The 61708-nt window shown below is 32.6% G+C and overlaps 2 protein-coding genes and 2 pseudogenes across 6 annotated transcripts; 2 read left to right on the top strand and 2 right to left on the bottom strand.

Annotated features, from left to right (window-relative positions):
• Positions 1-9371: 9371 nt before the first annotated feature.
• Positions 9372-12275, top strand: LOC109790913 (spermidine hydroxycinnamoyl transferase-like; annotated as a pseudogene). Its single transcript, XR_014432370.1, has 2 exons — positions 9372-11173; positions 11253-12275. The product of XR_014432370.1 is annotated as a spermidine hydroxycinnamoyl transferase-like (transcript).
• Positions 12276-26476: 14201 nt separating this feature from the next.
• LOC145956198 (uncharacterized) lies at positions 26477-30467 on the bottom strand (annotated as a pseudogene). Its single transcript, XR_014432717.1, has 5 exons — positions 30315-30467; positions 29406-29460; positions 29166-29326; positions 28355-29054; positions 26477-27088 (listed from the first exon to the last, which is right to left on the bottom strand). The product of XR_014432717.1 is annotated as an uncharacterized LOC145956198 (transcript).
• A 15211-nt stretch (positions 30468-45678) lies between these two features.
• LOC109792444 (spermidine hydroxycinnamoyl transferase) lies at positions 45679-48638 on the top strand. Of its 3 annotated transcripts, none has more exons than XM_083070767.1 (3): positions 45679-45822; positions 47047-47540; positions 47622-48638. In XM_083070767.1, the coding sequence occupies exons 2-3, from the start codon at positions 47075-47077 to the stop codon at positions 48500-48502; spliced, it is 1347 nt and encodes a 448-aa protein (XP_082926893.1). In that variant the 5' UTR covers positions 45679-45822; positions 47047-47074; the 3' UTR covers positions 48503-48638. The 3 variants fall into 3 exon arrangements, with proteins under 3 accessions (XP_082926893.1, XP_082926891.1, XP_082926892.1); XM_083070765.1 differs by having other exon boundaries at positions 47071-47540; XM_083070766.1 differs by having other exon boundaries at positions 45688-45822; positions 47043-47540.
• A 6819-nt stretch (positions 48639-55457) lies between these two features.
• LOC109792442 (protein NRT1/ PTR FAMILY 2.13) lies at positions 55458-60150 on the bottom strand. The gene is made up of 4 exons (XM_020351857.3): positions 59950-60150; positions 59635-59852; positions 57451-58004; positions 55458-56438 (listed from the first exon to the last, which is right to left on the bottom strand). Exons 1-4 carry the CDS (start codon positions 60107-60109, stop codon positions 55586-55588), a joined length of 1785 nt encoding a protein of 594 aa, XP_020207446.2. The 5' UTR covers positions 60110-60150; the 3' UTR covers positions 55458-55585.
• Positions 60151-61708: the final 1558 nt, after the last annotated feature.

Raw genomic sequence — 61708 nt, forward strand, 5'->3', positions numbered from 1 at the left:
GTGACCCTAAAGTACACATTGTTAGCTTGTTACATCACCGGTATGCGGCCTAAGCGGCACACCTAGAATAGATCATAAATACACATGATGCATGTCACACATCCACTATTTCATTAACTCAACATTTCACTTATCACGTCTCATCATATCTCATGTCACATTATTTCACAATATCATATCATAGATCATACATTCACCTTTCACATTATTACATCATGTTCACATAGTCTCATTCAAGAAACTTCTTGTAGCCATATACAAAAATCATACCAAGTAATTATCCAAAACATGAAGTCATATCAATTTTACATATATTGCCTCAAAATCATCCAAAGATCATATTCCTAATTTTACTTCATAGGGTTTCCCACAAGTACCCACAGAGCACTCTAATTCATATCAAAACTTGTCTATTTGTAAAATTACTCACATATTCATACATCTCATTCAACAAGGAACACAACAGAATAATTAGAAAGTAAAACGAAAAACATTTACATATTGCCTGTTTCTCATAGGGTTCTCTCAAGAACCCACAGAGCACTCTAATTCATATCAAAACTTATCTGTTTTTGAAATTAAACACATCTTTACACTCAACATCACACAAGGAACATATCAAGACATTCAGAAAGCAAAATATAAAATATTCATATTTTGCTTGTTCCTAGAAGCATGCATCAGGCAAGGGATTAGGGGCCAATCCTACTACCTAACAATTATTCTCACACCCTCGAGCGAGAGGTTTCTCACTCCCCTTTTACCTGGATAAGCAGAAGATGAAGCTAGAGTATAATCTGGCTGATCTCCTTCTCTTAGTTCTCTTTGGTCTCTAGAGAGTGTGTCTAGAAATAGTGCCAGAGTGCTCTATTTATAGATTTCAGGAGTGGCCAAAACGGCCCGTTTCGAATCTGGAAAGGTCCGTTCTGAACTCATTCGTCATGTGTAAAATTTCACATCTAGAACAACCCGTTCTAAAACCAAAACGACCCTTATGGGGTTATATTTTAACCCATAATGACCATGTTTGGAACGACCCGTTCTTAAACCAGAACGGCCCGTTCCCAACTAGGGTTACAAGCCTTTTTGGTGGTTTGGAATGCCCCATTCCTAACTAAGATTTTTTGGCAATTTTAGTATTTTGAAATGGCTCGTTCTAGTTTTGGAATGACCCGTTCTGGGCTACTAAATCACTCTCATTTTAGTAGTTTGGAGTGGCCCATTCCAATTTGGGAATGGCCCGTTCTAGGCTATTATAAATTTATGAAAATTACTAAATTACCCTCAATAAAAGTATGAAAACTGTGGTGTTACAAAAGAAAAGTTGAAAACTCAAGAACATAAAAATAAGATACCCGTTATCATAAAAAAGAGCAAGACATACTAAAAACAACACTTGATGAAATATGGAGAGATTGAAAGTTACAATTGATGAAAAATGATCTTATTATATCGTAGAAGTTTGATGAAAACAAGTATTAATATATAAAGATTGATGAAGATAAATGAAACTTTGCTTTTAAGAGAACTATAGAGCTTCAAGGGAATAATAATGTTTAATTTGAAATCCATTATTTTGTAAATACTGTTTAATTTGTTTGTGAGTTACTTATTATGATCTAGACTTAGAAATACTTAGGTTAATTAATTAGATTAATTTAAATGTAAGTAATGAAGCAAACAAATTAACCCATCAACTCCAGTTTCATGTTTTTCTTTGAAAATGTGTATTTACAGTACTACAAGATGCATATTCTACACGGGTTCTCTAAAGTCATCTACATCAGTTCTAAAACCGATGTAGAATAGAGCGATGTAGAAAATGCATACCATTTTACATCGGTTCTAAAAAATTGATGTAGATTTAAGCATAAATCTACATCGGTTCTCTAGAGAACTGATGTAGATTTATGCTTAAATCTACATCGGTTCTCTTGAGAACCGATGTAGATTGTATTTATAAAAAAATCATGCTTATTTTTATATTTCAATATTTATTCTTTCCACCAGTACTGAGTTAGAGAAAAACAGAATTAAAAGCATAGTCAAAATAGAAGATGCACTATATTACAAAATCAGAAAAGAGGGAAAAAAGTTTCTATAAGAAACTTACAATTGAGGCATCCTAGGAATACGGGGCTCTTTTGGTTTAGTAGGACCAACTTGCCGCATATTTGCTTGAAGTATTCAGACTCTGAGTAACTAGAGCCACCACCATCAAAAAAAGAAAAAAAATAATTAAATTATACATCATTGTAGAAAAAGAAAATCAATAACTCAATATACAGAACGAAGACCAATGTTTACTTGCACTTCCGTTCTCTTCTTAGTGGCTCAACCCAGTTTTCACTCACAATATTTTTGAAATCAAATTTTTTCTCATCTTGCATTTAAAGAAAAAAAAACCAGAGGTCAATTAAAAACAAAGAGGCAGGAAAGAGTTGATGCATAAATTCATAGTCCATAGTTAGCAAATATAAAATGTCAACTTACCTTCTCATCATCAAAATCATACAACTCAACAGCTACAAAGCCTAAGTAAACATTAAGTGTAGAAACAAATAACTTCTACCTTTTATGTAACTGCAACCAAAACTCAGTTGTGGCTTCCTCTCCTTTAGCAATAATTTTGTCAATATCCTCATCTGTAATTGTACTGTCTTTGGAACTAAAAACCATTTCAGCACCAAATCTAACCATTTGAAGCAACTCATCTTTATTAACAGCTGCATACATAAAAGCATTATACCATATTAAATAATCCATAAATCTTGCAACAAAGAAATAAATAAAACTTGAAAACCCTTACTCTTCTGTTCAGCTAGACGCCCTTGCTGAATCACCAGAGCATCAAGTGCAAGCTTTTTATAAGCCCTTTCAATGACAAGATTATAATTTCAAATTTCATCAATTCAGGGGTACACATTATTAAGCAAATCATGTATAGTTATGAACTCAATAATTAAGTGGTTAAATATAGCAAAATAAGAGAAAGGGTGACAAAAGCCAAAACAATCCCCAACAGAGAATAAGCTCAATAAATCTTAGCTATTGCTTCTTGTCTTCTACTTTCCTTGGCTGAAAGAAAGAGAACATAAAAGACAGAAATTAATTAAAACTGCTATAGCTATAAGCCAAATTTCACAGAAATTGTAAAACTTTGCACAAAAGAGAAATGAATGAAACAACAGTGAGAATGTGTTAGTTAATTTATGAATGTGCAACAGAATTAAAAGTATAAATTGGAAATGCACTTTGGTGGGGGATGCGGTTTGGGAAAACTCTTGGTCGGGGGGATTTGCCTGCTTCGCGGAACATCTGCTCGGTATCGAGGTATTGACCCTAGAATGAGGCTTCTTATGCTTTGAGCGGGCGTGGAGGTGGCGTCGAAGACTTGCTCAACGCCGTTAACGAAGGTCACTGTTATCTACGGTGGACGCTCTTCCCTTCCGCACTTCAACTCCACTTCGCACCCCGGGTTCGATTCTTTGGAGGGAGAAGGGGGTCGGGGTTCGCGATTGTGGAGCGGAATGAAGGAGGGGCTTAGGGTTTGGGTTTGGGAGTGGAGGCAGATGGCATGGGAAGGGTTTGGGTGATTGTTGGTAGCTGGGTTTACGGGTAGTGTGCACCCTGCGAGAGAATAGTCTCATTTCTACATCGGTCATAAGCAAAACTGGTGTAGAACAACTCCCGGATTTCATTTCTACATCAGTCATAAGCAAAACCGATGTAAATTGTTTATATTTTTTATTTATTTACAAGTTTGCCACCGCATTTATGATTTACATCAGTTCTACAAGAACCGATGTAAATATGACGATGTTAAACAATATTTTTGTAGTAGTGTTATATATAAAGGAATTAATTCTTACATAAAAGGATTGATTTCCATTAGACAAACAATTTCTTTTAAAAATAACCGATTGTGGAGCGTAACATTTTCTTATGTAAGAATAGATTTATTTTTCAAAAGAATCGATTTAAATGTAAGTAATTAAGAAAACAAATTAAAATTAACCTATGAATCACTACTAGAATTTCTCTTATTACATGCGACTTTTCTTGCAAAATTTTTATAAAATTTAATAGGAAACATTTTTCTTACAAATTTTTCTGCGAAATTTTATTTGTAAGTAATACCTTCGTGGATAATATTTTAAAATTCGCAAGAAATTTTCTTGCGAAAAAAATTCGCAAGAAAGTTTCCTACAAAAAAAAATTCACAAGAAAGTCTCCTACGATTTTTTTCGCAAGAAATTTTGCAGGAATATTATTTACAAAAAAAATTAAAAAAAATTACTACAAATTCTATCAATAATTTTTCAACTTTCAAATACTCACAATGAATTCATCTGAAATATTTGTTTCCACGCCTCCAACATGTGATACATAATCTTTTAAACTCTAAGATTGTAGATTATAAGCCTAATACTCAACCATACAAATTAACTTGTAAGGTAAGTGTTGCCTCAACTTATATACTCTTTAATTGTTTTATTTTCAATCAATGTAAGACTTTATATTTTTTTTAAAATATTAAACTTATAAATTTAAACATATTTTTTTTATTTTTCTTGCAGATTAAAATTGGCAGGAAAATCCGCAAGAAAAGTTACCTGCAAATTTTTTCTACCATTTAGTAAACATTACTTGCGAATTTATTTTTGTAAGAAAATATACAAGAAACAAAATAAAATTCTTACAATATTTTTTGCAAATTTTTATGATGAAATTTTTTTTATGATCATTAAAATTGTAGTAAAATTTGGAAAAATTTCTTGTAGATTATTTTTTATAAAATTTTTTGAAAGAAATATTTATAAATTATTTTTTGCAAATAAATTCGTAAAAAAATTTTGTAAAATTATTATTGCAAGAAAGTTCGCAAAAAATTTCTGCGAACATTTTTTATAGGAAAATTCGCAGGAAAATGTCATTTTTCTAGTAGTGAACTAACTACATATTTTTCTTTAAAAATGAGTTTTTCTAGCCAAAGAAATCAATTCTTACATAAAAGAATTGATTTCTATGAAGCCAAATAATTTTCTTTAAAAACAATCAACTCTTGTGCATAACTTTTTGTTACGTAAGAATCGGTTTATTTTTCAAAGGAATCGATTTTCTCAATTAAAAGAATCGATTATTTTCTCAAAGGAATTAATTCCCTTGAAGTTGAGACAATGCTTTTAATTGTTTTCAAAATTAAAAATTAGATACTTTTATTAATAACATATTTGCGAAAATTTGAGATAATATCTTCTTTGAAAACAAATCAAAAGTTGATTATTTTTATCTCTTGAGATTAGATTATTTTTTAAATTAATAATATCTCATCTTACTACAAGAAATATTACATATAGTGATATACAAAAAATGTCACTATAAATATAATATATGTAAGTATATCTATTTGACATAAAATTACATATAATTTTAGTATTGATTTTGAATGACATTTAACAACATATTTTGTGTATTACTAATTTAACTTTTATAACATTAATTTTATAATATATGTAAGTATATATCTATTTTATATATTATTTTATTAATAACATATCATTACATTTTTATTATGTACATCAAAACTTGAGAATTGCTCAAGTTTAGTTGTGTTTACATTCCTTTATATTTAGTTATGTTTTCCTTTTAAATTTGTGTAACTTTTGAAATGACAACCTTTTTTTTTTAAATGTTTCTTGTGTCTTTTAGGTTTTTTTTTTTTTTTTTCAGAATGTGCAACTAATTGTTTAAAGTGAAGCTTTTATAACTAATTTAACTTTTATAACATATAATTTATCATATATGTAAGTATATATCTATTTTATGTATTATTTTATTAATAACATATCATTACACTTTTATTGTTTACATCAAAACTTGAGAATTGCTCAAGTTTAGTTGTGTTTACATTCCTTTATATTTAGTTATGTTTGCCTTTTAAATTTGTGTAACTTTTGAAATGACAACTTTTTTTTTAATTGTTTCTTGTGTCTTTTAGGGTTTTTTTTTTTTCAAATGGGCAACTAATTGTTTAAAGTGAAGCTTTTACTACTGCGAATAGTTTTAAAAATCTCATTGTTTTCTTTAATTTTAATTTTTATTTATTTATTATATTGATATTAGAGGGATAGAGGACGTTACATTTAGTGATATATTAAAATAAATCAATTTTTTTCACTAGTGTGTTTTGTGCTTTCTATATATATTTTCTATTTGTAGTTTGACTTATTATGATGTTTGTTTTGTTTTGTTATTGCGATCTTACCTTTTGATTACTTCTTATATGATCTTAATTAGGGGTGTTTATGGATCGAACTTTTGATAATCAAAATCGATCCATTTGTATAAAAGTGAATTAGTTAATCAATTATTTTTTATACGGTGGATCTTTATGATTTTTTAAAAATATGTATAAGATTTTTTAAAATTGAATTGGTTTGGTGCGATGCAATTATCTACTTTTACTCATATATGGATTTGAATTGAACTAAATCGATTCACTTAGTAAAAATAGATTAGGTAATCAAAATGATTTTGAAAAATGAATTGGTTTAGATTTTTTAATTAATATGGATCAGATTGTTTCGAATCGATTTGATTTTTTGCACATCGTTAGGCTCAACTTATTTAGGGAATAAATGACTATAAGGAAATACTCTCTCCGTTTTTTTTTCATAATTGTTTTGTCAGAATTTGTTGTTTTTGTTTCATTGTCATTTTACTAAAATCAATGACTTATTAATTTTTTTCTCCATTTTACCCTTGATAATTAATACATGTTTACTGAAAAATGTGTATTTATTTTTAATGTCTACCTATTTTTTCTCCAACTACCCATATAAAGTTAATGTTCATTTATAAGAACAATATGAAGCCTCAGGTAAATATGAGATAAGCTAAAGAGTGAGGGTCATGCTAAAAATTTATCTGCCAGCATTGTAGTAATTTAATTTCTAGTTTTTTCATTTTTAACTTTTATTAGAAAATATGCAACTTTTTGTAATGATATTAACTTTTCGTAATATTCACTTTAAACTTTTGTGTTGATATTCACGTTTTGTGATGATATTCACTTTGCTAGCATATTCACGTTAATATATTTATTTTTTGTAATAATATTCACGTTAAATTTTTCGTAATCACATCAAATTGTTTCATTAGCCAATTTCTTATGTATGACTATTACCAATTGATAAAAACAAATTAAAAACAGAATACATAATTAAAACATAAGAAAGAAAATTTTATATCAATTTTGATAGAAGCAAATTTTAGATCAATTTTGATAGAAGCAATATAACCATTAATTCATGGACAGATATAATTAAATACAGTAAGTTACAGTTCACGTGTAATCAATGCATTAATAATTAATGAAGTAGATTGTAGTTCAACAGTCTCAAAAATGTAAAAAAAAAATAAAATAAAGCGTAAAATAGGAAAGTAAGTAATAAATATTTTTGAAAACTAAAATATCAATGATTTCTTTAAGTCCCGTACAAAACCTTAAGTGACTATGAAAAAAAAATGGAAGGAGTATTATGTGATAACTAATTCTTTGCAAGACTTAGCACAAGTTGCAAGGAATCAAAATGTTGCTATTGTTGGGGGAGTTGTTGAATACAATGATATATATCATTTTCAAAGAAACATACCTACTTTCAAGAAAGGCTACAACACTGATCAACACTTATGAAGCTTAGAATTAGCTGAAAAAAATTAAGAAAATTTTTCATGTAATGACATGTCCAAAGGGATAAAGGAGGCCTTTGACACCTTTATGCTCGTTGAGGAGGCTAGGTATTGATCAAAGAATATTCGTTGATGCTTAGTTGTGAAAGCTATATCCATAACATGGGAAGGGAAGTCTTCAGAGAAATTTTCTTGGAGAAGTACTTTATTGAGGACATTTATAATTAGGAGATGGAGTTCCTAACACTCAATCAAGGGAGTATAATTGTCGTAGAATATGCTTAAGAGTTTAAGGAGTATAATTGACTCAACAAAATATATATATATATATATATATATATATAAGGATGATGGTTCAAATAATACTGGTGTATGTAATTTTTACCAATTATTATATCGATTAATAATTTTATATTAAATATAAACTTTTGTTGATCTAACTATTGAATTATAACTTCATATCAACTTGTATGTTTATATTAAATTTTGTTAAATTTAAACAACAATCTAAAGGTAATCAAAGTGTTCATATTTTAAGTTAATTTAAAATGATTATATTATGTAAATTTTGTTTTTATGAGAATGAGGTATTAAGTTATCTTGAATTAATATAAAATTTTGTATATATGATCTAAGAGTAATGAGCTTTCAATTTGATTGTATGTTTTAAAAATTCACATTTAATTAAAAGTTATTGAGCGGTGTAATAATTATTGGTAAACGTTATACCAGATTTGTTAATACCAGGTGTAAATCTAAACCCTTACACTAAATTTGAACCTTTAATAACTTTTTGTATAATGCAAATTTAACTGACTTAACCATTGAATTATGTGATCTATACTCAAGATTATTTATATCAATAAATTTTAAGAATTTTCAAGGAGAATGATTTTAAGAAATTTATTTTAACAAGAGAATTTTTGTGAATCTTTTAAGATAAAATTTAAGTATAATTCTTTAGGTTCGATTGATTGATGTTATTCTCTAATTAGAGCTGATACGTATTTAAGAATTGTCTTTCTTTTAATTTCGTATTTAATTTGATTTTTTTAATCATAATTATTTATAATATAAATTATAATATCTTAAAAATTATTAATAAATAAAATAATTTGTATTATATTATAAATTATTTATCCTGAACCTAAAATATAATTCATATATTTAAAAATATCTATTTATTTAAATATTTTAAATATAGTTTATATATTTAAATATAATATTTATTTATATACATAATTTATTTTAAATTTGTAATCTATAACATATATAAAAACAATAATATGATTTGATATGTACATATTTTTTAGATAATTTTATTCTTAAATTTTTAAATTATAAAAAACAATATTAAATATTAGTCATTTTTATAAAAATAAAATTGAAATTTAAGATTTTAAGATTATTTGAGGATTGAAACCTTAAATCAATGAATCTAACCAAAATTGATAATTATTAAATCCTTTTATTAAATAAAATATAATAACTAGAAATATATAATAATCATTTAAGATAAGGTTAAAATACGGTTGAAGTAAAAGGAGTAGACTTGAGGACTCATCTGACGCACGCACACGCACTTTTACTTTCCACTTCGCCTGTGTCTGCGGTTGCGCACTCCCCAGTGTCCCCGCTTGCACTCTCCCCAGTGTTGGAAGATTTTGTAGGTAAGTGATTTCGTTTCCCATTTTAACTGATTTGATTGTTTCGAAATGTCTAAATTAGTTTCTCTGTTGTGACTTAGGTTTTGCAATGCTCATTTGTTATTGTAGGCTGTTAATTGCTTTGTTGTAAACTTCTAGTTGTAGGTTGTAGACTATTAATTAATGTTTGCGGAGTTGTCTGTGATATGTCAATCTGTTGTAATGGTAAATTTGTGGGTTGATTTAATTTTTCTTAACATATACAAGTAAGAAATATATATATATATATATATATATATATATATGAAATTTTTATTGTAATCTTCTTAATTGAGAAGTACCGGTTGAAATTTTAATTTTATCCCAAATTTATTATTTTTAATAATATTTTAAAATAATTTATATATTTTGTTTTAGTATTTAAATTTTTTTGATAGAGATAAGGTCATATAATTGAATTAGTAATTTGGTGGTAATTAGGGTCGACCCAATATATTTTGAAGCTTAAAACAAGTTTTGATGTTGAGTTATTTTTTAAAGATGAGAGAGTGACAAGAAAATTAAATGTCATTAATAAAAAAAGAAACTTTTAGTAAAAAATTACGATACTAAGATCGAACTATAGTCCTTACAATGTTAGATTTAAACAATGACCAACAAACCAAAATTTATACTATAATTCATTAAGTTTTATAAGTAAAAATAATATTTTGAAGGCCTTAAGTTAGGACTTCGACATCTTATGATTGGACCGATGACATAGTGTTCGGACCGAGTAGATGACCCCTCGTTTGATTCTTACTGATTCATTTTTCTATCTTCAAGGAGAAGAAACTTTCCCTCCTAACATATTAATCACTGTTTTTTTTTTTAAACAGCAATATAAAATTTTAATTATATGGCTTTAAGGGTGCCAAAACCCTAAACATATTAATCACTGTTATTTGTTGAAATATCAAATATGGATCGGTATATGACAAATTTAATTAGTTACAAAAAAGAAGAATGACCTAACAATAGAAACTATTTGAAGGTGACAAAGATGCAAGTATATGATCATTAAAAATGAGTTCACACAATTCTCGTGAACCCTTTTTTTAATCTTTCCGTGGCTAATAATATAACAAGTTGTTGATGATAAACTTAGCTTTAGTGTAAAACGTGTAGATTTTAAATTCTCGTAAATTTGACTTACGGGTCATGCATGATTTCACATGATATATAATATAATGTATTAGTGTCGTGGAATATATGCAAATAACTGTACAATATGAAAAGTACACTCCATAGGGTATTTTTTTTTTTTTTAATTTATATATTGCATGATGCATAAGAAAGCTCCTGCACCTATCCTTCAAGCAGAAAAATGACAACTATCGTAGCTTCGTATAATGTCACTCCAAATCAACCAACACCCATGGAACCGTTATGGCTATCCGATAGTGACCTAGTCGGGTACCTAGGTCATGTATCCACAATCTACATTTACAAAGCAAAACACAGTGGGGACATCATTGAAACAATGAAGAATTCTCTTAGCAAGATTTTAGTGCCCTACTATCCAATAGCTGGTAGATTGAGATTGACAGAAAGTGGTAGAATGGAAGTGGATTGTAACGCAAAGGGAGTGACTTTGATTGAAGCTGAAACCACCAACACATTTGGTGACTATAAAGACTTTTCACCCTCCGAGTCCACCAAGGAACTTGTTCCAGAAGTTGATTATACTCAACCTATGCAGGAGCTTCCCCTACTGTTGCTGCAGTTAACAAAGTTCCATGGTGGCGAAGGCCTTGCCATTGGAGTTCTAGTGTCTCATCCTTTGGCTGATGGTATGTTGAAAAATAATTCAAAATTTTAAATTTAAATTTTTAAGATATCGTTTAAAATGAAATTCTTTGTTCCCAACAGGTATTGCCATTGCTCACTTCATCAACATATGGGCAAAGTTAGCTCGAGGAGAAACACCAGAATCTAATGAACTACCCATTTCTTGATCGAAAACTACTAAAATTACCGCACCAATCAGCTCCAAGCGTTGATCTCCCGGAGTGGAAGCCTGTGCCAAAAATGCCAGGAATAGGTATAGAGCAAAACAAAAGAAGTTGTGCACTGTTGACACTCACATCAAGCCAAGTGGAGAAGCTAAAGAAAATGGCCAACAATCAATCTATGAAAGAAGGGGCAAGACCTTATAGCACATTTGAAGTTATTTCTGCTCATATATGGAGATGTGCATCTAAGGCTCGTGAAATTGGTGAGGACCAACCAACTCTAGTTCGATTTAGTGCTAATATTCGCAATAGATTGATTCCACCTCTCCCTCAGAATTATTTTGGGAATGCTTTGACAAGAACAGTGACACCTAAATGTTGTGTGGGGGATATCATATCAAACCCATTATGTCATGCTTCTCAAAAGATAAGGGAAGCACTTTATGTGGTTACAAATGAGTATATAAGGTCACAATTAAGTTCAACTTTAGGCCAAGAGCAATTGGATTACATAAGTTCTTTTTTCAATGGACAAGGACAACAACATAAGGGTGTCCCGTATTCTGGGAGTCATAATATTCTTCTCACAAGCTGGATAAACATGCCAGTGTATGAAGTAGATTTTGGTTGGCGAAAGCCTGTGCATTTTGGTATAGCAGATGTATCTCAAGAAGATAGGGCAATGATTACTCGAAGCTCAGATGGAGACGTGTTGTAGTCTTCATGCATTTCCAGACATCACAAATGCAACTTTTCAAAAAGTTCTTCTACAACTTCGTAAGAGTTAGTCTTTTGTAACTATTATTTGTTCTTTAACAGTTATATAAATGACCACTACTTTTATTTTTTTTATTTTTTTTATCTGCAACTAAATAATGACGGGTGTATCCAAAATTACTAATACTGATATTTATATAAAATGTTGGGAAAGATTCACTAACATGATTTTGCTCTGTTACTTTAGATTTGATTTAATAAAAGCAATTTTTAGTTAAATTGTTTCTGGCTTGTTGTTCGGTGACTATTGCTCTCGAAACAACAGGGGAGATCTCAGCAAAGAATTTTTCAATTCGTGAACAGAAGAATGGATGTTACATTGGATTAACCGGCTAATCAATAAAAGTGAAATCTGTTAATTTAATATCTCTCGCTTTATCTGCTAATAGAATGTGCTTATGAGAAATCATCTTAAATCTTCAAATCCTAGTGCGTCTATTCGAAAACAAGTGAGACTGTCTGCTACTCCTGCTAATTAATGTTATTGCTTTGAGGCCTTGTCAGCTGCATGATTAATTAAAGGCACGGAAAAGAAGTTCCTTATGCGCCCGAGACTGGGCATTCATATGAGACGAGTGTGTTTTCCCTCTCCTATTCCTTTCCCATTGTTTGTTTTCATTTCAAAATAATGGAGTTAGTGAAATTTTGTTAAATATACTTTCAAATATATCTTTTTCTGACTTTTTTCCCTATCAAATAATACTCTTTAATTTTCGAAAATTTATACTCTTTTGAAAAAATTAATTTCAAAAACTATATTTTAAAATAAAAAATACAATTCAAAAAATTAGTTTCCAGTAATTATAATAAATATATATTTTTTTTAATCCATAATTTATCATAAAATTAATGAATTATGTCTTCCAATGAATTATGTCTTCATGACTGACATCTTTAAATTTACAATCTTATATTAAATTTATACAATATTAAAGATAGAGCTTAGGAGCGACAACTGTTCCTGACATCCATCCCGCGGCACCCCCAACACTCAGTCAACACATGACCAAGGGGAATCATCGGGATGGTACAAGGAGACAAGAATCCCTCGGCCGCCCGACGGAGTGACGGCGATGAACATGGATCAGCAACGACGGCAAGGGAAGACACCATTCACTCCAGACATCGCCGGAGCCCAGTTGCCGGACAATTGGAAAAACTTGGCCTTAGAAAAATATGATGGAACCGCCGACCCCAAAGAACACCTTGATGCATTCGTTACTCAAGTCGGGTTATACACCGATGATGACACTATCATGTGTAAAGTCTTCCCTACCTCATTAAAAGGACCGAAACTCAATTGGTTCACAAGACTCCCCCATGATCAGTGGACTCCTTCACAACCGTGTCCTCCTGATTTGTAATACAATTTGCCACAAGCTGACCTCATCAGCTCACCTCGATCGCTTTGGTCAACATCCGCCAGGAAAAGAAGGAACCTCTAAGAACCTTCATGGAATGATTCGGGAATATGACCTTGTCTATCCGAGATCTAGACCCAGCGGTGGCAATGCACCACCTCACCACGACATTGAGGCCAGGCCCCTTTGTAAACAGCTTATGTAAAAAGCCGCCCCGAGACTTGGATGACCTAAGGCAAAGAGCCACTAAATACATGCAAATAGAAGAGTTGGCCGAGTTTAGAAATTAGAGCCGATCTGATCGTTTCCTCAGAAAGAAAGAAGTTGAAAAGGAGCACCCTCCAAGGTCTTGTCCCCGAGACATGCCCGATCGAGAAAGGAGCAACAGGGGGCCCAGATATGCACAATACACGCCACTCAACACTAGCAGGACCAAGGTGTTAGAGCAGGCCTTAGCCACAGAATCCTCGCGGTGCCCCGCCGCGCTATGATCCCACCCCACGTGGACAAGACCGAAACATGCCAATTTCACTGGAAACGGGGACACACCACGGAGGAATGCACAACCTTCCGAGACCGCATTGAAGATCTTGTTAAGTCAGGCCACCTTCAAAACTTCACCCAACCCCTGGTAAAAAGAGGTATGCTAGCTACCGTGATAAGAGGGAGTCTGGAAGGAGAAGCCGTTAAAGAGCACCGCCAAGGTATAGATCCCGAGAGCGAAGCAAATCTCAGGAGAGAAATGATCAGCCACGAGACCGGAATCAACCCATAAGGGTGATAAACACAATAGCTGGAGGATTCGCAGGAGGTGGATGCACGTCCTCAGCACGAAGAAGACACCTAAGAGCAATCAGATCGGTCAACGCAATAACACCAGCAGGGTCGGTCCACATGCCACTAATTACCTTCACCGACAAGGACTTTGAGGGGCTCGATCTAGTGCAAGACGATCCCATGGTCATCAGTGTAGAAATCAACAATTGTATTGTGAAGAAGACATTAGTGGATTAGGGAAGTTTAACCGATATCTTGTATTGGAAAATTTTCGAGTAGCTGGGTATACCCGAGCGCGAATTGGCGCCTTACAACGAGCCCTTGGTTGGATTTTCTGGCAAAAGAGTGGACACCAGGGGAACGATAGACCTATACACCTACTTCGGGGACGAACCGCAAAGACGACGAATTAAAATACGATATATGGTTGATAGACTATGGCCAAGACCAAGGAATCCAAGAGGTGATATACTAAAAGAACCAAGAGGAATGGGATGATCTTAAAGACCTTTTTTTTTTTTTATGTTTGTTCATATAGTAGCTCTTTTGTATAGGTTATTTTTGCCTTTGTATTTGTGAGGCACTTTACTTACTTTTTCTAGTGTTTGTATATTGATTTTAAGGTAGGCTACTTGGAGAGTTTAACTCCATTTAACCTCCTTAGTTGATACATTCACTTTGTATTTTTTCAGTAGAGAAAAGGGGGTGACATTTAGCAATACTTGAGGGTGTGACTAGTAATTGGGCCAGAACTGGGCCTAGGCAAAATTTTGCATATTGGACTCATTTTGCTCCTAATTCTTCATACATTTGATTTAGCTAGGTCTCATCATCATATGATGAACCTAACTAAACCAAATCAAATATTTTTGAAATAAATCTTGGAGCAATTTGGAGCCAAGGCCGCCTAGCATTCTCTCTTGTTCATGGCCAAAAAATTACTAGTTTTCCTTCTAGTTTTTGAAGCTTCTCCACCAAGTTTCTAAACCATTGTAAGTTAGGCTAACCTTACCATGGTTCTTAAGTGAACCATGGTCAAGGATAGCTTTTCCTACAAGTTTTAGAAACCATGGATGGTTAGCTACACCTTACCATGGTTCCTAGTGAACCATGGTTAAGGTTAGCTTCTCCTAGAAGCTACCTCTCCTATATATTTGTAAAACCCTCTCTTGTAATCACTTTTGGAAATTTATGAGAATTAGAAATCAGATTTCTGTCTCATTTTCAAGAGTCAATTTCGTGAAAAACCTCCTCCTAGGTTCTCTCTCAAGGTTCCTTCTCTTAGAAGCTTGGTTTCTCAATCTTCTTCAATTCTTCAAGAGGTAACCAAACCTCTCTTAGGTGCTTCTCCACCATTGGAGAATCCTCCAAGGTGATTCCGCCACCTTCAAGGAGTTCAACCTCATTGAGCATTTCGGCCCTTGCATGGAAAGCTTGGAAGAATATCAATCCTCTCCAAGTGCTTCCATCAGTGGTGGTGTATGCTAATACCTCGTACAACATTCTATTCGGTCGACCCCCCCTAAACAAGCTTCGAGTTATCGTCTCCACCCGTCACCTAGCTATGAAGTTCCCCTCGAAAGAAGGAACGTTCATCACTTTGCACGCTGACCAAAAGATGGCCCGCGAATGTTACTTCGCCATCCTAAAGGTACAACCAACTCCAAAGCCAAGGCAAGATGTCAATCTGATCGGTGATGTTCACCAACAAAGGCCGATGGTAGACCTAGAACTTGACCCGAGAATTGAAGACAAGCACAAGGTCGAACCGATAGAAACAACAATCCCGTTTCAACTAGGGAGAAACGAAGAACAAGTGACTTACCTGAGTTCCCAACTATCAGAGGACGAGGCAAGAAACATCAAACAAATTCTCAAGAAGTACTCGGACCTCTTCGCTTGGACGGCGGCCGACATGCCAGACATCGACCCAAGTTTTCACTGTCACCGGCTCTCAATGTGCCGAGACGCCAAGCCCATTGCCCAAAAGAAAAGAAAGATGGGGGGAGAAAGGGCCCAAGAGGTAAAGGAGGAGAAAACCAAGCTAATACAAGCGGGATTTATCAGGGAAGTTAAGTACTCCACTTGGTTGGCCAATGTAGTGATGGTCAAGAAGGCCAAGGCAAGTGGAGGATGTGTACTGACTACACAGATATGAATAAGGCTTTCCCAAAAGATGCCTATCCTCTACCACACATAGAAGCGTTGGTCGATGGAACAGCCAGTAACCAGAGATTAAGCTTCTTGGACGCGTACTCAAGGTATAATCAAATACCCATATACCCACCAGATGAAGAAAAAATTGCGTTTATCACCGAGTTGGCCAATTTCTGCTACAAAGTGATGTCGTTCGGTTTGAGAAACACGGGGGTAACCTATCAATGACTCATGGACAAGATCTTTTGGCGGCAGATTGGAAAATGCATGGAGGTATATGTGGACGATATGGTGATCAAGTCAGGCTCTGCCGATGACCATGTAAGGGATCTCGGGACAATATTCAGGGAGGTAAGGCGACATCACATGCGGCTGAATCTGGCAAAATGCACCTTTGGAGTCGCCGGCGAAAGTTCTTGGGCTTCATGTTATCAAAAAGGGGCATTGAAGCCAATCCTGACAAATGCCAAGCCATCATCAGCATGAGAAGCCTACGAAATGTAAAGGAAGTTTAATGACTAGCCAGACGTATAGCTTCATTGGCCAGGTTCCTACCTTGCATGGCAGACAAATCAAGGCCCATAATGTCATTGCTGAAAAAGGCCAGTAAATTCCAATGGATCGAGGAATGTGAATCCTCATTTCAAGACTTCAAGACAATACTCGCGGCCTCGCCCCTACTAGCTAAGCCAAACCCCCAGCTAGATATGGTTGTTTACATCTCGGTGTCAGATAAAGTCATCAGCACAACCCTAGTGCAAGAGCAAACGAAACAAATACCAGTCTACTTCATCAGCTGAGTCTTGTAGGAAGCTGAGACCCGGTACCAATATCTCGAGAAAATAGTTCTAGCCCTCGTGCACACTACTAGACACCTCTGGCACTGTTTCTAGAGCCACAGAGTCATCGTCAGGATAGATAGCCCGATTTTCAAACTCTTGAGGAAACCTGAACAAACCAGAAGAATGGTTGCTTGGTCTATAGAGTTGTCACAATTTGATATTCATTTTAAACCAAGAGTACCCATCAAAGCACAAAGCATGGTCGACTTTATAAACGAATTCACTCTGCAATTGCCACCCAAGCCGCAAGTATGGACTCTGCATGTGGATGGGTCATCAAACCAACAGGGCAGCAGAGCTGGTATCATACTCGAAGGACCTGGTAGCATAGTGGTTGAACAATCACTTCGATTCAATTTCAAAACTTCCAACAACTAGGCCGAGTATGAAGCCCTGTTAGCCGGTTTACGGCTGGCAAAGGATTTAGGCATCATTAGGATCAAGTGCTGGAGCGACTCACAAGTGGTAACAGGGCAAGTCATTGGCACTTTTCAAATCAAAGAACCAACACTGCTTCTGTACTTCCACGCCTTCCAAAGGCTGAAAGTCAATTTCGAAGACGTCCACGTAGAACACACACCCTGAGGGCTCAATGCGAGAGATGACCAATTAGCCAAGCTGGCAAGCCACAAAAAAACCAGCCAATTGCGTAGCATCCTACAACAAGAGCTGTAGAGTCCAAGCATTGTACAAACTGAATGCTTGCAAGTCCAACAGGGAGATGACAATTGGATGACCGGCATAACACACCATCTCTCAACTGGGGAATTACCCAACAATCCCCTTGAAGCAAGGAAGTTAAGGGTCATTGCTGCCGATGCACGTTGATTGTAGGAGAGTTGTACAAGCGAGGTGTTTCTTCACCATTGTTGAGATGTCTTGCACCCGAGCAAGCACATTATGTCCTCCGTGAAATCCACGAAGGCATATACGGAACGCACCTAGGGGGACGAACCTTAGCTGCCAAAGTCATCTGGGCCGGCTACTACTGGCCCACCCTCACAAGTGATTGCATAAAGCTCACCCAATAATGCAAGCTGTGTCAACAACATGGCCCGTTAACAAACCTACCGGCCGAACAACTACACTTCATTGCTGTAGACCCCTAAAATTGTCCGGGTCAGAAATAAGACTCAAAGACTCTCGAAGACCGAAGGAAAGTCAGCCGGAAGGACTCCTGGAAGACCCTAGGATGATTCTTTGTAGGTCTAGAAGTCTTAGAGTAGCTTAGAATAAGGGTGTGTGAGGATTGGAACTCAATACACCCTCTTAGAGGTTCAGTACGGCCGTATTGAGCCATTTGAACTACAATACGGCCATATTGAAATCAATACGGCCGTACTGAAGTTTTTAAACTTCAGTACGGCCGTACCGAATTCAATACGGCCGTACTGTAGTTCAAAAACTCAGTACAGGCCGTATTGACCTCTTAGGCCGTACTGCGCCTCAATCCTATAAATAGGACGTCATTGGCTCGTCCTTCCACACATTTTTGACACATTTGGAGCATTTCTCCACCCTCTGGCTGAGTATTCTTGGGTTTTTGAGCTATTCTCTGCCCTAGAAATCTCTCCGAGAGCTGATCCGACTAAGTTCTTGAGTTCATGAGCCTTTAAGCTTGAGACTCGAACAAGTCGAAGGGAAATCACTTTGATTTCCATAGTAAATATTATTTTTAGGGAAAGGAGCGACCGAACGTGTAGTGGGAATGAGCGCCAAAAAGCCTCCTAACTCCTTTTTGAGTATATAAAAGCCCGCTTCGAAGGTTTCTTTCCAAATCTTTTCTTTTACCACTTTCATTTATCGCTTTTTGATTGTTGCATTGCACGTTTAAAGCTTTCATCATGTAGATAGTTTACTTATAATCGTTCTAATAAATAGGGGTAGTTTAGTAATTTTACGCTATTATTTATGAAATAATCCGTCATAGGGAACCCGGAAGGGGCGTTGTGGGGTGCTAACACCTTCCCCACACCTAATCGACTCCCTTACCCAACTCTGGTTGTAATCACCAAAGTTGATTTGCGAAAATCAATTGCCTTATGTCTTTTTCCAATGTTTTGAGTAAAACATTGGTGGCGACTCCAAGAACCCTTTTTTTTTGCGAAAACCACTAATCCATGGAGGGTCCCGTTTGGGATTAACACGGATTGGTGAGAATCATTTAACAAAATTGTTAGTTCGATGAGGTCTCAGTTTGAGAATAAGTAGTTCTAACAATCCATCATTTTTCAAAACTAAAAAGAGTCCAACCATCGTCGCGAATGCCAATGTCCGTTTCGGCGGGTGGCGACAGATGGCGACTTCACTGGGGAAGCCTCGAGAGTCAGTCCCATTTAGTGATGGATTATTTCTAAAATGATAGTTTAAAATTACTTCATTACCCTTCGCTTGTATGATAATATGTTTTACCTAATTGGCTTTAATAACTGTTGGGTGTTTAAATTTTCGCAATTGTTTGAAATATAAACTGCACACGAACCTTTGAACACAACAGTTCCCTCTATACCCGGGGGCATGAGTGGAAAGCCATAGGGAGTGGATGTTAGTACGGCCGGTTGTCGAATGGGTCTATAGGTGCCCATAGACAGTTGTCGGAAAGCATCACTCAAGGTGAAAACCATGAACTCAAGTCCGACAGTGCGTTGGAACTTTCCATCGACTTACGACGAGAGGGATTGGGTCCCTATAATGGGGGCACCTTGGGGGCCTCAGACCGGTGAGAACAGTTAGAACCTCCTTGAATATGCACTTGTCTACAGGATACCCCTACCTCGTGATTCGCTCGTGACTGTTCGTGGATGAGTGAATTGTTTGTGCATTGTTTATGTGACATTGTTTGAGCATACATTGCATTCTTTAAACATACAACATTCCCCTTTTAGAATAAGAATAAATAGGAATAAGAATCTTCCATTACATGGTGTTAACATCTACCCTCATCACATTCATGTAGGTAGTTTCCCTTTTCACCCAAAAAATACAAAAAACAAAATACCAAAAAAAAAAAGGGGGTTATTTATCCAATTGATCACTACTCGAAACCTATGAATATAGTAACAAGATTTAAACACCACTCATTTTTTTAATTCTTTAATAACAAAATTGATTTCAAGATTCAGGTTTATCAATGACTATTGTAGCACCAGGATCAGTAGCCTCTCCTAGATCAAAATCAACTTGAGTGCTAGGATCAACACCAGGAATCATGGCTGGAATCAAATGGCCATGCAAGTCAGTGTTCTAAATTCACCGTTTAAACTTTCTTTTTATATTTCTAAATTCACAATTTAAATTTTCTTTCAACCTTCCATCTTTTATGTTGTCAAATATGAAAAATCTGCATGGGACAAAAATAAAGTTACAAAATTGAGATCCAAAATAGAGGACATTGTAACTGTAATAGTGGTCTATGTTCTTTTCTTCAAAAAAATAAAGAATAATAACTATTTTTAATAAACTTAAACAAGTACTTATATATTAAAAGAAAGAAAAAGAATCAAAGAAATTAGTAACAAATCTATCTTAAAATCAATGTTATTTATCAAATTTTATATTTTTAAAAAAGAACTATCTTGTCCTATAATTCTCCCTAAGTACAGATAGACTAAACTTAGCATTCTTACCTTGGAATTTTTTTTTGAAAAAAATAGGCCCTGAGGTTAAAAGCTAATCCAAAAATAGATAAGCCAATTCCAATCTAGCTTTAAAGCTAGAAATGCCTACTTCAGATAATGACCAATATAAAAAATGGTATGAGAATCCAAGTTCTGTTATATGTTACTGAGATAAATAATAACTTGCAAATAAAACCAAGGAAATATGCATAGCAATAATATTAGAAATAGAAATCAAGTTATAGTAAAAAAGTTCAATCATTATAAAATTTCCTTCCAGATTCAGCTATTGAATGGAACAAAAAAGTTGACACTAGTGTTTAAAACATAGTTAGATGTTAGACTACAATATGATAGGCCAAGTTTCAAAATCTTTCCAATCCCTTTGAGCAATGATTTTGCTAACTTTTGCGTTGGCAAAAGGATTAGCTGGCCTAAGCATGCTAGAATATATCATAATGATAAAAGATATGTTTTATTCATGCTTCCAATACCCGTGTCTCTAAGTTTAAGCACCGCCAACATAGTAGAGTCAGGGAGAAAACCACTAATCTTGCTACAAGTAAAATAAGTTGTTCCAACCTTAGCTAATGTTTTTCAAGCCAAGAGCAACCATAGATAATGCTTTTCAAGCCAAGAGAGTCCATCAAATTCAATTACATCTAAAAACAAAATTTATAAAAAGAAGATTTTCAAATATCAACTCCATCTTCAAATTGTGAATTGATTTAAAAATAAATAAAGAAATAAAAACTTAAATCTACATGTAATTTTAGAATCTTCAAATCAGCCTCAATGCAATCCACCTTGACTTGAGTAATAGCAGAAGTTTGAAAACGTCTCTGTTCATTGCAGCAAGTTCCACAAATTTCTTATACTTGGTCTCAGCAACAGGAGCACCTACCTCGGGCACTACCGAGGTCAGAGCCACCGGGGTCTCAACAGCGTCCCCCGCCTACAAAAAATGGTCGTATCAGAGGACAAAAGAACAACATAGAAGATAGAAGAAAAAAGAAAGGCAAAGTACTCACCATAGCGGCCTGGGCGACTTGCTTAGCAACCTGGGTCCCCACCTCGGCAGTGTTCCCTGCCTGAAAGAGCGATAGCACCTCAACAAACCAAGAAAAACCAACATAGACAAAAAGTTAAAGAAAACAAGACACTTACCACGGTAGAGGGAGCAACTTGCTCAACAGTCTGCGCGGCGACCATTTGGGGAGCCCCTTCAGGCGGCGAACTCCCGGTGAGGTCCACTGCCTCAACATCAGCAGCCTTGGAGGTCACCTCCTAGGCATCTGGAGGGGCAGAGGTCCCCCCGACCTCCTTCTCGGCCCTGTTTCTTTTCCGGTTTGTTTTTTGAGGGGCGACCTCCTCCTCCCGAGGCTTGGGGACCTCGATCTCGGTAACATTGTAGCGGTACTTCAGCTCATGCCACTTGTTTTTGCCCATTATGCCTGTAAAAATAGAAAACAAAGCACATCAACAAAAGAAGGTTTCTCAAACCCTAGCAACCTAAGGAAAACGGAGTACTCACTCTCTAAGCCCCTCTCCTTGTATGCTGAGTTCGCAAGCGACAGGACGAGCTTGCAATCCAGCGGATGAGGAAGCGCTGCAAGGTTCTCAAAGGCGACCACCTCCGAAGCCGTTAATTTTAATTGGCCCACCCCGTGAAACCTAGAAAGTTTGGGGCACCAATAGAAAGGGAACTTCGGTAACCCGCCGAAGTAGAACGCCCCATCCTCCAACTGGTCGACATCCACAAGGGCAACCAGGAAAAATTCTTGTTTAAAATTTTTGTATGATTGGGAGTAAAAAGTGAATAAACCTCCATCCCTACTCCCACTTAGAGACAGTATGCCATAAGGCAGAACACCTATCTTTAGCTGGTAAAAATGAAGAAAGTCGGGAAGAGACACCTCTATTCCTAGAGCTGAACACAAGACTTGAAAAGACCTCAAAAAACCCCAACTATTTGGGTGCAACTGGCAAGGAGCTGAGTTGATAAAATTCAAAAAATTACACTCGAATTGAGTGAAAGGAAGGCAGACACCTAAATCCCTAAAGAAACATTGGTAGACATAGAAATGGGGAGGGTCAGTAGACTTCCCCATGTACACGCCTTCTCCGGCCCGACAAGGTTCAAGCCAGATCATTCGGGAGATGGAAGGGTCACAAATTCTATGCGATTTCCAAACCGCATTGACCTCAAGGAAAGATCGAAACACACTTTGGGTTTCCCTCATCTCGCGCCGAACCCAATCGTAGCTAGGAATGCTTGAAACGAGGTCCTTAGGCGGGTTCACCACCTTCTTCTTCTCGGAGGCGAACGTTCCGGTAGCCACAGCTTTGCCCCGTGCCTTACCCTTGCCTTTGGCAGGCGCGAAAGATCCTGCACCACTCTCTCCAGCCATCAAGAAAACAAAAAGACTCGAAGAAGGAGAAGATTAGAGAAGGAAGAGAGAATAGAGAAATAGAATTACCTGGTACCCCCTTTGACAAAAGAAAGAGCAATAAGGAAGGAGCAGAACCCAGTTGCCGAGAATGGCTACGGAAACAGAGAAGACAAAGGCGAGAGACAAAAAGAAGCGAGAGAAGCAGCGTGCGCAAGAAGTTGAAAGAACGAAAAATGAGTCAAGTGAAAAGGGAAGAGGCGCGAGTGAGAGAAAAGGGTTTTTCCCAAATTCAAAATGGTCATGGCACGTGTCAGTCAAGGAGCACATCTGACGACACATTAATTGTGAACCATTATGATGAATGCAAACCATCATTACATAACCGTCACTCCCATTAACGCGCCACTTGCACGTTTTCAGGAAATGACCAGTTGTGACACATGGCATCTCGACAAGCAAGCGTACGCGAAGGGTCACAGCCACTTGATGAGCTCGATCTTAACTCCTCGACCCACAGTCTTCGGAGCTCGGGGGGCTAGTGTACTATCAGTACCGCCATCCAGAGCTCGAGCTCGACATCACAGCGTGGAATGACTTCGAAACACGCATTTGGAGATCTCAGTCTAGACGAGATCTGCAATCCAACCAGATCATGACTGATCTCAGGAGATCTCGGTCCAGACGAGATCCGCTATCTAATTAGATCATAACTGATCCCAGGACCAAGGCCCAACGCAACCCTAATTCACACTAAGGTACGTGCATTACTTATACGAGACATATACTCATACAAACCCTAACTTTGGCATCGGAGTCTCTTATGCAGCTACCACTCCCATCTTGGAGCACCAGCGTACCAGTGAAGGAGGCTCACCAATCTTACTTGGAGGATCATCCCTACGACAAATTTCTAGTAAGAACAACTTTTATAATATATTATTAATTTTAAATTATGTATTTAATAATATAATATCTATGTAAATATTACATATATTATTTTGTGATATCAATTGCAAGCATATTATATATGTGTATATTATTTATATTTTTAATTTGTATTAATATATAGTTTAACATGTAATTTTTTATGTATTTCTTTATACTAAATAAAAATAAAGATAATTTTAAATAAGATAAAAATTAAAATTTAAAATAGGATATGAATTTATTGAAATTTATAAGTATAAAATATATTTAACATGAATATATTTTTAAAATAAAATTAACAAAAACCGAGTCATGCGATTTAATTAGTAACCACTGGTTCAACCTTTGACTCACTGACCTAGTACCCTAACCGGTTTAATGACCGGTCTGGTTTTTAACACTATACTTACTAGTGTTATAAAAAAATTATAAAAAATTACATTAAAAATATATTATAATAATAATAATAATAATAATTTTTATAATATAGATTGAGAAAGTGTTTTAAATAAAATCTGTTCAGTTGTAACTTGCTGCATTAATGGTTACATATAGTAGTAGTGAGTACAAGTAACATTAATCTTTTCTTTTACTTCCACCATTGAGGCAGCATGTTACCTAGAACTTCTCTGTGGGTATCATTTACCTACAATAATTATCTGCACACAACCCATTTTTTTTTTTTGATAAGCAAAAGAGATTAATATTAAAAGGAGTACAAGGGGTACTCCAACCCGTTACAAGAGATACAGATACAAAATTAGTCTAAAATCTAAAATAGAAACTATAAGAAATACAATGTTGGGTTATTATACCAAGTTGAGTAACTAAAAGAACAAACAGGGATAGAACAATTTATCCACTTCCATGAACGCAATTTAATATTATCCAACACTTCCTTGGCATCTATAGTACCTTGCTGAAAGATAATAACATTTCGATGAAGCCATAGGGACCAAATGACAGAAACCCAGACTACTCGCAATAATTGAGAATGTTTTTCATATATGCCAAGATTCGTCCAATATAAATAATGAGAAGTTATAGAATTGGGGAACACCACCGTAACCTCCAACCACTTAGCAACAGCTAACCAAGTATTAAAAGCCATCGGACACATTAGAAAGAGATGAAGAGGATTTTCTACAAACAGAGAGCAAAAAGAACAGAGATTATTTTCCAACTCCACACCACGTACTTGTAACAATGATTTGCACGGGAACGCATTCAATAGCACTTGCCAACAAAAGACCAAACACTTGATCGGAGCCTTACATTTCCAAAGTCTTTTTATAACTAGTTGAAAATCCGAAGAGTTTCTGAGTTCTCCACCTACCGATCTTTGTAGCCAAAGGTACGCACTTTTCACCGAGAATACACCGTCCTTGTCATAAATCCATCTCCAATAATCTTGCCTTGACGAATAATCTTGATTTGGTAGTTTAGTACAGTTACTACAAAGATGGCATGTATGCTTTCAAGATGAGTTAATAGTTATCTACACACAGCCCATCTTGCAAGCATAAATTACATCTTCCTATAATAATTATCTACACCCAACCCATTTTTTTTTTTTTTTATAAATCAAACATATAAAAGTTAACATAGAGTCAAATGTGGTTGGCAATATGCAGTTAATAATTGAGAAATCTGCATCAGATTTTCGCAAAAAAATTCGAACCCAACCGATTTAAAATCAAACTGATCCGGATAATAAAAATTGATCCATTTTGAATCGATTTACTCTTTAAAAATTGTTCATTTAACCTAACCATTTTTTTATAAAACAAATCAATTTAATTTTATGAAAAAAAAAACTGAATCATACTTCTACACTGTTAATAAAGAAAATATTATACAAATCTTGGACTAATTTATCTCTACGACTACTTCTAAATCATATTCTCTTTCATTATCTTTTATTTATTTATTTATTATTCTCTTCTTTTTCTTTTCTATTTTTTCAGTTTTTAAATTTGTCTTTTAAATAACCATTCATTATTTTGGTTTTTATTTTTAAATAGAAAAATTTGAAATGCCTCTTTTTTTCAAATAAATATTAAATAAATAACAGAACCGATTATATTTTTTTAAAAAAATCCAATCTGTTTTAGAAGAAGTGAATCAATTCATTTTATAAAATTCCGTTCAATGAACCAAACTGTTTTTTTTTTTTTAAAAAAAATAAAAAATAGGAAAGGGATAAAAGTATTTCATAGAATTTACATGAACCAATTAATCCAATCTGTTTTATAAACTGATCCATTTTAAAGCATATAAGAACCAAATAGGAAAGAGATAAAAGCATTTCATAGAACTTCGAACTTATTACAACAGATGCATGGTTAATGTTACAAATCACTATTTTACACAACCAAATCGCTCTCTATGGCCCACGAAACACAGTACTATACAGATTTCAGAATTGGCCAAAACTGAAAGAATGATACAATCTAAGTATAAGATGACATATTATACATATTACAGCTACAGAAATGGCCAAAACTGAACGAATGATACACTCAACAGCCAGCATCTCATAACATCATGATTCTTGAGCTATTTGTCCATATTTCCCAGGACAATAAGAATTTAGGCAAATGGATCAGAATGATCACAGAACTCCTGATCAGTTTCCGCTAAGTTTCTTCAAGTGGTTCTGTAAAGTTTGACATCAAATGAATCCAAGTTTAGTTAGAAACTTGTTTACCGTTTCTTGGCCCCATTTGATGTCATTTTGCAAGGGATTACCATCAACTGGCTGGTTGTTTAGCCTGTCTTCCATTTCGGGGGATAAATGAGACTGATCTTCATTTTCATTGTCAAGCACCTCTGGCTCATTATTGATGGTTGCATTTATCTCTTGGGGTGTGGCATTATCAGTTTCTTGCTCCTCATTGAACTGTACATTTTAAGTTTAAAAGCACATGAAGAGATATCAACACTAGCATCAACTATTTAGTAACTGCATGAGTTTAAAAATGCAAAATTACCAATTTCCTTATAAAACAATAACCACCAACCCTTCTCACACTATATGAAATTCACCGGTGAATCAAATGATGTCATAGAACTGTTTGGATACAAGTGTAGAGATACAAATTAGAAGTATTCTCAAGAGTTTCTCTATAAAAATAACTTTTATTTTTGGAAAAGAAATTCTTAAAAACACTTCTAACATAACATAATTTATCCAAATAGACTCATAATATTCTACTATAAATAATGTCTATAATAAACTATTGATTTCTAGAGCCTTTATAATGGTTTTGCCCATAATATTTCTTGGTTTCTCTCAACCTCTAGCGATTTGGTCTATATGTCTTCTCCACACATGCTAAATCTACCCAAGGCAAGTTGCTAGTATTTTTCACCTAAGGCAAGTTTCTATAGATTGCCTTACAGAATGGGCAAAACTTCCCATCCCTGTGAAGCTCTCTACATTTATCACAGATTTATTGCAAAACGTGTATCAGATGCTTACTCATGGGTAAGGAGTTCATCTGTTTATAATCGGGAAAATATCAGCAATTTATTGCAAAACATGTGTCAGATGCTTGTACTCACGCGTAAGGAGTTATTGTATTTATATAACGGGGAAGCTTGGATTATAAGATGCGAATATAATCTTATAGCAATGCTACATGGAATGCTTGATTAGTCTTTCTAACCGGTTCCTGTCTCTGACTAACTTTTGAGTTATTATGGTTTTTGTTATTCAAACAACCAAAATCTAATGGAAAAATCTTTCAAGAGAATTGCTTGGCTCTTCAATTTTACCGTATAATTTGTAAGAGAAATCCATCAATGGTTAAGAATTAAGATTCGTTTAACGAATGATAAATAGATTGGAAACATTCTTTTCTTTCTCCCCTTTTTGGCCATTAGATGCATTCATTATGTATCTGAGGAACAAGCTGATGCACCATGGAGATGCAACAGAATTCCCTTCATTGATAAACATAGATTATAATACAAACAGAACAGGATACTTCTGCTTATTATTCAATCACGTCCTCACACAGGATTTCAAACCCTAAGCTCCGAACATGTTCTTCAAAAGAAACAAAATGAAGAAATTCTCTGCCAAAGGTAGTTGTGGACAAGAAAAGTAGGGAAATCTTAGAAGGAGAGGAGAAAGGGAAGGTCACACTCATCATGCATTTACCTCTGGTATACTCTGATCCTGAGTTTCAAAAGCTCCATCTGAAGTGTCCATGGTAGTCATTTCTTGAACTTGGCCTGCTTCATCAGTCGCCTCAGTTGGTGGTAGTATTAAGCCAGGTACAAGAACGGGAACTCCTTCGTAATCAAATAAGCTGCTTTGCACAGTTGTCCCTTCCTGATTCTCCCGTGATTTAGTACTTCCACTGTGTCCAACATCATGTACTATATCATCATTTCCCGGACTGTTTGCAGATTCTTCACTCGGTTGAAGCACATTCTTTTTCTTCTTTTTAAGGATTGTACTCTTGATGAGGTCCTCAGAAGAACTTATATTTTCTGCAACAATAGCCCTTGGCTTCTCCATTGAGGAAGAAAAACCATTACCAGTGATTTGTTGCATAACTGGTTCAGCAAGTGGTTTCCCTCTTCATGAATTTGGGTATCTGCAATGGTCGATATTCTTGATGCATTGGATTCCACTTGCTCTCCAGGGTTATCCAAAATTTCAGCAAAACTTGAAACTTCTGACTCAACCCTGTGTTGCTCATTTTCTTGAGCAAGTTGGTCTTCCTCTACTATTTTCTGAAGTTCTGCATCCTCCCAATCTTCACAAACAGTTATTCTACTCATAGTTTCCCACGGGCGAATAATTCTGGCTGCCAAACAATGTTACCATCTTTTTCTTTCAATATGAACTTGAACTGGATTTTTCAGCAGGCACATCCTGATTACACATAGGAAAGCATAAACAACATTTATAGAAATTCTCCATCGGACAAAACATTTTCAAATTGTGAACAGATTACACTCACCAGCTCAGCAGTCCATACATGCCCTTCAGACCATGTCATTGGTAATGCATCTAAAGGGTCCCATGAACCAAGCATGGTATCATCTCCAACTATAAGAAACTGCTCACTAAAGTTACAATTCTTTTGCAACTGGAATGCTACACGAACAAACTTCGATTCATCTGCACAACAATTACAATGCTTGGATTTTTAGTTCTACAGGATATAGTAGAAAATTTATAGAAGGCCATTGGAACCCACTTGTTCGTTCATATTCTAGAGCTTGAGGCTCTGTGGTTTCTGACTCCAAGTCCACCTGCAACATTTATTCATACCAAGACAGTCTCTCATGAAATGTGCCAAAATCTTATATGCTCTCAATTTATTCAATATACATACAACAAGCAGATAGCCATTTCTAAACAAATTTCCCCACATAGCAGAAAAACCGATTAGTTTGGGAGCAAAACTTAGATGCAGTTCTTTAAAAGTACTTTTAGTGTTGAAGAGAAATTACAACACCGATTGATAACATCACTGATATTACCCACGAAACCGTATCTAATTTTTTGTAGTTTAGCTCATATCTTCATGAATTACACACATAGAAATAAAATTCTCAAGACAGTGAAGTGGATCCACAAGTATGCTGGAAGGAATCATGCCTAGCTATAGACACCGTGAAATAAAATTATAAAAAAGAAACTAAAGAAAAGAAAAGAAAAAGGTTATTAAGGTGGTAAAGAAAAAAAAAAATAGTTGAAGTTGTCAAACATTTGAAGAAACAACCACTCCCAATAAAGGGAAACAAAAAAAGTGAAAACGAATCAAAACCAAGCAGTGTAAAAGTAAAACAAAATGGTCAGCAGCAAGTTTTCTGTTTTCGATCTTCGCATCTCATAGAAAAGGGAGAACATTTAGAGTACAAAATTAAACCAAAAGGTCAGAGAAAACCAGACAAACTCAATCTTTTGAGTCTTTAGACTCCAGTACACGAAATTTCAGGAAAAAGAAAAGGAAAAGATGCTAGAAAAGAAAAAAGAATATTTTGGGAACCCAATAGGAATCTACCCCAGTTGCAAGCAATCATGTTCCAAACACACAAACACCCCCAAGAAGAACATGACAAAGGAAAACAAAATGGGAAAATAAGCAAAGAAGAAAATATACCCGGTCTTTTGGTGGCACTGCATGCAGCAAGTAAACACCCTTGTTCTTGACCAGTTTCATGAGCAAAACATTGCATCTTTTTCTGTGGTTTAGGGAGAAGAAGCAGAATTCGGGTCTACCAGAAGCACGAATAGCAACTCTGGCAAATGCCATAGCCTTAGAGCTTGTGAGAGCTTCCATCATCACCAACAGTGGTGAGGTTTGGTATGCCACACAACACAACACAACGGGTTTCTCGAGTGAGACAGTGATCTAGTTTCCTTCTTGGATCGCTTTTGTTGGGTAGTGAAAGAAAATCCAGAATCTATCTGGTGGTGGTGGTGAGGGTGAGACTCATGGTAAGTGTGGTGGGGTCGTTTTATAGTGGTGGGTTCGAAGAAGTTTATTTGTTTATTTTACTGTTTCCTTGTCTTAGTTTATTTTAATTGTGGTCCTGAATCATGCATCCGAAACAAAAATAAAGGGACATAGATCCACGTGTATGTACGTGTCATGTGGACAGGAAGTAGCATCACCAGAATCTGTATTGTAAAGTTTCCTTGACGTTTTCCTTTTTCTTTTCTGTGCTTTTTCTCTTAAAGTTATATGATGTTTTTAAATTATTAATTTTGTACATTCTTTTTTTAAAATAGATGTGCTATAGCATTATTATGCGAAGAGGGTTCTAATTAGCATCCTACAATGCATCAATTATGTATTCACATTAATAAAGGTTAAAATTAAAGAAAAGAGAAAAGTACAAAGTGGGAGAACTAAACCAAAATCTGCCAAAAGTATTTTCATCTAATCCTTGATAGATTAGATAGAGATTTTTCTTATCTCTCTTCCTTGAGTCTCTCAAGATATCCTTTTGAGCTTGAGAAAGACTCTCTACATTCTCTGGTTCGGTGTGGCCCTTCTCGACCACCTCCCAAACATCATGTGCACCAAGGAGAGCTACCATCCTTAAACTTCAATTGTCATAGTTGTTCTTGGTGAGCATCGGGACTTGAAAATGAACTCCAGTATTTGCCATTTCTTTGAAGATCTTATGGCTCTGATACCACTTTGTTGGGAAGAAACTTTAAAAGGCTAGAAGGAAGTGTTTAAGATTGGGAGAGGTTGGAAGATTTTGAGAGAAAGAAAGGCTTATTGTATTGAATGCTTCTAAACTTTTTGGCTTACATGCAAATGATACAACCATCCCCTATTTATACTAGTGGCACCTCCTTAACCAATGGTTAGGATCTTGCCACCACAACATTCATCTAAGGGTTATAATTCATTCTCTAGAACTTTCTAAAACATTCCTACAATTCTAAACTTATCTAGAAACATCTTATGGATAAACATCTATAGATATTTTGTACATCATTCTAGAATCTTTTAGATAGGATTTTCTAGAATTCTATTTGGGCCTTTGCTAATATTGGGCTTTTATCTTTTAAGCCCAACATACAAAATCAATTTATATTCCAACACTGCCATAGTAGGAATCGATGCAGTCTTTGAAGCAGGAGCAGCCTTCACAGTAGGTGTACCATTTGAGGCCTTAATTAAACCCAATTGTCCAAGTGCAGCAACATGATTGGCACCAGCAACCTCAACAACCGAGCCAAAAAGGTTGTCCCAAGTCTATAGTTGCATCCGGTGCAACAACTATATTATTAATTTTGTACATATTATTGTTAAGTCTCAATTTTACCTCTTTTTGGATGAGACTTATTAAACAAATTCCACTCATCCTTTGAACCATTGCAATATAACTGTTCTCTTTTTGGTTCATTTTGTGTGCAGATATAACTAACCCATATTTACCTTAATACCTTAATACACCTCATTTTTTGTGCAGGTATTGAGTGAAGAGTGGAAAATTAAAGATCCTTGGGATTGGAAATCTAAGGAGCTAAGGAGCAGAGCAGAGTGGCTGTGCCGGACGCAATATCAACCAAGCCGGGCGTGATCGAGACAGAGTTTCTCTGGAAGACATTGCGTCGGGCGCGGACTGAGACAAGAAGTGCTGAACTTCCCTGGAAGGCCTGCGCCGGGCGTGAAGAATTGTGCGCCGGGCGCGAAACCCTAATCTGATCTCCTTGGCTCGTATTTGAAGCCATTTTCGAGGGAGAAACCGGGATTCACACATTGGACGAGTTTTAGGAGCTGTGGAAGGGATTCCCGGAGCTTGGAGTTGTTCGTGTGTGGGTCTTTCCTTCTGTTTCTTCATTTTCCCTTCATCTCTATTTTGTATTTACCCTCATTTTGAGTGGTTCTACCCATTTTTTTGTAGGGTTAGATGTAACCAACGAATTCTAGTGTAATCCTTACGTTTTCAATGATATATATATATATATATATATATATATATATATATATATATATATATATATATATGGTGTTCATTCATTGTTGTGTTGTATTCTTAATGCTTATCTTGGATTGAATCTCCTTGCATGATATAGGTTCCATGGGTATTGGAAAATAACTTTTGAAACTAGCTCTGAAACAAATGCCTAGTGGGAAATGTATCTAGGAATGGAGCTTGGCCCATTAGTAGTCTTAAACCCTAGCCCGTAATGCTGGTGTAGATATTGGGTACTCAAGGGATTGATATTCAATATCCGCACCTAGGCTCTTTCTCTAAGGGATTAGGTTTGAGTAAACTCATGGGTTGACTAAGCAATGCATGTAACAAGAGATTAAGGATTCATTAGTTTAACGTTTGGTGAAATCTGACCCCACAACCTCACAATACCATAATATCATTTCTAACCTTTTCCACTCAAAACCAAATATTTTTATAGCTTTCATTCCAGTAGTCATGGTCTTTAATTCACATTCACATGACAAACTACAAATTAGAATCATTCTTTAGTCACGAATAGTCAATAAATACTTATGTTACCTTCTAATCCCTGTGGATACGATATTTTTACTACTTGAACAGCCGGTATACTTGCCGTGTTTGAGACCGTTAATAGAATTTGACTGATTTATAGATTTAAACAAAAGTGTTTAACGGAAACCTCAACAATTATATCTCAATTATTGCTAGTTTATTGTAGATTTATTATTATTAAAAGTATTACTAATGTAATTTAATATTTTAAGTGTGTGATGACCTGATAGATCATCGTACTTATTATTAAAAATCGACCTTAAATGAAAGTTAAGACATACATAAAGTAAACTATATTAGATATGTACAACATATATGATCTAGTATATATACATCAAAGACTAGACTACTACAAAATATCCTTCATACAACTAGTTGAAGACTCCCAAAATATGACTCTGTTAGAAGAGTTATACGAAACAACTATCATCTCGTTAACTAATCACTTAATCTTGCCTTATTTGTATATAAAATATGATGAACGTAGTCTCAATCATAAGGAAATGAAGGATAAGCCTACAAAAGAAATAACATACAACAATACAACTAAAGCAACAAAAAGATATAGATCAACAATAGTACAACTCACAACTTACAACATCATTTATCAACTTATTTATAATCAACATTTCAGCATACATATATTAACAACTAATGCGTTGTTACACATGTCAACTAAAGAGATCTTTTACAATTAAGGTGGATAGTTTAAGTGACTTGACCTTACCAAATATAACATCAGACCTATCTTTGTTAGGTTATGCATAGGACAACATTAGACCTCATAAAAGAGTTAGATATAGGTAATTTAGTTTGATTTCTCTAGTTTTGCTACTTAAACAATGAAGTATGGGTACTATATCAAGATAGAACAGTTTGGATATTAACCTACCATAGAATTAACTAGATTAACTAAGTCACCTATATGATTAACCTACCGACTACCCTCTAAATACCACAACCCTATGATATTATGTTAGGAATTTCAACCCTCAATTTCGTACTTTACTTGGTTAGTCATTCAACTAAGATATTATTCGACTACTTCCATGTCAAAACCACATAAACCTTAAAGGGAAGCAACATTTAAAACAACTTAATTCACCTCTAGCATCTATGCATTGCAACTTAGATATGTATCTCAACTACATGTTCACAACTTTACCACTTTATATAGCATACAATTTTTCAACTTTTGACTCTCATCAAATGAATCAACAGTATACAATTCAACATCAATAATACTCTTCATCAATTGTTATCATTCGACATCATTTAAATATCAACAATTCATTATATTCAACAAACATACAACTTAATCATCAATGTTCAACTATAGTTCATTTTAAAATAGCCAACATAAAACATGTGGGTTGCACCCGACACTACTCAAATGACACCTGATGCCATTGAGATAGGGATGTCTTGCCCATGCCCAAAGTCGCATCATTTATGCTCAACATGATTGAGGTAGAGTGTCCCACTCTCTCACGCTTAGTATGGTAAAACCCATACCCAACCCCAATCAGATAGGGAATTCTCTCCTTGACTCATGCCCATCATCACATCTATTAGCTCCCAAGGTGAATCCAAGCAGAGACAAGTCTTTCTCTTCACGTCCAATGTCTTTCAAATCATGCTCGATGCTAGTCTGATTCAAGGCTACTCATTCTTCTCACGTTCGACGCCATCAATCCTATGTTCGCCTTTAGGAAAGGAGAACCCCTCTGATTGATTTGTGTCCGATGTGTTGAAGGCCTGCCCGATGCAACATTAATTCCTACACAAGGTGGAACCCAAATTTTGTCCAATACACCAGAAAATTAGCAACCCCAACCACACGCAACACAAAGAAATTAAAACATATATACATCACAAATTACTTTAAAAAAGCTTAAACAAAACATGCAACCATCAACTCTCTCCTTGATCGAAATCACTCAAGAACTTCATTCAAGAGTGTTCTTCTTCAACTTACAAAACTCACAACTCACACCCATTCCTCCACACAAGAATGGTTTCCAAGACAACCAAGCAACAAGAACTAAGGTAAGCTTCCCTTACCTCTTTGGAGCACCATAATTTTCCTAGAGGAGAAGGGAAGAAAAGCTTCGCAAGATTTTGAGCTCTATTCGCAACATAACTATACGAAGTTCTAATCAACAACATAAAGAAGAAAGGAAAGAACAAGATCTCAGGAACTAAATCTAACTCTTACTAACCAAAAACAAATGTGTGGTGTAAGACTCACAGGTATTCTTCTTATTCCTCCTTCCCCTCAACACTCTCATTTTCTCTTCACTTCCTATTCTTTTATTCCAAAATTTCTGAGATTTCTTGTGGTGTTGTTGTTGTTGAAGGTGCTGAGTAGAGGTATGGGTTGCTAGTAGGAAGCACGAATCTTCTTTTCTTCTTCTTCTTTCTCTTCCCCGAAGCTCGGATTCGTCTTCTCCAAGGTAAGGGAAGCTAGGGGGTTTGCATGTGGTGTTTTTGATGGTTGTTGAGTTGCATGTTGTGTTGTGTGCAGAAAATTAGTGATTTCTTGTGCTGAATCTTCTTGAATTGGTGTTTGTATATGGATTTGGTGTATTTTCATGTCAGGTTTTGGGTGAAAATGGTGAAGGACAGGTGGGTTCTATCATAAACTGTTGAGCCCTTTTAAAGGGCTGAGCCCTTTGAGGGTAGTGTGCAAGAGAGCACTCTCTAGAGGTAAAGGGCTGAGCTATTTGAAACGGCTGGGCGCCTTGGGAAACGACTGAGCCCTTTGAAAAGGCTCATCCCTTTCAACGCTGCGAGCCAAGGGAGAATTCCTGGAGGTAAAACACCGAGCACTTTGGAGGCATTGAGCGCTTTTGTGCTTTCAGAATTTGACTTTATAGTCTTCATTAAAATTGTAGCCGTGGATCTCATATTTCCAATGGCGTTGGAATCACCTAAAAAAGAGGTCTATAACTCCATATATGGATGTTTTAGTAAATACGGGTCAAGCTGTTAACATTGGTTATAGCTGTTGTGATTTTTATAATTTTTAACAGCGTAAATGATGGAAATAGGAATTTATGTATTCATAAGAGTTGCAGGAGATCTTCTTATCTTTCATATGAGATAAGGATGAGCATGATAGGAGTAGTATAACTCCCGATACATTGTTTTATGTGATGGTTGTCATTTCACAAGGAGTGATTTGGTTAAGTTGAAAGTTGTTTGACTGCTTATGTGATGGTTGTCATTTCACAAGGAGTGATTTGGTTAAGTTGAAAGTTGTTTGAATGCTTAGGTTAATTCATGTTGTATATGTTGTGTAAGTTGGCATGATAGATGAGTGGTAAACATGATGGGTGAGTTGTATTATATGTTGAATATGTTGTATGTTGTGAATTTGTTTACGAGTTGTGTCTTGATCTATTATATGTTGAACAAATGATATTGTTGAAGCATGTTGAAATTAAGTTGTTAAAATTGTTTTATGTTATGTATTGACTGTTTATATTTTGTGAAAGTTGATTAAGCTAATGAGATGATAATTGTGTTGTTTAAAGTTGAAATGAGTTGTTGTGTTTTTAAAATGTGTTGTTAAACAATGTTGATGAGTTGTTATGCTGATAAACTATGTTGTTAAAGTTGTGAGTTGACTGTGTTGTTCAAGCTAAAAGTTGATTAAGATGATGAGTTGAATATTGTGTTGAGCGTGCTGTGATGATGAGTTGTTGATCACTAAGACTAGAGAAGATATTTTTGAAGTTGCTCATCCCATTGTGCAAATTGAGATAGTTGTGGTGCTCTAAGAGCCCAATTTGTTGAAAACCCTCCTTGGGAAGTTGACCATTGGAGTGTATGATGTGTTGTTCTCCTCTAGGACTTAGTTGGTCCCGTGTGTGGGCAAGGTTGAGGCACACGTGTATAAAGCGACCACGGTATAGGGGTCAGATCGAGCTATACCGATTACTAGCGGCCATTCGAGTAAAGTACGAAGTCGAGAACTTAGTTCCTAACCGAGTATCAGAGGGTTGTAGTATTTGGAAGATAGTCGATAAGCTAATCCCATAGGTGGCTTAGTTGAGCTAGCTAATGTCATGGTAGGCCTAAATCCAATTGTTCTATCCTGACAGAATACTATACTTCCTTGTTTAAGTGACAAAGCCTGAGAAACCGTTATCGTTTTGTGAATTGATATCCAAATTTGTTGTTTACCTAGCAAGCCCAAAAAGGTTTTGTGTTGTCGGTTCGGTAGGACCTAGCTACTTAGACTGCTCACCCATGTTGTAGGAGATCTCCGAGTTGTAAATGTGTGATGACGCATAAGTTTTTGATGAGTTGAATTGATGTTGATATGAGTTGTATATATGTTGTTGTGTTGTGAAACTGTGATTGAGTTGTGTGTTGCCATGTGTTGTATGTTGACCCTGTTGAGAATGATGATAGTGTTGTTATGTTGAAAGTTGCTTATTTAAAATATATGTTGATTCTTTTCACTAGTTTATCCTTACATGTTTCCATGTGATTTAGACTGTGATGATCATGTTATGTATAGGAGCAGAGCATGGATAGGCCGGGTCGTTACATGTGGGACCCCTCCTTCCTTGATTAGGTGTTACAAAGTGATTTTTAATAAATAATTTTATTATTATTATTATTTTTAATGTTTGATATTTTATTTCAAAATATTAAATTTTAATTAAAATTATGACTAAATACAAATTAAAATATACAAGCTAAAAAATATATATTTGTAAACCTATTTATAATCAAGAAAACAAGTGATACACAGAATGTGTAAATTAATTTTATATTATAATCTAATCATAAGTCAATATTTATGGTAAGTTATTGACTTTTATAATAAATAGGCTAAATTGCACTTTAGTCCCTAATAATATTAAATATTCAATTTTGGTTCTCTAATATTTAATTTCACAATATTAGTTCCTCAAGTTTATAAAACACATGATTTTAATCTTCTCACTACATGTCCATTCATTAATCATTGAAATTATAACGTTCATCGTGACATAACATTAAATAAATGAGTAAATAATTAAATTTTAGTTATCGTTTTTATCACTTTTATGAAATAAAAATGAGAAATTAAAAGTGAAATTTAGCTCAATTATTATTAAACATTAGTTATTATATTGTTTATTTAATCTTAAATCATAATTAATGTTACAATTTTAACAATTGACGGATAAATTAATATTCATCAAGGTAACCAATTTTATGAATTTTATAAAATTTAGGATTAAAATAGCATAATAAAATTAAGAAAACTAAAATTGTGAATTTGATATAATATAATGATCAAAAATACAATTTAATCTAATAAATAAAAAGTCATCTGAATGATGATATAATTGGTGTTCAGTAGTAAAAAATTATTTTATTTCGTTAATTTACAACTATTAAACTTTGTAAAATACTCTACTTAAAAGCAAAATTTCTAAAATTGATATCGCACAAGATAACTATTTTAAGTTATATAAGAAAAGTGATATTTTTTTAAATAATAATTAGAAGGTTTAATGTAATATTTAAGAAGTGTTAATTTAATAATTCTCAAACAATTTAAGAGGTAATATATGGATAAAAACAAGAAATATATAATTTCACAAATTACATAATTTACTATCTTAATTCATTTTTAAGGACTGTTATAAAGAGATAAAAAAGATATTATATTATTAATCTCACTTCAATAATATTTTGTTAAATTAATCAATTTTAAAGTAAATATGCGATAATATAAATTTTATTATATATATATATATATATATTAATTTGTAGTTACTAGCCCAATATTACTTTAGAGGATATTTTCACATGTACATTATTTTATACATGTATCAACCTTCACTTTGTACATTTATACCCTAATTCTTATACATGTGCATGGGAGTTCATATTACACTGTTTTTGGAAACAAGTGATACTGAGATTAAAAGTGTGACACTTTCTATCTCAACATACATATGCAATAATTATAAAAATAAAATTCTTCATCATTAAAAACCAAATCTCCAACCACATAAGGTAAAGAGTTCACATTCATAAACTTAATCCAAATAACATGTCAGTGAAATTACAAGAAATAAAATCGAGTTTTCAAATAGTTAATAAGCCTAGCTATACCCCAATGTCACATATCCTATCAGAACATGCCCAACTGAAGCCTAAGCCTCATCACCAACATCTTCACGTTGATGATCACCTGCAACGCAATTTAAACACATACAAATAACAACAAGGGAGTGAAAAACATCTCACTCAGATTCAGGTGCAGAAATAAAGGTTAGATAGCGCACACACACATACAACAAACATATTACAAGTTACAAGCACCAATCACACATAAATAATACACATACATAATCAGTATCATATGTACACTCAATTATCATGCAATGATGTCATGGACTCGACTCATAAATGCATATGGCACCAGTCACATGTCTCATAATCACATTTCTCATCATTTCATCACTAGTGACCCAAGGTACACCTTGTTAACTTGTTACATCACCAATGACCCTAAGGTACACCTTGTTAACTTGTTACATCATCGGTGACCCTAATGTACACCTTGTTATCACCGGTGACCCTAAGGTACATATTGCGGCCTAAGCGGCACACCTAGAATATATCATAGATACACATGATGCATGTCACACATCCACTATTTCATTGACTCAACATTTCACTTATCACGTCTCATCATATCTCATGTCACATTATTTCACAATATCATATCACAGATCATACATTCACCTTTCACATTATTACATCATGTTCACATAGTCTCATTCAAGAAACTTCTTGTAGTCATATACAAAAATCATACCAAGTAATTATCCAAAACATGAAGCCATATCAATTTTACATATATTGCCTCAAAATCATCCAAAGATCATATTCCTAATTTTACTTTACAGGGTTTCCCACAAGAACCTACAGAGCACTCTAATTCATATCAAAACTTGTCTATTTTCAAAATTACACATATTCATACATCTCATTCAACAAGGAACACAACAGAAGAATTAGAAAGTAAAACAGAAAACATTTACATATTGCCTGTTTCTCAGGGTTCTCTCAAGAACTCACAGATCACTTTAATTCATATCAAAACTTATCTATTTTTGAAACTAAACACATCTTTACACTCAACATCACACAAGGAACATATCAAGACATTTAGAAAGCAAAACATAAAATATTCATATTTTGCATGTTCCTAGAAGCATGCATCAGGCAAGGGATTGGGGGTCAACCCTACTACCCAACAATTATTCCCACACCCCCGAGCGAGAGGTTTCTCACTCCCCCTTTACCTGGATAAGTAGAAGATGAAGCTAGAGCAGAATCTGGCTAATCTCCTTCTCTTGATTCTCCTTGGTCTCCAGTGAGTGTGACCAGAAATAGTGTCAGAGTGCTCTATTTATAGATTTCAGGAGTGGCTAAAATGACCCGTTTCAAATCTGGAACAGTCCGTTCTAAACTCATTCGTCATGTGTAACATTTCACATCCAGAACGACTCGTTCTAAAACCAGAACGACCCATTCTGGGGTTATATTTTAACCCATAACGACCATGTTTGGAACAACCCGTTCTTAAACCAGAATGGCCCGTTTCCAACTAGGGTTGCAAGTCTTTTTAGTGGTTTAGAATGCCCCGTTCCTAACTAAGATTTGTAGGCAATTTTAATATTTTGAAACGACCATTTCTAGTTTTGGAACGACCCGTTCTTGACTACTAAATCACTCTCATTTTAGTAGTTTGGAATGACCAATTTCAATTTGAGAATGACCCGTTCTAGGCTACTAAATCATCCTTATAAATTTATGAAAATTACTAAATTACCCTCAGTAAAGTATAAAAACTGGGGTGTTACAAAAAAAAAAGTTGAAAACTCAAGAACATAAAAATAAGATACCGTTATCATTAAAAAGAGCAAGACGTACTAAAAACCACACTCGATGAAATATGGAGAGATTGAAAGTTACAATTGATGAAAAATGATCTTATTATATCGTAGAAGTTTGATGAAAACAAGTATTAATATATAAAGATTGATGAAGATAAACTTTGCTTTTAAGAGAACTATAGAGCTTCAAGGGAATAATAATGTTTAATTTGAAGTCCATTATTTTGTAAATACTGTTTAATTTGTTTGTGGGTTACTTATTATGATCTAGACTTAGAAATACTTAGATTAATTAATTAGATTAATTTAAATGTAAGTAATGAAGCAAACAAATTAACCCATGAACTTCAGCTACGTGTTTTTCTTTGAAAATGTGTATTTATATATAAAAAAATCAATTCTTACATAAAAGGATTGATTTCCATTAGACAAATAATTTCTTTTAAAAATAATCGATTGTGGATCGTACCTTTTTCTTATGTAAGAATAGATTTATTTTTCAAAAGAATCGATTTAAATGTAAGTAATTAAGCAAACAAATTAAAATTAACCTATAAATCATTACTAGAATTTCTCTTATTACATGCGACTTTTTCTACAAATTTTTCATAAAAATTAGCAGGAAACATTGTTCCTACAAATTTTTCTGCAAAATTTTTTCTGTAGGTAATACCTTCGTGGATAATATTTTAAAATTCAAAAATTTTTTTATGAAAAAAATCAGCAATAAAATTTACAAGAAAATTCAGAGGAAAGTTTCTTGCGAATTTTTTTGCAAGAAATTTTGCAGGAATATTATTTACCAAAAAAATTAAAAAAATTACTACAAATTCTATCAATAATTCTTCAACTTTCAAATACTCACAATAAATTCATCCGAAATATTTGTTTCCACGCCTTCAGCATGTGATACATAATCTTTTAAACTCTAAGATTGTAGATTATAAGTCTAATACTAAACTATACAAATTAACTTGTAAGGTAAGTGTTGTCCCAACTTATATACTCTTTAATTATTTTATTTTCAATCGATGTGAGACTTTAAGTTTTTTTAAAATATTAAACTTATAAATTTAAATATATGTTTTATTTTTCCTACGGATTAAAATTAGTAGGAAAATCCACAAGAAAAGTTACCTGCAAATTTTTTCTACCATTTAGTAAACATTACTTCCGAATTTATTTTTGTAAGAAAATATGCAAGAAACAAAATAAAATTCTTACAATACTTTCTGTAAATTTTTATCATGGAAATTTTTTTATGATCAATAAAATTGTAGCAAAATTTGCAAAAATTTCTAGTAGATTATCTTTTATACAATTTTTTGAAAGAAATATCTATAAATTACTTTTTACAAATAAATTCATTAAAAAAATTTGTAAAATTATTATTACAAGAAAATTCACAAAAAATTTCTGCGAATATTTTTTTATAGGAAAATTTACAGGAAAATGTCATTTTTCTAGTAGTGAACTAACTACATATTTTTGTTTAAAAATGTGTTTTTCTAGCCAAAGAAATCAATTCTTACATAAAAGAATTGATTTCTATGAAGCCAAATAATTTTCTTTAAAAATAATCGACTCTTGAGCATAACTTTTTTGTTACGTGTAAGAATCGGTTTATTTTTCAAAGGAATCGATTTTCTCAATTAAAAGAATCGATTATTTTCTCAAAGGACTTAATTCCCTTGAAGTTGAGACAATGCTTTTAATTGTTTTCAAAATTAAAAATTAATACTTTTGTTAATAACATATTTGTGAAAATTTGAGATAATATCTTCTTTGAAAACAAATCAAAAGTTGATTATTTTTATCTCTTGAGATTAGATTATTTTTTAAATTAATAATATCTCATCTTATTACAAGAAATATTACATATAGTGACATATAAAAAATTTCACTATAAATATAATATATGTAAGTATATATCTATTTGACATAAAGTTACATATAATTTTAATGATTTTGAATGATATTTAACAACATATTTTATGTATTATTAATTTAATGTTTATAACATAATTTATAATATATGTAAATATATATCTATTTTATATATTATTTTATTAATAACATATCATTACACTTTTATTGTTTACATCAAAACTTGAGAACTGCTCAAGTTTAGTTGTGTTTACATTCCTTTATGTTTAGTTATGTTTGCCTTTTAAACTTGTGTAACTTTTGAAATGACAACCTTTTTTTTTTTTTAAATGTTTCTTGTGTCTTTTAGGGTTTTTTTTTTTTTCGGAATGTGCAACTAATTGTTTAAAGTGAACCTTTTCCTACTGCGAATAGTTTTAAAAATCTCATTGTATTCTTTAATTGTAATTTTTATTTATTTACTATATTGATATTAGAGGGATAAAGGACGTTACATTTAGTGATATATTAAAATAAATCAATTTTTTCACTAGTGTGTTTTGTGCTTTCTATATATATTTTCTATGTGTAGTTTGACTTATTATGATGTTTGCTTTTTGTTATTGCGATCTTACCTTTTGTTTACTCTTATATGATCTCAACTAGGGGTGTTTATGAATCGAATTTTTGATAATCTAAATCGATCCATTGTATAAAAGTGAATTAGTTAATCAATTATTTTTTATACAGTGGATCTTTACGATTTTTTAAGAATATGTATAAGATTTTTTAAAATTGAATTGGTTTGGTGCGATGCAATTATCTACTTTTTACTCATATATAGATTTGAATTGAACTAAATCGATTCTCACTTAGTAAAAATAGATTAGGTAATCAAACTGATTTTGAAAAATGAATTGGTTTAGATTTTTTTAATTAATATGGATCAGATTGATTCAAATCGATTTGATTTTTTGCACATCCTTAAGCTCAACTTATTTAGAGAGTAAATGACTATAAGGAACTATTATGTGATAACTAATTCTTTGCAAGACTTAACACAAGTTGCAAGGAATCAAAATGTTGCTATTGTTGGTGGAGTTGTTGAATACAATGGTATATATCATTTTCAAAGAAACATACCTACTTTCAAGAAAGGCTACAACACTGATGAAGCTTAGAATTAGCTGACAAAAATTAAGAAAATTTTTCATGTAATGACATGTCCAAAGGGATAAAAGAGGCCTTTGACACCTTTATGCTCGTTGAGGAGGCTATGTATTGATCAAAGAATATTCATTGATGCTTTGTTGTGAAAGCTATATCCATAACATGGGAAGGGCAGTCTTCAGAGAAATTTAGAAGTACTTATTTATAATTAGGAGATGGAGTTCCTAATACTCAATCAAGGGAGTATAATTGTCGTAGAATATGCTTCAGAGTTTAAGGAGTATAATTGACTCAACAATATATATATATATATATATATATATATATATATATATATATATATATATATATATATATATATATATAAGAATGATGGTTCAAATAACACCGGTGTATGTAATTTTTACCAATTATTATATTGAGCAATAACTATATTAAATATAAATTTTTGTTGATCCAACTATTGAATTATAACTTCATATCACCTTGTATGTTTATATCAAATTTTGTTAAATTTAAACAACAATCTAAAGGTAATCAAAGTGTTCATATTTTAAGTTATTTTAAAATAATTATATTATGTAAATTTTATTTTTATGAGAATGAGGTATTAAATTATCTTGAATTAATATAAAATTTTGTATATATGATCTAAGAGTAAGAAACTTTCAATTTGATTGTGTGTTTTAAAAAATTCACATTTAGTTAAAAGTTATTGAGGAGTGTAATAATTGTTGGTAAACGTTATACCAGATTCATTAATACCAAGTGTAAGTCTAAACTCTTAGACCAAATTTGAACTTTTAATAACTTTTTGTATAATGTAAATTTAACTGACTTAACCATTGAATTATGTGATCTATACTCAAGATTATTTATATCAATAAATTTTAAGAATTTTCAAGGAGAATGATTTTAAAAAAATTATTTTAACAAGAGAGTTTTTGTGAATCTTTTAAGATAAAATTTATGTATAATTCTTTAGGTACGATTGATGTTATTCTCTAATTAAAGTTGATACGTATTTAAGAGTTGTCTTTCTTTTAATTTCGTATTTAATTTGATTTTTTTAATCATAATTATTTATGAATTAAATTTTAATATTTTAAAAAATTATTAGTAAATAAAATAATTTGTATTATATTATAAATTATTTATCATAAACTTAAAATATAATTCATATATTTAAAATATCTATTTATTTAAATATTTTAAATATAATTTATATATTTAAATATAATATTTATTTATATACATAATTTATTTTAAATTTTTGATCTATAACATATATAAAACAATAATATGATTTGATGTACATTTTTTTTAGATAATTTTATTCTTAAATTTTTAAATTATAAAAAATAATATTAAATATTAGTCATTTTTATAAAAATAATATTTAAATTTAAGATTTTAAAATTATTTGAGGATTGAAACCTTAAACCAATGAATCTAACCAACATTGATAATTATTAAATCCTTTTATTAAATGAAATATAATAACTAGAAATATATAATAATCATTTAAGATAAGGTTACGGTTGAAGGAAAGGAGTGGACTTGAGGACTCATCTGACGCACGCACACGCACTTTAACTTTCCACTTCGCCTGTGTCTGCGGTTGCGCACTCCCCAGTGTCCCCGCTTGCACTCTCCCCAGTGTTGTAAGTTTTCGTAGGTAAGTGATTTCGTTTCCCATTTTAACTGATTTGATTATTTCGAAATGTCTAAATTAGTTTCTCTGTTGTGACTTAGGTTTTTCAATGCTCATTTGTTATTGTAGGCTGTTAATTGCTTTGTTGTAAACTTCTAGTTGTAGGTTGTAGACTATTAATTAATGTTTGCGGAATTGTCTGTGATCTGTCAATCTGTTGTAATGGTAAATTTGTGGGTTGATTTAATTTTTCTTAACATATACAAGTAAGAAATAAATTTTGAAACTTAAAATGAATTTTGAAGTTGAGCTTTTTTAAAGATGAGAAAGTGATAAAAAAATTAACAGTCATTCATATAAAAAGAAATTTTCAGTAAAAAATTACGATATTAGAATCGAACCATAACCTTTATAATGTTATACTTAGACAATGACTAACAAATCAAAATTTGTACTAATATAACTGATTTATTAAGTTTTATAAGTAAAAAAAAAAAATATTTTGGAGACCTAAGTTAGGATTTTGAAATCTTATGCTTGGACCGATGGGATGACATAGTGTTCAGACCGAGTAGATGATCAATTAAAGGCAGGTGGCTCTGAAACACTGAACAGGGGGCTTCACACTTTTTTCATCCTGTTTGGACTTTCTCATTCTCTATGCTAAATTTTCTCAAGCAAAATCCTTGCTATACATTAGATTATTAGAGAGGTAACACTGTTTATATGATATATAATTTGCACAAATCTGTTTTCCTCCGCTTAACCCCTGGTTTGATTCTTACTGATTCATTTTTCTATCTTCAAGGAGAAGAAAATTTCCCTCCTAACATATTAATCACTGTTATTTGTTGAAATATCAAATATGGATCAGTGTATGAAAAATTTAACTAGTTACAAAAAAGAAGAATAATGACCTAACAATGGAAACAATTTGAACGTGACAAAGATGCAAGTATATGATCATTAAAAATGAGTTCACACAATTCTCGTGAACCCTTTTTTTAATCTTTCCGTGGCTAATAATATAACAAGTTGTTGATGATAAACTTAGCTTTAGTGTAAAACGTGTAGATTTTAAATTCTCGTAAATTTGACTTACGGGTCATGCATGATTTCACATGATATATAATATAATGTATTAGTGTCGTGGAATATATGCAAATAACTGTACAATATGAAAAGTACACTCCATAGGGTATTTTTTTTTTTTTTTTTAATTTATATATTGCATGACGCATAAGAAAGCTCCTGCACCTATCCTTCAAGCAGAAAAATGACAACTATCGTAGCTTCGTATAATGTCACTCCAAATCAACCAACACCCATGGAACCGTTATGGCTATCCGATAGTGACCTAGTCGGGTACCTAGGTCATGTATCCACAATCTACATTTACAAAGCAAAACACAGTGGGGACATCATTGAAACAATGAAGAATTCTCTTAGCAAGATTTTAGTGCCCTACTATCCAATAGCTGGTAGATTGAGATTGACAGAAAGTGGTAGAATGGAAGTGGATTGTAACGCAAAGGGAGTGACTTTGATTGAAGCTGAAACCACCAACACATTTGGGGACTATAAAGACTTTTCACCCTCCGAGTCCACCAAGGAACTTGTTCCAGAAGTTGATTATACTCAACCTATGCAGGAGCTTCCCCTACTGTTGCTGCAGTTAACAAAGTTCCATGGTGGTGAAGGCCTTGCCATTGGAGTTCTAGTGTCTCATCCTTTGACTGATGGTATTGTTGAAAAATAATTCAAAATTTTAAATTTAAATTTTTAAGATATCGTTTAAAATTGAAATTCTTTGTTCCCAACAGCTATTGCCCTTGCTCACTTCATCAACATATGGGCAAAGTTAGCTCGAGGAGAAACACCAGAATCCAATGAACTACCATTTCTTGATCGAAAACTACTAAAATTACCGCACCAATCAGCTCCAAGCGTTGATCTCCCGGAGTGGAAGCCTGTGCCAAAAATGCCAGGAATAGGAATAGAGCAAAACAAAAGAAGTTGTGCACTGTTGAAACTCACATCAAGCCAAGTGGAGAAGCTAAAGAAAATGGCCAACAATCAATCTATGAAAGAAGGGGCAAGACCTTATAGCACATTTGAAGTTATTTCTGCTCATATATGGAGATGTGCATCTAAGGCTCGTGAAATTGGTGAGAACCAACCAACTCTAGTTCGATTTAGTGCTAATATTCGCAATAGATTGATTCCACCTCTCCCTCAGAATTATTTTGGGAATGCTTTGGCAAGAACAGTGACACCTGAATGTAGTGTGGGGGATGTCATATCAAACCCATTATGTTATGCTTCTCAAAAGATAAGGGAAGCACTTTATGTGGTTACAAATGAGTATATAAGGTCACAATTAAGTTCAACTTTAGGCCAAGAGCAATTGGATTACATAAGTTCTTTTTTCCATGGACAAGGACAACAACATAAGGGTGTCCCGTATTCTGGGAGTCATAACATTCTTCTCACAAGCTGGATAAACATTCCAGTGTATGAAGCAGATTTTGGTTGGGGAAAGCCTGTGCATTTTGGTTTAGCAGATGTATCTCAAGTAGATAGGGCAATGATTACTCGAAGCTCAGATGGAGACGGTGTTGTAGTCTTCATGCATTTCCAGGCATCACAAATGCAACTTTTCAAAAAGTTCTTCTACGACTTCATAAGAGTTAGTCTTTTGTAACTATTATTTGTTCTTTAACAATCATATATAAATGACTACTACCTTTTTTTATAAGCAATTAAATAATGACGAGTGTATCCAAAATTACTAATATTATTATAAATATTTATATAAAATGCTGGGATAGACTCACTAACATGATTCTACTCTGTTACTTTAGATTTGATTTAATAAAAGCAATTTTTAGTTAAATTGTTTCTAGTTTGTTGTTCGGTGACTATTGCTCTCGAAACAACAAGGAGATCTCAGCAAAGAATTTTTTAGTTCGTGAACAGAAGAATGGATGTTACATTGGATTAACCAGCTAATCAGTAAAAGTGAAATCTGTTAATTTAATATCTTTGACTTTATATGCTAATATCAGAAATCATCTTAAATCTTCAATTCCTAGTGCGTCTATTCGAAAACAAGTGAGACTGTATGCTCCTCCTGCTAATTAATGTTATTGCTTTGAGGCCTTGTCAGCTGCTTGATTAATTAAAGGCACGGAAAAGAAGTTCCTTATGCGCCCGAGACCGGGCATTCATATGAGACGAGTGTGTTTTCCCTCTCTTATTCCTTTCCCATTGTTTGTTTTCATTTCAAGATAATGGAGATAGTGATGGTAATGTAATAATAGTAGTGAATGCAGTAACAATAATGATGGCTGTCATCATCCTTACAACCTTCACTCCTCACTATGATAAATTTTGAATTTAAAAAGTTAAAATTAATAGACAAATAACATTTTGAAAAATCAAATTGTATAAATTATGGTGGTTGTAAAATTATTTTGTCTATTTGATTATTAATTATTAAAGAATTCTTTCTTTCTTTTTGTGTGACAGTTTGTATCGACCTTAGAATTCGAAAAATAATACTATAACTGTTACTTATTTTAATATTATTATGAAATTTTGTTAAATATACTTTCAAATATATCTTTTTCTGACTTTTTTTCCTACCAAATAATACTCTTCAATTTTCGAAAATTTATACTCTTTTGAAAAAATTAATTTCAAAAACTATATTTTAAAATAAAAAATACAATTCAAAAAATCAGTTTCCAGTAATTATAATAAATATTATTTTTTTAATCCATAATTTATCATAAAATTAATTAATTATGTCTTCCAATGAATTATGTCTTCATGAATGACATCTTTAAATTTATAACCTTATATTAAATTTATACAATATTAAAGATAGAGCAAATAAATTAAGGTTAAAAATGAAGAAGATAAAAGTAAAAAAAAAAAAAATTAAATTAAGAACAGTATAAATGACTAGTGAGCATCTTGATTGTTGAAAAAAAATAATAAAAAAGCAAATAATAATTAGAGAGAAGTAATAAAAGAAAATGAGTTAAGAAAGAGTAGTGAATAAAGAAGATAACCTTTGGAAGTAAAATTTATTTTAAAAATGAGTAATTAAAAGAGTATTTAGAATTTTTTTAAAAATTGAGAAGAGAGATGTATTTATTAAGAGTGGCATATATATATATATATATATATATATATATATAGAAGGGGTTATAATTACACCGGTGTAACTTTTATCAAGTATTACATCACTCAATAACTTTATATTAAATGTGAATTTTGTAAATCCAACTGTTAACACACAACATTCTAGATGTATATATATACAAATGTGAATGTTGTTGCCTCCTCCTCCTTCTTTAATGATTTGGAATGACCTGTTCTGAAACCAGAACGACTCGTTCTGCTTGTACTTGTTGTGTGTTAATTTTGTATCTGGAACGGCCAATTCTAGATGCAAAATTAACACACAACGAGTGCAAGTAGAACGGACCGTTCTGGTTTTAGAACAGGTCATTCCAGATCATTAAAGAAGGAGGAGGAGGCAACAACATTCAGAATGGGCTGTTCCAGATCCAAGGATTGTTCTTGAGTTTCTTAGTTCTCTCCATGTTAAAATTTTGACCAGGGAAAATTGTGGACCAGGATTGATTTCCTTTAGACTTTTTAGGTTAAAACCTTAATTTCTTATAATATTTGTTTGTTTCAATTTAGTCCCACTTTAATTTTTGATTTCAATTTGGTTCCTAATAATTTAAATTATTGCAATGTCGGACTTTCGTCCAAATTAGACAGAGTTAACTGCTGGCCACGTGGATGTCACGTGGATGCACACGTAGTGTGGATGCACACGTGGATGCCAATTTTTTTTAATGCATTTGGAGTCAGAACAACCCGTTCTGAAACCAGAACGGCCCGTTCTAGTTGCACACTTGGTATGTTAATTTTGCACCTGGAACGAGCCGTTCCAGATGCAAAATTAACACATCAAGAGTGCAACCAGAACAGGCCGTTCTGGTTCCAAAATGTTAAATACAAACTCGATGATTATAGTTAGTGACAGATCCAGAAATTTTAGATCGTGGGAGCAATACTTATTTATATATTTGTAATATTAAAAATTTTACATATAATTTTTAAAAGTATAAATATATATTATAGTTATTTTTTTACAAGTTTTTATATCTACAATTACAATTAAGGATGAAAATAAACTAGGTCAGATTATGTTATATTATAATTTAACAGAATTAAACCTAAATTTTATTAAAAGCACATGTTATTAATATGATATATTTATTTATCATAGACATTTTTTAAAATGTTTGGTTAGAACTACAATCTTAAAAACCTACTTAATAATAATTTAACACTAATAAAAACATAAAAATAAATATGTTAAATCTTCAAAAAATCAAATTTAATTTATTTATCATATAAAGATGTTTTTGATATGTGATATAAATTTTTACAATTTTGATTTTTTTTATCAACATATACAATAAATAGAAAGCACAAAAGTTTGACAAATGAGATAAATGAATAATTCTTCGAAATTTATATTTTATACATATGATAATTTATATATATATATATATATATATATATATATATTTATTAGAATATAATTTTTATTTTTTAAAATATATTATTTTTTAGATAAAAAAAATTATGTATGTGTAAATGATTTGCTTTTGATCTTTGAACCACATTATGTATTGGTTGGCATTCTGGAACGACCCATTCTGAATCCGGAACGACCCATTTTGGAAACCAGAACGGCCCGTTCTGATGCACTCGTTGGTTTTAAATAATGCATCTGGAACGGGCATTTCGGATGCAAAATTTACGCACCATGAGTGCAACCAGAACGGGCCGTTCCGGTTTTAGAATAGGCCGTTCTGATTCCAAATGCATGGAAAGATTAAGCACCCACGTATGCATCCACGTGACCAACAGTTAACTCCGTTCAAATAATTTGGACGGAAGTCCAACATTGCAATAATTTAAATTATTGGGGACCAAATTGAAATAAAAAATTAAAGTGGGACTAAATTGAAATAAACAAATATTATGATGGACTAAATTAGGGTTTTAACCGACTTTTTAATATAGAGCATCGTCTCAATTTGGAGGAATTCAATGATACATTTGGATTTCAAACCAGGGAAAAAATAAACCCAAGATCATTTAATCCATACATGTTTTGGGGGCTGTAACAGGTTATACACAATAGTAGGCTAGTAAATGCAATTCATCTACATTTGATCACCCTGCCATTAGAATTATGCATAGGCTTATTGCATCTACTACTATAGGTCGTGGCGGCTCAGATAGTAAGGTACACCTAACTGATTTATTATTTATATGGGCAATATGAAAAATAGGGATGAGAAGATCAACTCTGATGCATATATTTCAGTCTTTGAATTTATGTTATGTTATGAATTTTTGTTTTCAATTTTTGAACCACATTGCTGCATTTTGTTGAACATTTTGTTGAAATGTAACACTTAAATTTAAACATCAGTTAATGCTTCTTTAATGTAACACTTAAATTTAAACATTAATCCTTGTTGACGTTCTCCCGTTCTGGTTCTAGAACGGGTCGTTCTAGATGCATTAAAGAAGGAGGAGGAGGACAACAACATACGTATGGAAGCTTGCCACCTATGCATCTACGTGGCATCCACGTCATCCACATTTAGCACCGTTTGTAAAATTTGGACGGAATTCACGCATTGATATTTTTTAAATTATTGGAGACCAAATTGAAACAAAAAATTATAGAGGGACTAAATTGAAACTTTAAAATAATATAAGGGACCAAATTAATTAAGTTTTTAGTCTAAAGTTACATATAATTTTAGTGTTGATTTTGAATGACATTTAACAACATATTTTGTATATTACTAATTTAACTTTTATAACATATAATTTATAATATATGTAACTATATATCTATTTTATGTATTATTTTATTAATAACATATAATTTTACTTTTATTGTTGACATCAAAACTTGAGAATTGCTGAAGTTTAGTTGTGTTTACCTTCCTTTATGTTTAGTTATGTTTGCCTTTTAAACTTGTGTAACTTTTGGAATGACAACCTTTTTTTTAAAATGTTTCTTGTGTCTTTTAGGGTTTTTTTCTTTCTCAAATATGCAACTAATTGTTTAAAGTGAAGCTTTTACTATTGCGAATACATTTTAAAAATCTCGTTGTTTTCTTTAATTGTAATTTTTTTATTTATTATATTAATATTAGGAAGATAGAGGACCTCATATTTAGTTATATATTAAAATAAATCGATTTTTTCACTAGTGTGTTTTGTGCTTTCTATATATATTTTCTATGTGTAGTTTGACTTATTATGATGTTTGCTTTTGTGTACTTCTTATATGATCTCAACTAGGAGTGTTTATGGATCGAATTTTTGATAATCTAAATCGATCCATTATATAAAAGTGAATTAGTTAATCAATTATTTTTTATACAGTGGATAAGTTTTGATTTTTTAAAAATATATATAAGATTTTTTAAAATTGAATTGGTTTGATGCGATGCAATTATCTACTTTTTACTCATATATGGATTTAAATTGAACTAAATCGATTCACTTAGTAAAAATAGATTAGGTAATCAAATTGATTTTGAAAAATGAATTGGTTTAGATTTTTTTATTAATAAGGATCAGACTGATTCGAATCGATTTGATTTTTTGCACATCCTTAATCTCAACTTATTTAGGGAGTAATAATGACTATAAGGAACTATTATGTGATAACTAATTCTTTGCAAGACTTAGTACACGTTGCAAGAAATCAAAATGTTGTTATTGTTGGTTGAGTTGTTGAATACAATGGTCTATATCATTTTCAAAGAAACATACCTACTTTCAAGAAAGGCTACAACACTAATGAAACTTAGAATTAGCTGACGAAAATTAAGAAAAATTTTCATGTAATGACATGTCCAAATGGATAAAGGAGGCCTTTGACACCTTTATGCTCGTTGAGGAGGCTATGTATTGATCAAAGAATATTTGTTAATGCTTAGTTGTGAAAGCTATATCCATAACATGGGAAGGGAAGTCTTTAGAGAAATTTTCTTGGAGAAGTACTTTATTGAGGGCATTTATAATTAGGAGATATGGAGTTCCTAATACTCAATCAAGGGAGTATAATTGTCGTAAAATATGCTTAAGAGTTTAAGGAGTTGTCAACGTATTTTTCTTAGTACAATCCTTGAGGCAGGAGAAAGATCCAAGTGTGTGATGTTGATTAACTGTTTGCGCCTCCACTATTAGAATTTGCAGGAAACGTTGTTCTTACACATTTTTCTGCGAAATTTTATCTGTAGGTAATACTTTCATGGATAATATGTTTTTGCGAATTTTAAAATTTGCAAGAAATTTTCCTGAGAAATTTCTTGTGAAAAAAATTCGCAGGAAAGTTTCCTACAAATAAAAATTCGTAGGAAAGTTTCTTGCGAATTTTTTCATAAGAAATTTTGCAGGAATATTTTTTACGAAAAAATTAAAAAAAGTTACTACAAATTCTATCAATAATCTTCAACAGGTAAGTGTTATCCCAACTTATATACTTTTTAATTGTTTTATTTTTAATCGATGTGGGACTTAAAGTTTTTTTTTATAAATATTAAACTTATAAATTTATTTTTTTTAAATTTTTCATGCGGATTAAAATTGGCAGGAAAATCACAGAAAAAGTTACCCGCAAAATTTTTCTACCATTTAATAAACATTACTTACAAATTTATTTTTGTAAGAAAATCTGCAAAAAAAAAAAATAAATAAAATTATTACAATATTTTTTTCAAATTTTACCATGGAATTTTTGTTATGATCATTAAAATTGTAGTAAAATTTGCAAAAATTTCTTGTAGATTATTTTTCATAAAAAAAATTGTAAGAAATATGTACAAATTATTTTTTGTAAATATATCCGTAAATTTTTTTTTGAAATTATTATTATAAAAAAATTTACAAAAAATTTCTGCAAATAATTTTTTTAAAAAAATTTATAAAAAAATAACACTTTTCTAATAGTGCTCCAAGGTTAAGCAAATTGATAATTACCTAGAGATTTGCTAATTTCCTATACCAGTGAATATGTCCCAAATTTATGATAAGGATAACAAGGCGAGGGCAAAACACTACGAAAGTGCAACCTATAGGAGAGAAGATGTTTGAATGTCAAAATTGTGAGAAGTCTTTCCCTACTCCAGTTAGTCAATAGGGTAACCAATTTAGTGGTCAGAAGCTCACAACCATGCAGCTTGTGTTCTCATCTCATTGTAAGGATTAAAACTCATAATTTTATATTATAAAAGGCTAGTATTAAGAGGAACAGGATAATAGTATTTAACACCCAACACCCTACAATTATGGTTGAATTACGGTTTAAGTTGTGTATGTGTATCTTTACCACTTTTGAGAAAAGCTTTACAATTATGGTTGAATTACGGTTTATTTCTACACACATGCTATTATAAATATATATATATATATATAGTAAAATATATATATATATATATATATATATATATATATATATATATATATATATATATATATATATATATATATATATATATATATATATATATAAAGTCTTATATGTCAATCTCTTAAATCTTATTACTATCTTTGTTATTTCTATAAATAAAAAATATTATAATAATAGATGCACTATAGCTAGGCACCCATAATTGAAGTTTTATTCATCTTATGGAACTAATTATTTTCACGATACACCTCAAGGGTCAAGGTGTGTGTCGACATGACGATCTTCTACCTTGACCTTGATCTTATAACGGTAGCGTCTAACGCAGAAGACGATGTAGACAAGATTGAGCGCCGCTAACCCCGCAACAAGGAAGTAATAGTAGTCCAACCTCCCAGCATCGATGTCATCGTGGAGCCAATCAACCCCACCACGCTTCCGAGTCACTTGGTGCACCACGTTCACCACCAACGTCCCAACGTAGATGGAGAACGCGATCACGAGATACTGCAACGAGTTCCCCACGCTTCTCATCTTCTCCGGCGACTCCGAGCTGTAAAACTGAATGTGCCCCACGAGGGTGAACATCTCACACAGCCCCAAGAAGACGAACTGCGGCGCCAGCCACGTGGCGGACATGGGTGCACGTGACGTGGCGGCGGCGGCGACGACCCTTCTGCGCCACTCGACGAGGCCCGCGGTGAGCATTGTGAGAATGGAGCATATGTCGCCGATGAGTATCTTCTGGAGGCTGGTGAGGCCTTCTTCTTGTCGCGTGAGTCTGGCGAGAAGTGGCTGCAGGAAGAGGTCGAAGCATGGGAGGAATATGGCGATGGTGATTAGGGACACCGCGCTGAACGATGCGGCGGGAAGCTCAAAGTTGGGCCCGATGTGGCGGTCCATTTTCAGGGCCTGGGAGACCGGGAAGCTGCCTTGTTGGGCTATGGGGATGAAGCAGAGGATGCCCGAGGCCCATATCGGAAGCATTTTGATCAAGCATTTTACTTCTTCCACTTGCTGAATGCTGCACAGCCTCCACGGGTTTTCCACGCACCCTTCTGAGTTCACTTCGTTGCCTTGTATCAGGGCTGCGTTGTTTAAACACCTGGGAAAAAAATCAAATAGGACCTTCGTTACACACACTTAATTCGTAAAATTCTCCTTAATTAGAGCAATAATATGATGTTTTTCTCCAATTTTTTTCACAAGAAATAACTAAGTGTGTAGTGCTTTACATGCTTTATTTGTGGTATTCTTTTTTAGTTTAAAATCAAATATTTACATTAGTAATTCACAAAAAAAATATTTAATCTTCATAACAAATAATAGAGTAAACTACAATTTGATTCCTTAATGAAACTAAAAAATTATTAAAAGTAAAAATTGATAATCATATTAGTTCGAAATTAAAAAAACAAAACAAGTGACTAAAGTGATAATAGATGAATGTGACAATATTTTCTAAATTTAGAGATCGAATAATATTTAAAACATACATCACATGTCACATGATCTGTAAATTTTGTATTTTTGACACTATTGATGCTCCACCTTATATAGTAAAAAATGGGAGGTAAACTTTCTTTTTCTTCCTTATTTATCACAAAAGATGGGATCGCATTCATTTGAAAAGAGTAACTCTTTAAATGATCAGTTAATATCAGTTATTGATTAGATCAAATATCAATTGTCAATATTACATGTATATACAAAACAAATTAATCAATATATTCAGATGACAACTGTTGTTTTTCTTATAATAGCTTGGTACTTTATCTTTACTCATTTAAGTCGAATTTTTTTTTTCTTTACCAATCATTTGAATCAAATCTTTTTCTTTTTTTTTACACCATTGAGTCAAATATTAAAAGTTGATATATTTGTACTAAAAATAAAAAGACTATCATTTTTTAGTGTTTACAATTTATTTTTCAATTTTATCTTTTTTTATTAATTACCATAAAATAAACTGCTCATTAATTAACTATAAAAAAACAAATTGTTATTCTCTTGAAATCACGTAGTACCTTTTATCCTTATGATAAGATATAATGAAAACAGTCAAAGAAACATGATTCTAGTTAATTAGATAAGAATTAAGTATAGAGGCACATTACCTAAGTTCTTTGGTTAACGGCAACCTCAGTGTTTCTTGGTCATCCATTGGGGGATCATAGTAAACACCTTCCTCTTCTTTTACCGGAATTTGGAGGCGATGCTTCTTATAAGCGGCAACAAACACCTGTACAATACCAGAAAAAATGCTCCCCTCTGCTGGAATGTAAACATAAACGTTTGCTCCAACAAAAAATATGATAATTGAAATTAACACGAGGACACTTAGTATGCCAAAACCCAAGATCCAGCTTTTGTTTTGGAGATATACTATTGCTGTAAGACTAATCAACTGGACCACTGTCTGAGAAGTGTAGTACCAATTAAAGAACCTGTTCACTCCTTTCCTCCCTTTAGTAGTAGTTGTGTCAAACTGGTCAATGGAAAAGGGAATAATGCATGGTCCAATTCCACCTGTGCCCACAGCTAGCCAGCACAAGCCTAAAATTAAGATGCCAAGTTGAATACTGGTTGAAGGAACACATTTTTCGGGAGAAGTGCAAGTTGGAGGATGAAGTTGTGGCAACCAAGCTGTTAGTGTTAGTATCACCATTCCCTAATTAATCATTAACAAAGCAAATGATTATATAATCAACAAATTAATAATAAGGGAAAAATGTGTTATAAATGTAAGTCTGTAAAACTTTAACCAGAATTTATTTTAGAGCTATATTTTAGGGAATAGAAGTTTGGTTCTTATATTTTTGAAATTTGTGAAATTTTACATTGACCAATGATATAAATAAAAAATAATTTTTAACTTATTAGTCAGTTTTACAAAGAGTGACTTAGTTTCAAACTCATCTTATTAATATAATATCAAAGCTTTTTTTAATAATTATTATTAAATTATTATTGGACTATTTACAAATGTCCAATCACATAAACTTCACTCTTGATATGTAAGAGAGTGATTTTAGAGATTTCTTAATATAATATCAAAACTTTTCCTAACAATATTTTGGTTGACTGAACAACACCCTTTAGGTGTTGTTAGACAACTATTAGATCTATTAATGTAGTATTAAAACTTATTCTAGAGATGTTGTTTTACTGCTATTAGTGTCCAATTAGACAAACTTCACCATTATAATGTTGTTAGAGAGGTATCAGACTATCAATATATGTCTAATAAGGCAAACTTCTTTCTTGATGTGTAAGAGGGTGGTACAACAGATCTCATAATATAGTATCAAAATTTATCTTAACAATAGTTACTTTACTGTTATTCGTGTCCAATTTGGCAAATTTCATACTTGAAGTGTTCTTACCCAGTTATTTTATTATCAGTCAATTACAATTAAATAAACTTCACATTGATATGTAAAAGGGTACGTGGTTTTAGAGATCTCTTTATATATATAGTATCAAAACTTCTCCTAACAATCTTTGTTTGACTAATATTAGTATCGAAACAAGCAAACTTCATCCTTGAGGTTAGATAGTTATTAGACTATCAGTAAATGTTCAAGCATGCAAACTTCACCCTTGATGTGTAAGAAGGTGGTGTTAGAGATCTCTTAATATAGTATCAAAGTTTATTTTAACAATTGTTGTTTGACTGTAATTAATGCCCAATTAGGCAAACTTCACCCTTGATTGTTGGCTAGATAAATATTGGACTATCAATGAATGTCTAATTGGACAAATTTAACTCTTAATATGTAAAAGAGTAGTTTTAGAGATCTTTCAAATTCACTTTCTTAAGAGCATAACAATAGATCTATTTTCTTAAGACTATATATGTGGGATCTCTAACAATAACAATTATGATTAAATTAAGTTTACCCCTATCATACATCACATTGCTCTATTGTGATACATTACCGAAGTCTTTGTTAATTCCTTATCTGGCTCTGAATTTTAACTATGTCAACCGAAAAAATCTCGCACACAGGCTTATATCTAAGAAACGTCCAATTTCACAGTTCACACACTAAGGCATACACGTACTCATGTCCTGTAACTTTACAAAGAGAATGAAAAAAAATTTAACTGATAAATTGCAATTTTGGTTAATTAAATTTATGAATTTGTAAGTGGACGGAATGAAATCAGGGTCAGTAAAATGGTATTTCCCCAAACCTGGGGATGACTAAGTTTAAGCATAACAACTAAGAGTCTCAAATTAAATTGACATGTAAGGTATATGGTAATGAATATCTGTGAAATTGAGGAGAGCATACCACGAGTGTTCCAAATGATGAAATAGCAATGGTGCTGAATTTTCCTAGATAGGCATCAGCAACACAGGCACCAAGAATTGGTGTGAAATTGCTCACTCCAATCCATATGCCAAGAATATTTGAAGCAGCAACCTGACCCAAGTTGAAGACTTGCAACAAATACACCATGAAATTCGCCATCATGCCCATTGTTGCAATCCTCTCAACTACTTGATTTCCTGCAAAATCATCGTAAGAGTTTAGTCATCATAACAATAAATGACACACCTATAATTGTACATATACATGCACATTTTTTTTTGTTCAGACAGAGACCTAAGATGTAGGAAATGGCCTTCCACCCTGGCTTCTTTTCCATTGCTCTTGAATTTGAGGAATCTGAAACGTCTTCTCTAAGTGGCTTTCTTGATTTCCAATTCCTGCAGCAATTGGACCAGAAAGATCTTGTGTCTTCTCTCTTATTCTCTATCTCCATTGGTTTATAAAATATGCTTTGAATTTGAATGTCTCGAAAAAGCCTCCTTCCATTAATTATTATGGTTACAAAAGTTTAGATTGGTGTATTTTGAGGAAGGAAAGTTTAATTAAAATGTAAGAAAATTGTTATATAGTGATACATATCCTATAGTAACACAATATGTCATTAAAAATTATTTTTATTCACATAATAAATATAATATATGTTGGTATATTATTAAAAAATGTAGGTATAAAATGTAATAACATATAAAATATGTTGTTAAATCTCATTCAAAATTAACATTATAATTGTACGTAAGTATATGTAAAATAGATATATACTTATATATATATATATATTGTACTTATAGTGACACTTTTTGTATATTCCTGTATGTAACATTTTTTCTAATGTAATTAAATAAAAATATTTTTTAGATAATTTTAAAGTAATTATTATAAAAATAAAAAATAATTAATATATGTGACGATATGTGATTGAATGATAGAGTATATATTACTGTATTTTAATTAAATTCAAATAATTATTTATTTTCATTTTGAATATTTTACTTTAAATATAAACATTTCTTAAATTAGGGGTTACCCAAAATGCCCAGCCAGAATTTATGCACTTGCTCGGCCATAAAGAGCGTTAGCAACGCAAGCATTAAATCACCAATCAGATAAAGTTAATATATAATACAAAAACTGTTTCTTGCAGTTATAACTTGAACCTGAAAATACTAATAAAACAAAAATTAAACCGGAATATACAAAAAATAAGTAGTGAATGTCATATCTATAAATAAATATAAATATATAACATAAAAGGAATAACTTCTTTCTTCCAAAAATTTCTAAATATTTTTATATATAATTTTAAAGCTTTCCTCCAAAAAAGTCCTCCTAAATATGACTATATATGATGTTATTATAAAATAAATTGTAAGTGAATATTGTTTTTTTTACACTATTAATGAATATAATTGAGTAAATAAATATATCAAAATAATTAATACCTCAATAATTATAAATAATTATTAAATATATTTTATATAAAATAAAATTAATTAATTTTAAATATGTGACTAATTAAATTATATGTCTATGTCTTTATTTAGACAAATTTAATTGTTTCTTGTCATTTCTATAAAATTTAATCAATTATAAAATTACTTTTGCAGAATAAAAGAAGAAATTGGATAAAAATATTTTAATTATTATTATTCATTATTAATCATTATTAGATTTATGTAAATTTCAATTGTTATATATTATAAAAATTATTTTTGTAAAATAAAAGGAAAAAATTAGATGATATATATATATATATATATATATATATATATTATGCAAAAGAAAATTAATTTTTAATATTTCAACAATTTTGACTAAATTTAAATAATCAAAATATATAATGATGTTTGTCATATGTCCATATTATAACAATCCAAACACACTAGAATGAAAGAGATTTAAAAATTTGTACATGTGTGAGATTGTACAGTTGAAGATGACTTAAAAAATAATAATTTGTATTATTTATACCAATAAGATACATCGATCTTTTGGTAGCTCATTACATAAGAACTTCATATTTAAGTGAGTTTGG

The sequence above is a fragment of the Cajanus cajan genome, chromosome 3, assembly GCF_000230855.2.
Source record: "Cajanus cajan strain Asha chromosome 3, NIPB_CcT2T_4, whole genome shotgun sequence".
Lineage (NCBI taxonomy): Eukaryota > Viridiplantae > Streptophyta > Magnoliopsida > Fabales > Fabaceae > Cajanus > Cajanus cajan.

Bases quoted from the DNA above. Each gene is read 5' to 3' on its own strand.
- LOC109792444 (XM_083070767.1), top strand. From the start codon at position 47,075: ATGACAACTATCGTAGCTTCGTATAATGTCACTCCAAATCAACCAACA. The intron at 47,541-47,621 runs GTATTGTTGAAA...TGTTCCCAACAG, and splicing joins GTCTCATCCTTTGACTGATG to CTATTGCCCTTGCTCACTTC.
- LOC109792442 (XM_020351857.3), bottom strand. From the start codon at position 60,109: ATGGAGATAGAGAATAAGAGAGAAGACACAAGATCTTTCTGGTCCAAT. The intron at 58,005-59,634 runs GTATGCTCTCCT...ATGATTAATTAG, and splicing joins CATCATTTGGAACACTCGTG to GGAATGGTGATACTAACACT. The intron at 56,439-57,450 runs GTAATGTGCCTC...TTTTTTTCCCAG, and splicing joins CCGTTAACCAAAGAACTTAG to GTGTTTAAACAACGCAGCCC.